At 39.2% G+C, this 72089-nt stretch overlaps 1 protein-coding gene across 1 annotated transcript; it reads left to right on the top strand.

Moving 5' to 3' along the window:
- Nucleotides 1-3035: 3035 nt before the first annotated feature.
- LOC121488826 (olfactory receptor 11H6-like) lies at nt 3036-58543 on the top strand. Its single transcript, XM_041751107.1, has 4 exons — nt 3036-3216; nt 3316-3450; nt 38378-38508; nt 57707-58543. Exons 1-4 carry the CDS (start codon nt 3036-3038, stop codon nt 58541-58543), a joined length of 1284 nt encoding a protein of 427 aa, XP_041607041.1.
- Nucleotides 58544-72089: the final 13546 nt, after the last annotated feature.

Below are 72089 nucleotides of genomic sequence, written 5' to 3' on the forward strand. Positions count from 1 at the left end.
TAGCATCCTTAACAAACAACAGTAAATTTACAGAGAAATGGGCAGAGGAAAGCAGTTTTAGGCTCCCACAGTGGCAAACTGAGAGAAGGTAAATATATGTCGTGAAACACTAATGGAGTAAGCTGTATTTGCAGATTTTTCTAGTGCCATCTCTGGGCTAATAAGAATCTGTCTCCAGCGGGATTCCTGGATGGCCCAGCGGTTCCGCGCCGCCTTTGGCCCAGAGCGTGACCCTGGAGTCCCGGGATTGAGTCCCACGTCGGGCTCTCTGCGTGGAGCCTGCTTCTCCCTCTGCCTGTGTCTCTGCCTCTCTCTCTGTGTCTCTCATGAATAAATAAAATCTTAAAAAAAAGAATCTGTCCCCAGGAAAAGAATTTATTTCTTTAGGCAAAAAGAGAGAGCTTTTTCTGTGTTTGTTATTTCTTAATTGCCTTTACCTCAAAATACTTTTTGTGTGAAGGAGGCATATTCTGAGATGACATTCTGCTTCCTTTCATTCCCCCACATAGGTAATGCTGGACGATTGCTTCTCCACACCACAGATTTGAAATTTATTTCCCAGGAAGTGTAAAACAAAGGACTTCTAGATTTGAAGACAGCACAGAACATAAGTGGGCTTCATACCAAAAGATCAAGCAGTTCAAACAATATTTTAAACAAATGTGAGATGTTTCAGGATTCCTCCCTCACTCGCATACCAGAATATTGGCCATCACACTGCTATCCATCCCTCAGCAATTCATATTTCCCAAAAGAGGGACTCAAATATACTGAAAATGAGAATTTACCAATAAATGATCTAACCAGATTACAGTAAATTCTCAAAGCAATAAAAGAATCATGTTATCTAAAGAAAGGAAATGTGCATTTTAGGCATTTCGCCTTTATCAAAGGTCTTCAATAAGCAATGTGCCGAATAAATGTGGAAAGATAAAGACACAAAAGTATCAGATACAAATATATGGAGGAAATGTACATGTAGCAGGGTTTCTTTTGCAACTTTTAAAAAGATTTATTTATTTATTCATGAGAGACACACAGAGAAACATAGAGACACAGGCAGAGGGAGAAGCAGGCTCCCTGCGGGGAGCCCAATGTGGGACTCAAACCCGGGACCCCGGGATCACGCCCTGGTCTGAAGGCAGATGCTCAACCACAGAGCCCCCAGGTGTCCTTCTTTTGCAACTTCTGAACTCTGTAACAAGAAAACAACCATAGATAAACGTGAATGAATCAGCTTGGCAGAGTTCCCACAAAACTTTATTGACACTGAAATTTGAGACATATGGATTTCTTAGGTCGTAAAATATTCTTCTTTTGATTTTCTCCAATCATTCAAAATTACATATTTAAAAGTGAAAAATGTTGTTAACTCACAAACATATAAAAACTTGTGGCTGGTCAGATTTGACCCAAGAGCTGTGTAGTTTGCTAAACAGTTATCCTTAAGGAAATTTAAAATGAAAAAATCAGATTTTATTGTACCTTCACTTAATCCATTTTGAAACTTTTTCAATTTAAATTCAATTTTCCAACATGTAGTATAACACCCAGTGCTCATCTCATCCATGCCCTCAATGACTGTCATCCAGTTACCCATCCTCCCATTTTGAAACTTTTAATTTCTTTCTGTAGATTCAAGTTTTGAGTCTGTATTATATTACTTTCATATGAAATACTTCCTTACACATTTTTTTTAAACTGGGAAATGGATTTTTAAGTTTTTATCTTAGACAGTCTTTCTCCTTTATATCTGAAGGATTTTCTCATTGGGTATAGAATTTTAGGTCTGTAGTTTCTTTTTCTTTTTTTCCTCAGCAAATTAAAGATATTATTCTATTATTTCCTTGCTTGCATGGTTTCTTATGAACACTTTTCTGTTTTTCCATTCTTCTTATCCTTATTTCTTTTATAGATGCCCTCCTTTCACTTTTCTGGCTGCCTTCATGCTTTTCTCTTTGTCTTTGATCTTAAGAACTTTGAATATGATACATCTATGTGCAGTATATTTTGTTATTTGTCCTGGTTGGTATTCTTGGAACTTTGTAGATCTCTGGTTTGGTGTTTGTCACTTATTCTGGAAAACTTTTAGCGACCCAGGAGCCTTATTTATCAAAGTTACCTGCAAACCTATCTGTAACTCATCTGAGATTTCAATTACACGTGTGTTGTACTGTTTGATATTGTCTCACAGTTATTGGATATTCTGCTCTCTCTTTTAAAAATGTCTCTTTGCACTTCATTTTCAATAGTTTATATTGATTTTTTTCATGTTCATTCATGCCTATAGTTTTGGCGAGATGTGGGAAGTATGCTAATGAGAATATCAAAGGCATTCTTCATCTAGGCTACTGTATTGAATTCTAGCATTTCAATGTTTTTTCTTAGAGTTCCCATTTTACTCCTAAAATTAAATTTGTGATCTTCCATGTTATTTTTTAATTTCCATTACAGCCATTGACATGTTATTTAAAGTTACTTTAAAGTCTCTCCCAAGGGGGGGGGCCTGGGAGCACAGTCAGTTAGGCCTCTGACTCTTAGTTTCAGATCAGGTCCTGATATCAGGATTGGGAGATGGAGCCTTGTGTCAGGCTCAGCGCTCAGAGTGGAGCCTGCTTAAGATGCTCTCTTTCCTTCTGCCTTTCCCCCGCTATGTGCTTTCTCTAAAATAAGTAAAATCTTTTAAATAAATAAACAGCAAATGAATGCTCTACTAGAAAGTTACAGATAAGTTGAAAAAATAGTAAAAAAAGAGTTTCCTTAAAAATCCTGTTTGTCATAATGTTAATGTTTTACATAATCATGGAACCATTATCAAGAATGGAAAATTAAATAGTATCTTGACTATACTTTATGGCTAAAAGCAAAAGGTCATACCCAAGTGTTGTAATCCAGTAGGGAAAAGTGTTCTTCACAATTTCATTTTTAATTCAAAAATATTTGATTCATACTTTTTTCATTATTGTGGAGCTCTAAACACATTTAATAGTTTTTGACCAGTGGTTTACTTAGTACCAGATAAACATTTTACAAGTATGAAGGGACTGTTGTCCATGGCTCAGAAGCTCAAGGGGACCCTATCCATCACCAACAGTGATGAACGGTCGACTCCTGAGAAGCCAGATTTCATGCTGCACTTAAGCTGTACCTGGTACTTGGTCACAATGCTCTGCTACAATAAGACCTTTGCCAACTTGCTGCAACTTGTAGACCTGAGTGAGCATAAGCTCAATCAAGGTTGATGGCATTAGTATGTCCTTCTAGAATCTTCTTGCAAAGGTCTGTTTTCATCTCCATTTTTTCATGGTGGAGTAGACTTCTGCATCTGCATGTACAGCTGCTCCATCCAGGGCCACCGTGCCTGCCTCTTGGTGAAGGGGAAAAGCCCCTATCTGTTGATGGGAATGCAGCGACCAGACTCTGCTGAGCAACTTTCTGGAGGAGATGAAAGTGAGGCTGGCCAAGTGCTGAGCCTGGCCTACACCCCCTTGGGGACAGGGTGCCTGACCTGGGCCCACCATGGCCCACCATTCAGATGGCAAAGTGAAACGTTGCATTGGCTTATCTTTTCTTTTTACTTTGACTCTTTCCACCCGCTTTGGCAGGAAGCCCTGATGCAGCCCCCAACCAGCAGGGGCTCTAGTACTAGGCCGGCTGCCTGAGGAGCAAGCATAACCACTGTCCAGGCTGAGGGCACTTAGTGGACAGCACAGGGTGGTGTGTCTGTCTTCTGTGAGGCCACCTGAGTCCCACAGGTACCCCAGATACCCTGCCTGGGGGACCTGCTCACCACAGAGACATTCCCCTTCACTCTCACAGCCGTGGGTCAGGACACCTGATGGCCAAAGGGTAATGCAGGATGCTGTCCATTGTGTTCTCTGCATCCCACCTGTGTTTTCATGCACTGGGTGAAGGTTGCCACCCAGGGTGGGGGGCCAGTCGAGATCCCTAATGGAGCAGGACCTGAGCCTTGTTGGTTTACATTTTTTTCTCCTGTTCAGTGAAATGTGTCTTAATTGGCATTGTTTGGTGAGTGGAGAGACCGTTTGGGATTCCAGGTCCTTCCTATGGCTGATTGCTCCATGGGGATTGTCCCACGTTGCTCCCACAGCTTCCAGGTAGGCCCAGCCCTGGGGTGGCCCTCGACCCTGGAATGCACCTCACGTGCTGGGCAAGCGGACTCCAGACCACTCCCATAAGATGCTCTTCCTCAAAGATTATGGTCCTCAATAACGCAGTAACTTCTTTTTCATGAACCCTGTCACTTTAGCATGTAATCTATTAGAGAATCCTGTGCAGTGATTCCAGAACCTCAAAAATGTATGATTATATAAGGATTGATTTGCTATCAACAATTCTGGATAAAAGAGAGAGAGAGATGTTACACTGTTCTAATGATTTTATGTCAAGATGCTTGTAATAAGCTTGTAAAGCAAACAAACAAATATGAGGGAACTGTCAATGAGCTTTTCTAGTTTTTGACTATTTTCAGAGAATGTTATCTGCATGATATGTATTTCTAATTGTGATGAATCTAACTTGATTGCCTAATTTATGTTGGTTTGTTTGTTTTGTAATCATTCCTCATGTGCTGAAGAAGAAACTATTCTTTTGTTTTGGGGATACACACACATTATACATGTGCCATTTATATATGTCTAATTATATATCAATCTTGTTACTTGCACTTTTTACATTTTTTTGATTTCTTGTCTCCTTTATTTTTAAAATATCTAATGAGATACGTGATCATCTATTATGATGGTGAACTTGGCAATTTGTTCCTTTTATTTTTTTTTAATTTGTTCCTTTTAATATGCTTTCTATATAGAAGCTATTTTATTAATTAATTACAGTTTAAGAATAGTTTCATTTAGTTCTAAATTTCATTTTTATCAAGATAAGAATATTTCTATTTAATAATGTTCTTATTACATTGGCATCTTTATTTATGCATTTTATTTTTTATTTAATTTTTAGATTAAAAAATAGTTATTTAAGAGAGAGAAAATGCACAGGGAGGAGTGTGGGGAGGGGCAGAGGGAGAAGCAGACTCCCTGAGGAACGGGGAACCCAATATGATGCTCGATCCCAGGGCCCCTGAGATCGTGACGCCAGCTGAAGGCAGACACTTAACCAATTGAGCCACCCAGGTGCCCCCTTATCTATGCATTTTAACTAAATCTGAAGTTGAAAAAATGTTTTATACAGCCCTCAGAAAGGTAGGAGAGTTCCATAGCTCTTCATCTTTGCCAATACTTATTTATCTTCTTGCTATTAGCCAGTCTACTCTGTGGAAAGTGAGATTACATAATGATTTTAACTTTAATTTCCATACTAATAATGTCAAATTAGTATGTTTCCATGAACTCATTGGCCATTAGTGGTCAAATAAATGCATGTTCTTTCGTTCATTTTTTTGGTGATATGTTTGCCTTTTAATTTTTAAGTTATAGTCAGGATAAAAGTCTCGTGTCAAGATGTATGAATCATAGATATTTTCTCTTAACCCATATTTTGCCTTTTCATATTAAACATGTTGTCCTTTGAAGAACACATATTTTAGATTTTGATGAAGTCAAATTTATCATTTAAAAAAATAATTAGTGTTTCTTTTGTCCTTTCCCAGGGATCCTTGCCTTCTCCATGTTTTCAAAGATATGCTGTGTTTTCTTCTATATGTTTAATAGTTTTGGTTTTCTGTTTAGGTCTGTGATCCCCTTTAAGTCAATTAGGGTGCATAGTATATGGTGGGATCCAGGGCATTTTATTTGTTTTTTATGGCTAATTGTTCCTGCACTAGTTGTTTAAAAGAATTCTCTTTGTCCAGTGAATTCATCCTTGGCAAAAATCAATAAATCATACATGTGCAGTCTTTCTGAACTCTCTTTTCTGCTGCTCTGATGTACTCTTATGCCAATACAACAGTTTTCTGATTGCTGTGGTGTTATACTAAGTCTTGAAACAAGTGTAATTCCTCAAACTTTTTCTTTAAAATAATTATTTTGACTATTCTGTATTCTTTGGCTTTTCATGAAAATAATAGAATCAGCTTTTCAACTTTTACAAGACTGGAATTTTAATTCAAATGGGATTAACTTTATAGTTCACTTTGGGGGAACTCAATATCTTAATAATCATAATTCATTAGCATAGTAAATCTATTTATTTAGGCTTTCTATAATTTCAACAAAGCAGATTTCAGTGCATGTTTTGGTAAATTTACTGTAGGCTTTTAAATCTTTCAATGCTCTACTAGATGGTATTTTTAGTGCTGTTATTCAGTTGTTCGTTGCTTATAGCAAAAATGCATGCTGTAATAAAATTAAATGAGTATCTTGCAATCTTGGTAACTTAGAAATTTTCTTTTTTTGTATATACCTTGAAATTCTAAAACATTTTGTGTTGAGATAGAATATACATATAATAAAATTCACCAATTGTAAACATACAATTTAATGGGTTATGGTAGATGTATACATTCATTAAACCATCATTAAATCAATGTGGGGGGCACCTAGGTGGCTCGGTCAGTTGAGCGTCGGACTCTTGGTTTCAGCTGAGGTTATGTCTCAGGATGCTGGGATCAAATCCCATGTTGGGCTCTGCACTCAGTGGGAAGTCTGCTTAAAGGTCCTGCCCCTGTCCCTCTGTCCCTACCTCCTTCTCAAAAAAATAAATAAATCATCAAATCATGATATAAGGGTGCCTGGGTGGCTCAGTCAGTTAAGCATCTGCCTTTGACTCAGGTCATAATCTTTGGATCCCTGCTCAGAGGGGAGATCTCCTTCTCCCTCTCCCTCTCCCTCTACCCTCCTCCCTGCTCATGCTCCTTCTTCCTCTTTCTCTCTCTCCCAAAAAAATCTTAAAAAAATAAAAAACCAAATCATGATAGAGAATACATCCATATTCCAAAAAGATTTTCATACACCTTCACAATCAACCCCCTATTTCATCCTTCGCCTCTACAAACCACTAACAGCTCTGTCATTATAAATTTTCTAGAACTGCATACAAATGGAATCATATGATATTTTTTGTAATAACATCTTTCTCTTAGCATAATGCTTTGGAGATTTTTTTATGTTAATAAAATGTTAATATCAGCAGCTTGCTTTTTTCATTGCTAAGTAGTATTTTATTACATAGATGTACTGTGACTTGTTTATCCACTTATTGAATTATTGAATCTGAATTTGATTTACTTTCTTTAACGTTTAAAGAAAAACCTGATATGAACAATTGTATGCATAACTTTGCAGTGGCATATATTTTCATTTCCTTTAATAAAATATTTGGGATGAGATTACTGATTTAGTATGTATTTTTTTAATGATACTCCACACTGGTTATATATTTGCTTTACCACCATCAATATGTGAAATTTCAAGTTGCTCCAAATCCTTATCAACACTTGGTATTCTCAGTGTTTTTAACTTTAGTCATTCTAGTGGATATGTATGGACTTAACTAACATTACCCTGGTGATTTGTGATGTTAGGGATCTTTTCATTTGATTGTTTAACATTCATATATCTTGTCTGGCAATGTTTCTGTTAAAGTTTTAGTTTATTGGCTTTTTTTTTGTTTGTTTTGGTTTTGATTTTGCTTTTTTGTTTTGTTTTGTTTTGCTTTGTCTTTTTTTTGCCTTTATTCTTTGAATTGTAAAAGTTCTTTTTAATATGTTGTAGATAGCTTTTAATAGATAAATGTTTTTCGAATTTTTTCTCCCAACCCATTGCTAGCCTTCTTCTCTTACCTCCCAGCTTTTGGCAACTACCAAATGATACTTTCTATTTCTATGGTTTTAGTTTTTTTTTTTTAAGATTTTATTTATTTATTCATGATAGATGCAGAGAGAAGCAGAGAAACAGGCAGAGGGAGAAGCAGGCTCCCTGCAGGGAACCGGAGGTGGGACTTGGTCCCGAGACTCTGGGATCACACCCTGGGCCCAAGGGAGTTGCTCAACTGCTGAGCCACTCAGGCGTCCCTATCTCTATGGTTTTGACAATTTTAACTACTTCATGTGAGTGGAATCCTACAGGATTTGTCTTTCTGTCTGGTGACTGCTTATGTCACTTAGCAAAATGCCTTCCAAGTTAATGTATTTTGTAACATGTCAAAATTTCCTTCCTTTTTGAGACTGAATAATATTCCGTTGTATGTATGTATCATATCTTGCTTATCCATTCCTCCAGTGATATGCACTTTGATTGCTTCCACGTTTTAACTATTGTGAATTATGTTGCTAGGAACATATATGTACAAATATAACCTTGAGATCCTGCTTTTATTTATTTTTTTAATTATTATTTTTTATTACAGTTCAATTTGCCAACATATAGCATAACACCCAGTGTTCATCGTGCCAAGTGCCCCCTTCAGTGCCCAGACCCAGTCATCCTAACCCCCCGCCCACCTCCCATTCCACTACCCCTTGTTCATTTCTCAGTTAGGTGTCTCTCATGTTCTGTCACCCTCACTGATATTTTCACTCATTTTCTCTTCTTCCCCTCTATTCCCTTTCACTAATTTTTATATTCCCCAAATGAATGAGACCATATAATATTTGTCCTTTTCCAATTGGCTTATTTCACTCAGCATAATACCCTTGTCTATGGCCATACCACCCTGAACGTGCCCGATCTCGTCTGAGATCCTGCATTAAAGTTTTTGAGGATATACCTAGAAGTGGATCATATGGTAGTTCTATTTTTATTTTTTTAAGAACCCAGTATACAGATCTTCCTCTACTTATGTTGGGGTTACATTCTGATAAACCTGTCATAAGTTGAAAATAACAGAAGATGAAAATGCATTTAATATACTTAATCTACTGAATATCATAGCTTAGCCCAGCCTACCTTAAGTGTGCTCAGAAGATTTAGCCTGATTGGTCATAATAATAGAACACAGAGCCTATTTTAAAATAAAGTGTTGAATATCTCATGTAACTTATTGAATATTGTACTGAAAGTGAAAATCAGAATGGTTGTCTGGGTACAGTACTGATGTAATGGTATTGATGGATTACCTTTAGGATCGTGTGGCTGACTGGGAGCAGCAGCTCCCTGCTATTGCCCAGCGTCAGGAGAGAGTATCATACCACGTTGCCCTCACCTGGGAAAAGATGTACATTTAAAGTACAGTTTTTGCTGAATGCGTATTGTTGTTGCATGGTGGCAAACTCAAAACATAGTAAGTTGAACCATCATAAATTGAGGAACATCTGTGTATACTGTTTTCCACAGCTGTACAACCTTACATTCCCATCAAAAGTGTACAAGGTTCCAATTTCTCCACATCCTCACAAACACTTCCTTTCTTTTAAAAAAATAATCATAATGGCTGTGATGGGATATCTCAGTAGGGTTGATATATTTCTCCCTAAAGATTAGTGCTACTGAGTATCTTTTCATGTGATTCTCATTTGTATATTATCATTTGTATATGTCTATGAACTCCTTTGCCCATTTTTGAGGCATGTTTTATGCTTTTTGAATGTTGTTGAATTTTAGGAGTTCCCTATATAATCTGAGTACTAATCACTTATCAGATATGTAATTTGTTTATTTTATTTTATTTTTAAAAAATTTTTTATTATTATTTATTTATGATAGTCATACAGAGAGAGAGAGAGAGAGAGAGAGAGAGAGAGGCAGAGACACAGGCAGAGGGAGAAGCAGGCTCCATGCACCTGGAGCCCGACGTGGGATTCGATCCCAGGTCTCCAGGATCGCGCCCTGGGCCAAAGGCAGGTGCCAAACCGCCGCGCCACCCAGGGATCCCCCAATTTGTTTATTTTAATATTTTATTTATTTATTCATGAAAGACACACAGAGAGAAAGAAAGGTAGAGACACAGGCAGAGGGAGAAGGAGGCTCCATGCAGGGAGCCTGACGTGGGACTCGATCCTGGGACCCCAGGATCAGGCCCTGGGCTGAAGGCAGCGCTAAACCACTGAGCCACCAGGCTGCCCTGTAATTTGAAAATATATTCAGCCACTTGGGGAACTGCCTTTTTTATTCTGCTGATAATGCCTTTTGAAGCAAAAGATTTTAAAATTTTTATAAAGGTCATTTTGCCTATATTTTCTTTAGCTCTCCATGCTTTTGGTATCATATCAGTAAATATCAATAAATCATTGACAAATTCAATGTACCTTTAGCTTCATCTCAGTTATCTTGAATTTTTTCCCCAGTATAATTTATTGTAAAAACATTCAGTTAATTTTTTTCTTTTTTTAAATTCTCACATTGATTCATGGATTTTTAGATGTTATTAACTCCAACTATTTTGAGATTTTCTGGATGTATTATTGCTGAGAATTTCTAATTGAATTACTACTTTCCTATTGGGAATTGAATCAAGAAATAGTGTGAAGAAGTAAACTATGGCAATTATTGAAGATGCACTTAAAATAATATGCCTTAGCATTATGCAGTAATGCTAACTTAGAAAGTAGGATTGTGAAATTAAAATGAATAATTTAAAAGAATTAATGAATCTCTTATTTTAGATGTTTGTTTTATTTCCTCTAAAATATGATAGGTATCTGATGTTTTAAGTTCAATATAGCTCATCCTGGGAACAGTAAATGGTGTGTGCATTGTTTGCCTGGTGTTTGCCTCTTTAAAAGAGTCTGTGACAAAATAAAATAAAATAAAATAAAATAAAATAAAATAAAATAAAATAAAATAATAAAATAAAATGAAAATAAAAGAGTGTGACATAAGGATGGAATTCTTATGGATTTTCAATAAGAAATATCTGCAATGTAAAATGATAAGCCCATGTGCACACTTCTTTTTTGTCCCAATTACTACTAGAATCCAACTCCATTTATTCCAGATTCCTAATTTTTCCACAATACTTTATCTACATTTAGATTAGCTATTAGATAAGAGAAAAATAATTCTGGATAACTAGATTCCCACCTCCCTGAGGGGGGAATTTCCTCAGGAAATTGGGGAATTTATGGGGAAATTTCCTGTTTGTTTTCTTGTTTATTTATTGTCTCATCTTAATTATGAGAGAGGACAAAATCCCTTTAAGGTACCCTTTTCACCTGAAGTGTTTAATGTACCTTCTGGGGTTTATAGTCAAAAGAAATTTACATCTTTGGAGCAGCAAACCCCAGAGATCAATCAGAAACTCACATAGCACTCCTCTATTGTTGCCATTAATCATCTTTGTCCTTGGTGAATATTTACGTGAATATTTTTAATTCAAGATGAAGTCATCCTCAGAATAGCATGTTTGAAGCCAGCTCTGATGGTTTCTGAATAGCATGATTCCCACTGGATGTCTAAAATAATACTCCATTTTCACAGTTAAGTGTACCAGTTAGAGGGATACCCACGAGAGGAAGATTGATGCCTTTAAGAAGTTTAATGAGAAGATGGGACCCCACTGGTTTCAAGATACAATTGTGGTGCCTTCCCTCCCCACCCAGCCCTGCCTCTGCCCCTGGCAACCACCAGGCTACTCTGTTTCCATGAGCTCAGTTTCCTCAGATCCCACATACAAGTGAGGGCATGTCTGAGTGCAACCTAATGAATGGCTCTGAGCCAAAACCTCTCAGATAAACTGAAATTCAAAAAACATGGGAATTGTGAAGTAATCAATGTTTATTATTGTTGTAAGTTTTGAGTTAATTTGTGACATGATAATAAATAATTATAATCAATAGATTGCTGAGAGTTTTTATAAAGAATGACTGTGAAATACAAACTCTTTATATTTACCTAATGAAAAGATCACATGATTTTCCATGTTTTAATCTCTTCAAATAGTAAATTACATTGACTGGTTTTCTAATGTCAAATTTGATCATTATATGTCATCATTTTCATGCATTACTGAATTATTTCTTCTAATACCGAATTTGAGGTTTTTACGATATTCAATAATAAAATTGGTAATATCCCTTCCTACTAGAGAATTTATTGCAATTAGGTGTCAATAGTGATTCAATTATACAATAATTTTGGAATATTAGCATCTCTTCTATTATTTACACACAAAAACAGTTTGTGAAAGACTTGATTGTGTGTATGTATTTGTTTTCAATTGTTTGGTAGAATTTTCTGGTGAAGACATCTGGTTCTATAATTTGAAGGGGAAGTCTTTAGACTACTGATATATTGTTTTTTTTTTTTCTTAAAGACTTATTTATTTATTTATTTATTTATTTATTTATTTATGAGAGAGAGAGCAAGAGCACAGGAAGGAAGGGGCAGGGATCCCTGGGTGGTGCAGCAGTTTGGCGCCTGCGTTTGGCCCAAGGAGCGATCCTGGAGCCCCAGGATCGAGTCCCACGTCAGGCTCCCGGTGCATGGAGCCTGCTTCTCCCTCTGCCTGTGTCTCTGCCTCTCTCTCTCTCTCTCTCTCTCTCTCTCTCTCTGTGTGACTATCATAAATAAATAGAAATTGAAAAAAAAAGGAAGAGGCAGAAGGAGAGGGAGAAACACCTCCCCGCCAAGCAGGGAGCCCAGCACCGGGCTTGATTCCAGGACCCTGGGGTCATGACTCAAGCCAAAGGCAGATGCTTAACTGACTGAACCACCTTATTCATTCTTTAAAAATTGTTTGTCTGATACAGTTATCTATTTCTTCTGGAGTCAGCCTCAGAAAATTATATTTTTTCCCTCAGGTTTTTAAAATTTTATTCATCTACATTATTATGTTTATTTGATGTTTATTCTTCTTTTACTGGATTACCTGAGGGGAGATACCTCTTATTTATTATTTATTTTTGTAATGTATTATTCATCATGCTTTTTAGAATATTATTCAGTTAATTTTCTGAGTATATCTTGACGGAGTACTGCCAAATTTTAATTCTTTTCAAAGAATCGCTGTTGGCTCCACTAATACGCTCCTCTGCACATTTCATTAATCTCTGATGTTTTCTTTGTAGGTTATTTCCTTCCGTTTTCATTTGGTTTAATTTGCTAGTTTTTTTTTTAATTCTAGGGATGAATAGTTCATTATTTTTTGGTGTTATTAAAAATAATACTCAATTGCACTTTAATTAGAAATTTTATGAATTCTGGATTACTTTTTGACAAATCAATAGTCAGGAAGAATAATGGCTCCCCAAAGATGTCCATACTCTAATACTAAAAATCTGTGAATATGTTACCTTATATGGAAAAAAGCAATCTTGTAGGTATAAAAATGCTAGAGACTTTAAGCTGGAGAGATTATTCTGAGCAATCTGAGTTAGCTCAATCTAATCATGTAAATCCTTAGAAATGACTCTTGGAATGCTACTCTTGCTACTCGTGATCTCAGGTTCATGAGTTCAAATCCCAGGTTGGGAGTTTACTTAAAAAAATAAAGCATGTATGTCAACTATACTCAAATTAAAAAAAAAGTAAAAGCTATATCCCTCACTTTAAAGCACATGAATAGTATTTTACACACCTTTGGTGTTTACATAATTTTCACATTTACACAGCACTTTCAGATGAGTTTAATTTGTGTTTGTCATCCTCTAAGAGATTGATATTCTCTGAATTAGGTCATACATTAAAATCTGAAATTGAAATCTTTTTAAAAAGTTTTTATTTATTTATTTATTCATGAGAGACACACACAGAGAGAGGCAGAGACACAGGCAGAGGGAGAAGCAGGCTCCTTGCAGGGAGCCTGACATGGGACTTGATCCCAGGACTCCAGGATCACGCCCTGGGCTGAAGGCAGATGGTCAACCGCTGAGCCACCCATGAGTCCCTGAAATTGAAATCTATGTATCAAATCCTAGACAAAAGTAAGGTCATATTTTAACTTTATTCAAGAGGTACTAGACACTCTTTCTTGCTCACATATCTTCATTCTTCACACTTTCAAAATTAATTTCATCAAATGAGAATTACTATGTAATCTTTTTGAAATGGGAATCTGTGTCTAACTTTCAAACTGCTACTTAGCACAGTGCCTGCTGCTTCATAGGTGAAAAAATATATATATATAGAAAAAAATCATTGATTTGTTTTCAGGCAAATCCAAAAATCATTGATTTGTTTTCAGGAAAGTTACTGGAAAAATTTTGGTCAAAATAGTATGATGAACTATCCACAAGATGGCAGTAATATATACTCAGGGAAAGCATTGTACAATGTGACTTTAGAAATTGGTAAGAAGTTAAACTATTGTAAAGTGGCATTTGGACACATACAATGAGCTTACATAGTGTATTTTACCTGAATTTTGTTTGTGTTGAGACAGTGTTACTCATTTAGGAACAGATAATTTAGAAATAATTCCATTGAAATTCACCATATGGTTGAACAAACTGATTTTCAGTTTTCTCATTGAGATTATTTATTTATTTATTTATTTATTTATAATTTTTAAAGATGGGCTCCTGGGCGGCTCAGTGGGTTAAGCATCCAATTCTTGACTTTGGCTCAGGTCATGATCTTAGGGTCATGCTCAGCATGGTGCCCCTCCCTTTTTCTCTCCCTTTCTGTCTGTCAAAGAAATAAATAAATCATTAACATATAATAAGATGTGGTCTATTTATACAATGGAATATTATTCACCCATCAGAAAAAATGAATACCTACCATTTACATTGACGTGGATGGAACTGGAGAGTATTATGCTGAGTGAAGTAAGTCAATCAAAGAAAGACAACTATCATATATGGTTTCACCCATATGTGGAATATAAGAAATAGTGAAAGGGATGATAAAAGAAGGGGGGAAACTAAGTGGGAAAAATTAGAGAGGAAGAAAAGCATGAGAGACTCCTAACTCTGGGAAACAAAGGGTTGCAGAAGGGGAGATAGGTGGGAGGATAGGATAACTGAGTGGGGGGCATTAAGGAGGGCATGTGATGAGATGAGCACTGGGTGTTATACTATATTTGGCAAATTGAATTTAAATAATATTAAATTTAAAACTAAATAAATAACATTTTAGAAAAACAACAAAAGCCTGATGCATGAATTTAGCAATGCACCATTTTCCACTGATTACCTTAACCAACTTATAGCTATCTCCTTTATGTGATGCATAGTTATTTATTTGGTACAGGTATGAATTAAGATAGATCAAATACAAGACAAATATCATATGATTTCAGTCATATGTGGAATTTAAGAAACAAACAAAATGAACATAGGGGAATGGAAAGAACAATAAAATAAGACAAAATCAGAGAGGGAGAGAGACCAGTGTGCCCAATAGACCCACCACAAATTTTCTATTATTGAGAAATACTATTAATACTTAATATTAAATATTAAATATTATTGAGAATATTATTGAGAAATATTGAATTGCAGTTATTATAACGTAAGAAAATATAAACAGTTCCATGAAAATTCTATATTCTCCCCTATGAGATAAAAGGATTGTTTAATTAACAGTAGTTCCTTCTAATGTCCCTGGGATAATTTCCCCAAGGCCAGTCACATTTTAAATATTACCATTAAAATATATCAACCATTGAGTGCCAATGTAAAGTAGGTTAGTCTGCCTAAGGTATTTACTTAATTCTTTTTTAAAATATTTTACGTATTTACTTGAGAGAGAGAGAGAGAGAGAGAGAGAGAGAGAGAGAGAGAGAGAAGCAGACTCCCTTTTGAACAGAGAGCCCTACATGGTGCTTCACTACAGGAAGTTTGGAAGGACTTCAAACACGTGGAGGTTAAGGACCATCTTGCTAAAAGATGAAAGGGTCAACCAGGTAGTGAAAGAAGAATTAAAAAGATTCATGGAAACTACTGAGAATGAAGATACAACCGTTCAAAATCTTTGGGATACAGCAAAAGCAGTCCTGAGGGGGAAATACATTGCAATACAAGCATCCATTCAAAAACTGGAAAGAACTCAAATACAAAAGCTAACCTTCCACCTAAAGGAGCTAGAGAAAAAACAGCAAATAGATCCTTCACCCAGCAGAAGAAGAGACTTAAAGATGCGAGCAGAACTCAACAAAATCGAGACCAGAAGAATTGTGGAACAGATAAAAAAAAACCAGGAGTTGGTTCTTTGAAAAAATTAGTAGGATAAACCATTAGCCAGCCTTATTAATTATTAAAAAGAAGAGAGAGAAGACTCAAATTAAAAAAATCATGGATGAGAAAGGAGAGATCACTACCAACACCAAGGAAATACAAACGATTTTAAAAAACATATTATGAAGAGATATACACCAATAAATTAGGCAATCTGGAAGAAATGGATGTATTTCTGGAGAGCCACAAACTACCAAAACTGGAACAGGAAGAAATAGAAAACCTGAATAGGCCAATAACCAGGGAGGAAATTGAAGCAGTCATCAAAAACCTCCCAAGACACAAAAGTCCAGGGCCAGATGGCTTCCCAGGGGAATTCTATCAAATGTAAAGAAGAAACCATACCTATTCTCCTAAAGCTTTTTGGAAAGAGAGAGAGAGATGGAGTACTTCCAAATTCGTTCTATGAGACCAGCATCACCTTGATTCCAAAACCAGACAAAGATCCCACCAAAAAGGAGAATTACAAACCAATATCCCTTATGAACATGGATGCAAATATTCTCAACCAGATACTAGCCAATAGGATCCAACAGTACATTAAGAAAATTATTCACCATGACCAAGTAGGATTTATCCCCGGGACACAAGGCTGGTTCAACACTCGTAAAACAATCAATGTGATTCATCATATCAGCAAGAGAAAAACCAAGAACCATATGATCCTCTCATTAGATGCAGAGGAAGCATTTGACAAAATACAGCATCCATTCCTGATCAAAACTCTTCAGAGTGTAGGGATAGAGGGAACATTCCTCAACCTCTGAAAAGCCATCTATGAAAAGCCCACAGCAAATATCATTCTCAGTGTGGAAGCACTGGGAGCCTTTCCCTTAAGATCAGGAACAAGACAGGGATGTCCACTCTCACCACGCTATTCAACATAGTACTGGAAGTCCTAGCCTCAGGAATCAGACACCAAAAAGACATTAAAGGCATTCAAATTGGCAAAAAAGAAGTCAAACTCTCGCTCTTCGCCAATGACATGATACTCTATGTAGAAAACCCAAAAGACTCCACCCCAAGATGGCTAGAACTCATACAGCAATTTGGTGGCATGGCAGGATACAAAATCAATTCCCAGAAATCAGTGGCATTTCTATACACTAACAATGAGACTGAAGAAAGAGAATTAAGGAGTCAATCCCATTTACAATTGCACCCAAAAGCATAAGATACCTAGGAATAAACCTAACCAAAGAGGTAAAGGATCTATACCCTAAAAACTACAGAATACTTCTGAAAGAAATTGAGGAAGACACAAAGAGATGGAAAAATATTCCATGCTCATGGATTGGCAGAATTAACATTGTGAAAATGTCAATGTTACCCAGGGCAAATTACACGTTTAATGCAATCCCTACCAAAATACCATGGACTTTCTTCAGGGAGTTAGAACAAATTAATTTAAGATTTGTGTGGAATCAGAAAAGACCCCGAAAGCCAGGGGAATTTTAAAAAAGAAAACCATATCTGGGGGCATCACAATGCCAGATTTCAGGTTGTACTACAAAGCTGTGGTCATCAAGACAGTGTGGTACTGGCACAAAAACAGACACATAGATCAATGGAACAGAATAGAGAACCCAGAAGTGGACCCTGAACTTTATGATCAAGTAATGTTCGATAAAGGAGGAAAGACTATCCATTGGAAGAAAGACAGTCTCTTCAATAAATGGTGCTGGGACAATCGGACATCCACATGCAGAAGAATGAAACTAGACCCCTCTCTTTCACCATACACAAAGATAAACTCAAAATGGATGAGAGATCTAAATGTGAGACAAGATTCCATCAAAATCCTAGAGGAGAACACAGGCAACACCCTTTTTGAACTCAGCCACAGTAACTTCTTGCAAGATACATCCACAGAAGCAAAAGAAACAAAAGCAAAAATGAACTATTGGGACTTCATCAAGATAAGCTTTTGCACAGCAAAGGATACAGTCAACAAAACTAAAAGATAACCTACAGAATGGGAGAAGATATTTGCAAATGACGTATCAGATAAAGGGCTACTTTCCAAGATCTTTAAAGAACTTATGAAACTCAACAGCAAAGAAACAAACAATCCAATCATGAAATGGGCAAAAGACATGAAAAGAAATCTCACAGAGGAAGACATAGACATGGCCAACATGCACATGAGAAAATGCTCTGCATCACTTGCCATCAGGTTAATACAAATCAAAACCACAATGAGATACCACCTCACACCAGTGAGAATGGGGAAAATTAACAAGGCAGGAAACCACAAATGTTGGAGAGGATGCAGAGAAAAGGGAACCCTCTTGCACTGTTGGTGGGAATGTGAACTGTTGCAGCCGCTCTGGAAAACTGTGTGGTGGTTCCTCAAAGAGTTAAAAATAGACCTGCCCTATGACCCAGAAATTACACTGTTGGGGATTTACCCCACAGATACAGATGCAATGAAACGCCAGGACACCTGCACCCCGATGTTTATAGCAGCAATGTCCACAATAGCCAAACTGTGGAAAGAGCCTCTGTGCCCATCGAAAGATGAATGGATAAAGAAGATGTGGCTTATGTATACAATGTAATATTACTCAGCCATTCGAAATGACAAATACCCACCATTTGCTTCAAGGTGGAAGGAACTGGAGGGTATTATGCTGAGTGAAGTAAGTCAATTGGAGAAGGACAAACATTATATGTTCTCATTCATTTGGGGAATATAAATAATAGTGAAATGGAATATAAAGGAAGGGAGAAGAAATGTGTGGGAAATATCAGAAAGGGAGACAGAACCAACGACTCCTTACTCTTGGAAATGAACTAGGGGTGGTGGAAGGGGAGGAGGGCGGGGGGTGGGGGTGAGTGGGTGACGGGCACTGAGGGGGGCACTTGACGGGATGAGCACTGGGTGTTATTCTGTATGTTGGTAAATTGAACACCAATAAAAAATAAATTTATTATAAAAAAAGGATGGCTACCCCTGCTTTCTTTTGAGGACCATTTTCATGTTAAATGGTTCTCCAACTTTTTATTTTCAGGCTGTAGTTGTCCTTATGTCTAAAATGAGCCTCTTGTAGACAGCAAATAGATGGGTCTTTGTTTTATATCCAGTCTGACACTCTGCCTTTTGATGGGGTCATTAAGCCCATTCAGTTACTATTGAAAGATATGAGCTTAGTGTCATCATGATACCTATTCAGTCCCTGTTTTTGTGGAATGTTCCCTTGGACTTCCTCTATTACAGAATACCCCTTACTATTTCTTGCAGAGCTGGTTTCGTGGTCATATATTCTTTCAGTGTCTGCCTATCTTGGAAGCCCTTTATCTCTTCTATTCTGAATGAGAGTCTTGCTGGATAAAGTATTCTTAGCTGCAGGTTCTTCTCATTTAGGACGCTGAATATATCCTGCCAGCCCTTTCTGGCCTGCCAGGTCTCTTTGGAGAGGTCTGCTGTTAATCTAATATTTCTCCCCATAAAAGTTAGAGATTTCTTCTTTCTTGTTGCTTTAAGGATGTTCTCTTTATCTTTGGAGTTCACAAGTTTCGCTATGAAAACTGGAGGTGGTGAGTGGTTTTTATTGATTTTGGGGGGGGGGGGAATCTCTCTATTTCCTGGATCTGAATGCCTGTTTCCTTCTCCAAAATAGTGAAGTTGTCAGCTATGATTTGTTCAAATACATATTCTGGACCTCTATCCCTTTTGGTGCCCTTGGGAACCGAAATTAAATGTAGATTTTTCTTTCTGAGGCTTTCATTTATTTCCATTAACATAACCTCATAATCTTTTCATTGTTTTTCTGTTATTTTCCTCAGTTTTCCTCCTTGCCATTAACTTGTCTTCTATGTCACCTACTTGCTCTTCTACCTCGTTAACCCTCGTCGTTAAAACCTCTAGTTTGGATTGCATCTCATTTAATTGATTTTTAAATTATGCCTGATTAGATCTAAATTCTACAGTCATGAAGTCTCTTGAATCCTTTCTGATTTTTTCTAAAGCCACCAGTAGCTTCATACTTGTGGTTTTGAATTGGCTTTCTGACATTGAATTGTAATCCAAATTTTTTAACTCTCCGGGAAAGAGGACTGTTTCTGATTCTTTCTTTTGAGGTGAATTTTTCCTTCTAGTCATTTTGCTCAGTGCAGTGTTGCCAAAAACAAGTTGCAGTAGGAAAAGGAGAAAAAGAGAGAAGGGAAAAAAGAACAGAAAAGAAAAGAAGAAGATAAAAAATAAGAGAAAAAAAGGGGGGGAACAAACAGAAACAGAAAACAAGGGGTAGGATCCTCTGATTCTATATACTGTAATTCCCTTGCAGCAGTGCTTGGTCAATAACTTATTTGTCCCCTGTCCGTCTAGCTGGTCTTCTGGGGGAGGGGCCAGCTGTGCTGAGTCTCAGGTGTGAGCACTTGCGGGAGCTGCTCAGCCCCCTGCGTGGTGCAGGGCTCAGTGGGGGTTGTTTACCCTGTGAGGCCCCAGGAGGAACAACCACAGTGGCGGCGGCCAACTCTGGCCCTGGAGTCCGCTCCTGCAGTAATTACAGAACTCTCAGTCTGCAGGGGCCTGGATACTCCAGGGGCGGGGGACACCAATCTCCACAGCTCGGGACTGCCTAGCCGCAGGAGCATCCTGGCTGTCCTGGGCCCTCCTGGCCTCCGCCTTTCCCAGGGGGGTGGGGGAGCGCTGGATCCTGGTTTGTGCCCCCAGCACCCTTGGCTCCAGGGCCTCCACCACTGGAATCCCACTGCCAGGGCTGCAGTACCCTCCACCGAGCCTCCGCCCGAGCCCCTCTGAGCTGCTCCCAGGCCCCGCCGCGGTGCTGCAGCCCTTTAGGGAGCTCGCCTGTGGGGTGTGACGCTCTTCCCGGGGCACAGGTGTCTGTTAGTGCCCCTGGGAGCCTGAGGGCATCCCCGCCCCTTTTGGGTTCCTGCTCTAACTCCCTGTGAGCGCCCTTCCGTCGGGGAAGATTGGTCAAGCTCCTGCTTCTCCCGGATGGGGCTTTCCTGTCCTGGGTGCTCTCGCCGTGTGGCCTTAGCCCGCTCCTCATGTGGCCCCTCCCCCTTGGATGCTTTTTATTTATTTATTTTTCCGTCGTCCTACCTTCTCTGAGGACCGACTCTTCTGTAATCTTGCCCCTCCTCCTCCTCTGTACTATTTTAAATACTCATCTTTGGGTCTTCTGAATTATTCACATTTTCATTCATTCCTTTGCATATGAGCATCTTGTAGGAACTTCGCCATTTGTTTACAAGAGTGGTTTCTTTCTTTATTTAAGAGAGATAGAGAGAGGGAGGGAGGGCAGCAGGAGGGGCAGAAGGAGAGTCCCAAGCAGACGGCGCCTCTAGCATGGAGCCCCATGTGGGGCTCTGTGCAGGGCTCAATCTTACGACCTGGAGATAATGACCTGAGCCAAATCAGGAGATGAATACTTGACTAATTGTGCCACCCAGTTGCCCCAGGACTTCTCTTTTTTATTTAAGATCTCATTTATATTTATGGTGTAATAGTTTTATACAGAGATTTTTTTATCTATCTAGTTCTGGTCATTAATTTTCCCTTTCCTGCTCCTCCTTGAGCTCTCATTATGATGTGTTTAATAACATGTGCTATCAGCACCTGAAATGATGAAAAGAAAGAATTGAGTTTCTAGTGATTACATTGTTTTCAATGCTAGTATGAGTTAACCGAATGCCCATAATTTGCTTTTCTTAATTTTATTCATTAATTTTAATCACTGATCATCTACTGCCAAGTTTTACTCTTCAATATCATTTTGAGAGCATATATCCTTTAAATTTGTATAAAAATTCTTGGTTCTGGGTCGTTGTGAAATAGTAATGTGATCTCCCAATGAGAGAGGACTTGATGTTTCAAAAGCAACAGCTTTTTCCTTCCAGCCAACAGAAAATTAATTAAAATAGTGTCTTCAGTTTGTTAAACCTGTAATGAATGAGCTTTTGATGATGTTTCCACTTACCTGTTCTAAAGGCACAGTATGAAGAGAGATATGTTCAAGTGGTTAATCAAAATTGAAAATCTGCTTTTCACTCTCTGTGATTCTCTGTATATGAATATATATACCATCTTCTGCTTTTTTATATAAAAATGTGAGTCACTTTGGCGGCAGATGAGTTGGAGCTCTGGGAATCCAAATTGCAGTGGGAGTTGTTAGAGCACAGAGGCTGCTGCCCAAGCATGACCAGGAGAAGTGTTTACACTTTATTTCTGACCCTGGACATGCTGTGGTTCTCTCTGAGCATTGTCTTGATTACAATAGACAGGAGAGTGTTGGTTGGTTGGTTGTGCTATAGGAATTGTAGAGGTATTTGAATTAATGGACACTTCTTTTCCCTCTCATTACTCCAAACTATCCTTTTACCTTACTTTGAACAGCTTTGAGTAATTTTGTAGATACATTATCTCCAGACTTCTCCGAACATAACATCCTCAACATAAATACAGATATCCATATGTTATAAATTTACTACTGACAGCATGTATTATGTACAATATTAATATATTCAGGAGTAGAAATGTTAAAAGACAAAGTTAAAATAAATTATGATAAATGATTTAAAATTTCTTTTTTATTTAAAATTTCAAATTATACATTGATAGTACAACTGTTTTATGCTCAGTAATACTTAATAACTGCTTTTTATTTATGTAATTTTCAAATATCTATAAGGCACAAAATGGTTTCATTTCACATTGCCCCTTTTACTATCAGTTATCATCAACTGTTGTTCTATGAGATATTGCTTTTAAAAACTTAATCATAATTGAGGATCTTGGTGTACTTTTCACCATTGACTTCAAAGTTTGTTTGAATAACTTGCCAATAAAGAGTGTCATGAATGAATTTCACATTGGCTTATATTGCTGTCACTTATATGAAGTTCTTATTTAATTCCAGTCAAATTCATGACTTAACCCAGGGCTTAATGTGGTTTTAGTCATAGACATCACATTTATTACTGCAGTCAATACAATGGGTGAAAAATTATTATATATAGATGTTAAAATCATCCATAGTTTTGTATAATGCAAAATTCCTTCCCATAAGACAAATTTGATTCTACCTTAAATTTACAAATCATTAGAAATAATTTTCTGGGCGGCCCAGGTGGCTCAGTGGTTCAGCGCCACCTTCACCCCAGGGCCTGATCCTGGAGACCTGGGATTGAGTCCCACATCGGGGTCCCTGCATGGAGCCTGCTTCTCCCTCTGCCTGTGTCTCTATGCGTCTCTCTCTCTGTCTCTTTCTCTCTCTGTGTCTCATAAATAAATAAAATCTTTTAAAAAAAGAAATAATTTTCTGTGTACTTTTTGATATTGTTTGCTATAAGAGGTGCATTTTATATATTGCCACATCGCTTATGTAAGCCATTTTTATAGTGGCTGAGAACAGAAGTATTCTTGCAATAGAATGTGGTTCTTGTGCTTTTGCTATTAAGAAACATCTGAGAACATTTTATTACATTTAGTGAAAAATTTAAACCCTTCATTTATTGACTGGTGGGTTTTAATACTGCAAAAGATTTATAGTTTTATTTTATATTTTTATATTTACCCTTTGAATGGTTTGCTTTTCATAATGACCAGCTAATATATCAAGGTACAGTATAAATTGTTATGTTCAATGTTAATAATAGTGGAAAAAATCCAAATAGTAAAATAACGTTTCTTAATAATTTCGAATATTTTCAGCCAGCTTATTGTCAGTCTGGTAACTTGTACTTTTACTTTGTGATTTAGCTGACAAGGAGTTCATGTTATGGTAAAATTGTCAGCTCTATCATTTTATAATCACATGTGAGTTTTAATAACTATATTATATTCAGTGCAATGCTTATTAACACAAATATATTTAAGCTCATTATAAATTTCTGGAGAACAAATCAGGTTAAAATAAGCTAACATAGTCCTTCAGCATACAGTTCTCCCAATTTTGGCACACATAAGCTATGATACATAGAAATATGTTCAAAGAAAATAACTGCAAAGAGAAGTCTTCTAAATCCCTCTGTCTTTTGGTTAACTCATAATTTTTCAGACAAATTTAAGTATCATATGTAATATGAGCAGGTATTATACAGATTAATTTAGAGTGCTAAAAATAGTCTGATTATTAAATATTAATGAAGCTTACTTATCTTTTCAAATAAAGACACATAAATATCTACTCATTCACATTTCCCTCCTCAACCTCATGAATTGGTTACATTCAGCTTAAAATGTATTTATCCTCCTCTGGGGCAATGGGTTAAAATAAATTGTAATGATTGTTTAATTCAGTTTTCTCTTTTGGTTCAACAATACATATTGACCCAATTAATACTCCTCCAGGTCCTGTACTGTCCACAGTGATAGTTCTTCTCTTGAATGAATATGCACCCTCTATTATTGGCCAAGGTAAAATTCTGTGATGTCTCAAGCATTCCCCTCCTGTCCTCACATGCTTAATATTCCCAATTTCTATTACATTACTGTATATTCCTTGGTGGTAGGATTTGTATTTAGCATTCACTCTTTATTTAATTTCTTACTTTTGGCTAATTTATTGAGTTTCCCTCCTATTCTCTAAAGTATTTCAACTCACTAGTGTTGAATATACCATCCTTTGATTTCCTCTAAAGAAAATTCTGGAGACAAAATTTTGGTGTTCTAAATTTAAATTTGTTTTCTAGCAGCATAAGTTCTTATAGTGCAGATATTGCTCTAAGATATAAGGAATCTCTTTACAACTAGATCGCAAGTGGCTAAAGTGAGGCCTTGAAATAGGTATTGAACTCAGCAAGTCTCAAACTTTCTTGTGACTTGTATGTCAGGAACCTGTCTTGAAGGATATCAGAATCTAGTTTTTCAATACTGACCCCAAATAACCCATTTCTAAGCGTGATGATACAGGTATGACATAAGGCAAACTTTGTTTTATAGAGTTTGCAACTATCTCCTAAAAGAGGCTACCTTTCCTCAAAGAAGCAACTGTGTCTTTAATGATAGGCATTGATTAGCTGTACAGAGAAACAAGAAGGAAAATTCTAAGCAGATATAATTATATGCAGGGAGGTATGGAAGCATAGAGTATTCTGACATAGTGACAATTAATACATTTGAAGTATGTGATAACTTGGGTGGTGAAGAAGGAGAGTTTTTGATGAGGAGAGAAAGGTTAGAATAAGAACTTTGAAGGGTCTTAAATATCAAAGTAGTTTGAACATATTCTGTAGTTAATGAGGAGATTTCAAAATGGTAAATAGAGACTGAAAATAATCAAGTATTCAAAGTAGCACTGTAAAGTAATTACTGTGCTATTTTAATAATCTAGGGGAAAAATGTTGAAAGTCTAACCTAAGGTCATGGAGGGTAATGGAGAAGAGGTTCTGATTAAATTTTCAGGTAGAAATGTAAAAATTTGGTAACAGAGTTTGCACGAATAATGACACATTGAACAGAGTAAGCAGTGAGTTCCATAATACTGTATGTAGATTCTCTCTACATTAGAATTAAATTAGGTAAGAATTTCTGGACTGATAGAGTGAGGAGCCTGGTGAACTCTCTCTCCAACAAAACAAACACTTCACTAAGGAAACTTACAGAAAATAATAATGTAGAGTCTCCAGAAATTTTCCAAGTCATACAGAAAATATAGAAACAATCATTTAAGGAAATCTAAATCTTAAAAACAGTGAGTCTGGCATTAAGCCCCCCCACCCCACCCCATGTCTCCTTTCCCAGTTCCATATTGTAGAAGCCCTTTTCTGCTCTACTCAGGGTTCTCTGCTCTAGGCAAGTGTGGTGAAGAAAATAAGGATTCCTCCTCTTCATGATCCAGTCTAGCATGTGCTCTTAGGTTTTACCCTGGAACGGTAAGTGTTGAAGATGTTCTATTCTAGGTGTACATAGCAAATAATGAGCCTATCTTTACCTATTTCACAACTACTTATAGGACAGAGATTTCACTTATATAAGATATTTAAATCAGACAAACTAATGGAAACAGAAAATAGAATGGTGGTGGCCACAGGCAGGGCAGAGGAGTAAATGGGGAGTTGCTGTTCAATGGGTATATAATTTCATCTATGCAAGAATAATTATCTCTGGATTTTCTGCTGCACAACAGTGTCCCTATAGGTAAAAATACTATATTTTGTGTTTAAATTTATTTTTAGATTTTTAAAAGATTGATTTATTTATCCATGATAGAGAGAGAGAGAGAGAGAGAGAGAGAGAGAGGCAGAGACACAGGAGGAGGGAGAAGCAGGCTCCATGCTGGGAGCCTGGCGTGGGACTCGATCCAGGGACTCCAGGATCGTGCCCTTGGCCAAAGGCAGGCACCAAACCGCTGAGCCACCCAGGGATCCCTTATTTTTAGATTTTTAAATTTATTTATTCATCACACACACACACACACACACACACACACACACACACACACACAGGCAAAGACACAGGCAGAGGTCCCATGCAGGGTCCCATGCAGGGAGCCTAATGTGGGACTCGATCCCAGGTCTCCAGGATCATGCCCTGGGCTGAAGACAGTGCTAAACCGCTGAGCCACCCAGGCTTCCAGTGTTTAAAAATTTATTGAGAGGGTGGTTCTAATGTTAAATGTACTTAGCATAGCAATAAATAATAATGATGATGGCAACTCTATGCTAGACATGGCAGGCTGAGAATGGAATGGCCTCTCTCAGCACCCCCATCATCCAGCTTACTTAGACTGGAAGTTCATGCCAGAAGGAGTGAGTTGAGATGACCAGGACCTTTACTTTCTTTAGTGCCCACTCAGACAGGGGGGTGTCACTTAGGAAGAAATGGGCTGCTTCCCCTGCCCTCAGCTCCTGTGTAGAGGTACACGGGCCCCACATAGAAGAACAGGCACACTGTAAGGATGAAGAACTCCATAGCTCTATCTGATGGAGGATGTCTTTTTTTGGAACAGAGCTTTGAGAGTTCCATGTAACAATGTATTTCAGAAATAGTGGAGCTCTTGGTGAAGGGCAGTTAAAAAACACTCATAGCAGTATTATGCAGGTATCAACAAACCACATTGCATAGCAAACAGAAGTTTAAAAGATAGAAAAAGTGATGGGCTCATAGCAAACAGAAGTTTAAAAGATAGAAACAGTGATGGGCTCACAGGCAACCTTATCCCCATAAGTCAGGCTGTGTGCATGCAGTGGCTGCACCCACTTAGGAGAAATCAGACAGTCATGGAGCAGAAATGAAAAGATTCTTCAAGCCACACATAGTTTTATCAACAAAAGGTGGAAGCCTCGATGACACAAAAATATTAAGGACAACTTCTAGCCAAATATTGTCTAAAAAATAAGCAACACCAAACCACGGGCAATTTCTAGGAAACCAACTTAAAAAAAAGTCATATAAAATCTTCTTAGTCTGGAAGACACTGTGAATGCCGAAGTCTGTGCACCTCTCAGCAAACACTAGAGAGAGAGCATCCAGCTATTAGTCCCTGAATAAATATGGGGCAAAAATTGTAAACTCTGAACTGTGTTATCAGCCTCTAAGCCACACATATGTCTACTAGTTTTGGATAAAATTCTACTTGGCCTAGGAGAGTTAAGCAAAACCACTGATCAGTAAGTGGCTTATGATATCCCAACAGTAACCAAGTTGATTGTAAACAAGAAAAAAAATCTGAGCAGGGACATGATAGGCTACACACAGGAGGGGCAATACACTTGAGTTCATTCAACCAAAGAACTAATCAATCAATCAATCAATCATCAATCAATCAATCAATCAATCAAAAAATTCCACTAACATCAATGTAAGAAGAGGGATCAGTAACCAGAAGTGCTATAATATATTATTTAAAATGTCCAGTTTTGGAGTGCCTTGGTGGTTCAGTCAGTTAATTGTCTGCCTTCAGCTCAGATCATAATCCCAGGGTCCTGAGATTGAGCCCTGTGTAGGGCTCCCTGCTCAGTGGGGAGCTCCAGCTCCCTCTGCTGCTCCCCTATTCTCATGCACTTTCTTTATTTCTCTCTCAAAAATAAATAAATGAAATCTTCTAAAAATGTCCATTTTGAGGGGATCCCTGGGTGGGTCAGCAGTTTGGCACCTGCCTTTGGCTCAGAGCATGATCCTGGAGTCCTGGGATCGAGTCCCGTGTCGGGCTCCTGGCATGGAGCCTGCTTCTCCCTCTGCCTCTCTCTCTCTCTCTCTCTCTCCCTCCCTCCCTCTCTCTCTATCATAAATAAATAAATCTTTAAAAAATAAAACTTTAAAAAATGTCCATTTTGAGCCAAAACTGATGAGACATGAAGAAATACAAAGTTATATCTCACATATGAAATTAAAGGTTAGTAGAAACTGCTTTTGTGGGGACTCCAATGTTGCACTTGGCAGGAAAAAAAACCTTCAAAGTAGCCATTATAAATATATTCTGAGAATTAAATGAAAGCATGCCAAAAGATATAGAGGAAGATATGACACTATCTTATCAAGAAGAAGGTATCAAAAAATATAGAAATAGTTTCTAAAAATGGAGATTCCAGAGTTGCAAAGTATAGTAACTCAAATGTGGAAGTCATTAGAGGAGCTCACCCGTTGATGGGAACATTCAGAAGCAGGAACCAGTGAACTTGAACATACATCTGTAGCAATTCTGCAATCTCAAGAGATGTAAAACAGGAAATGAGTAAAAGTGAACAGAGCATCAGAAGAATGACACCATTAAGTGCACCTATATATGTAAAAGGATGTACAATTTGGCTTCTGGATTGGACCATTAATCTGATCAAGATCTTATTAATTCAGGTAGGAAATGCAGGAAAAATAACAGGTTTGGGAAGGTAGGTAACTAATTTAGTTTTTACATTTTGGGCTTAAGATGACTTCGAGATACTCAAGGAATGGCTCAATAGAAAGTTAAAAATAAAAATTTCCATCTCAGAAATGAAGAGGAGAAAGGAGAAAATAATTCTGCCGACTGTATGTAGAAACAACTACTACCTTGAAGGCTGGGTGAGCAAGAGGAAGAGATTACCCAGAACCCATCAATGCTACCAGGTCAGTGTCACCATCACTGATGTTGAAACCTCTATCCTATTACCAGGTAAGAAGATAAGAGCTCATGCACTTGGTGACACTTTAGGAGCCTTGGACCTTTTAAACTTACTGATGCTCCTGAGCTTCCCAATGTATTTCTGGAGTACATGTTGTCAATACCGTTGCTGCCTGAGCCTGAATCAGAGGAATGTAAAGTTTCTCCCTTTTTCCTGTTGTACAATATCATCTTAGAGCCTGCCACTGATAGAATCTGATAGGAGTAAGTTTGCAAGGGAGTCCATCCTTTAGAGAGAGGACTGTAGGAGAGCTAATATGGGGCTGAGAGTCATAAGAGAAACATTCAGAATCATTTTTCCATTTGGTTACTCAGCATCCATGCATAACACTCCACCTTTATTTAAACTTCCTTTTTAAAATTTTTATTTATTTATTTATCAATTTATTTATTTATTTGTTTGTTTGTTTTATTTAAGATTTCATTTCTTCATGAGAGACAGAGGGAGAAAGAGAGTCAGAGACACAGGCAGAGGGAGAAGCAGGCTGCATGCAGGGTGCCCGTGTGGGACTCGATCCTGGGACTCTGGTATTATGCCCTGAGTCAAAGGCAGACGCTTAATCACTGAGCCACCCAGGAGTCCCTTTTATTTAAACTTCAAATCAATGACTGTTACTTCAATCTAAAGATTCATTTATCCTGCATGCTAATTAAGACATTCTACCCTTTTTGTTCAAGCAGAAAGCTAAACATTCTCATAGATTACCGTATCCATCTCAGTGTAGTGTTGGGATCTACTCTACTTTAGTCATAATCCCTCAGGAATATTATGTAACCTCGAGACTAAATGGTAAAATTAATCACATCTTCTTGGTGAGGAAAAAATAAAAGAAAAATAAAAGAAAAAAAGGAATTTGAATCTTCTTAATAGATATCATAAACACAAAATTGCCGTAACACACAACTCAGGAGGAAAACATTCTTAGTTACTACAATCATCATTTTCCTATTAATGAGTCATGAGACTCAGTTGTCTATGGTGGTTTTCTTTACTACCAGTTGCTTTCTTCTTTTGCCTTCATCTATTATCTCCAATGATGATGTTTCTTGATGGAGTGAATTAAATTTAAAATTTTATTGGCTCATGCTCTTATCATTTACTTTTTTATTGAACTATAATAAACAATGTTATATTATTTTATGGTGTACAACATATTGACCCAGCAGGACTATACATTACTTAGTGTTCGTCACAATATATGTAGCCACCCCTAGTCACCGCACAATATTATCCTTGTGCACTGCTCTTGGGAAGGTAAATGGATGCAGTCACTGTGGAAAACATTTTCATTTACGTTTATTACTTGGTAAACAAATATTGCAAGGCACCACAGAGAATCATTTGAGTCTCATACATGAGTTCCCTACCCTCTTGAGTTACTCTAATGCTTGTACACCTTGATAATTGGGTTCAGTTTTTTCAGTTGGCTTGATAAAGTCTTCTTTTAAATCAGAAGAAAAGGAGACTGATATGGCTGACAACTTTGACCTTCAAATAAATGGGTAATTGTTTTATCCTCTTGATGAAAAGAGTTATTTATTGAGAACATATACAGGAAGGGGTGGGAAACAAATTTATGAACGTTATTAAAATTTAGATAGAAAATCAGTCTATTATAAAACTATCGATTTTGAAGTTAGAGGGAGGCTATTATTCTCAGTATAATACTTACAATTCTTGTGGCAATTTCATTAAATTTTGTAATGCTCAGTTTTATACTGAGAATACGTTATTAATATACTCTATTTTCTTTGTTGTAAAGTTAAGAGAAACCACAGGCAAAGTGCTTCATCCATGGTTAGAACTCCATAAATACTTATTTAGAATCTCATTTAATTTATAAAAAAACTTGGGGGGGGGCGGGGCAAGATGGCAGAAGAGTAGAGTCCCCAAATCACCTATCCCCACCAATTTACCTAGATAATTTTCAAATCATCCCCAAAACCTACGAATTCGGCCTGAGATTTAAAGAGAGATCAGCTAGAATGTTACATGAGAAGAGTTTGTGCTTCTATCCAGGTAGGAGGACAGAAAAAAAAATAAAAAAAGAATCCAGTGGGGGAGGGGCCGTGAGGAGCCTGGCTAAGTCCGGGAGGCCAGGCGGCAAGAGCCTCCAGGACAGGAAAGCCCAGTCTAGAGAAGCGAGAACCTTACCAATCTTACAAGAAAGAAAGGCTCTCGCAGGCAACTTGGGCAGGATGCCAGGAGGGGCAGTGGACCCTCCGGTTCCCAGGGGCACTCACAGAGGAGGTGTACCCGGGGGAGAGCACGTCGCACCCCGTGGGCCAAGCGCGGTAAAGGGCTGCAGCGCGCGCAGGAGGGGCCCGGGGGCAGCTCCGCAGCGGCTCCCTGCACAGGGGGCTGCGCGGCCCTGGGAGCGGATCCTAGGATTGGGTCTGTGTCGGCATCCACGGTCTGTCTATTGGCTGTCACCTTGGATAGCTCAGGTCTAGGATCCAAAAATGAGGAAGCTGTGACCTCCCTGCCCTGGGGATTCCTACAGTGGAATTTGCTGGCCTGATATGACTGTTCATTTCCTTTGGTCTGTGGGCTCCTATCATGTGGCAGGCACTCGGTGAGGTCCTGGCATCACTCAGACGGGAAGCTCCACATTCAGGTCCTAGAGGAATCCCAGCAGGGGCTGCTTGTAAGCAGAGGAGAAGACTATGACTCCACACATATGTTCTGGTTGTATTCAGATGAATGAAGCGGCGGGGGGGGGGGGGGCGCCTTAGTCTCTTCAGGAGCATACTCCTTTCCTTCCCGATGCAGGCTAGAGCCTGGGTAGGTGCCTAGTTTAGTGTGGGACTCCCTTATCCCAGACAAATTGAGCAGGGAACTTTCCAAAATGGACCTGGATCCCAGGCCAGGGGTTTTAGAACAGGGGCTGCTCAGGGCTGAACTCTGTGGAGACAGGAATGAGGGAGGTTTTGTTGATGACTTTGCAGTGACCATCAGGGGCAGTGGTCCTATTACCTTGAGTGTGAGGACACAGATAGAGTTTGGACCTGAGAAATCGAAGACCATTTCAGGGTAACCCTCAAAATGATGTCCTGTGGGCCTTTTAAAGGGAGCTGCAAAGAGCACCTTGACTCTGGAATCAGCCTCCATCCCTTTGCCGAACTCACTGAGCACTGGAGCCCATGTCCCTGCCCTTCCTCCTATCTCCATGGACACAAACTCCTTATCTGAATGCCACATGTTTGCTTCTAAAAACTTGACCATGGGTCTCCACCTGGATGATTGGTTTTCCGGTGGTTTCTTTTTTGTATATTTTTTTTATTGGAGTTTGATTTGCCAACATATAACACCCAGCACTCATCCCAAGTGCCCCCCTCTGTGCATCACCCAGTCACCCCATCCTCCCACCCAACTCCCCTTCCACAACCCCCTATTTGTTTCCCATGGTAGGAGTCTCTCATGCTTTGTCATCCTCTGTGATTTTTCACACCATTTTTTTCTCTACATCTGTGATCCTAATTCCAGTGAGAACCCAGAATCACATTGGTTCTCCTGACTAAAGACAGGAAGAGACTGGTTCCTGAACAAACCTGAACCAATCACGAGAAACTGTTGCTGTTTATTTCCAGCTTTGGTGTCGCCAACATAAACATCTTCTTGAATAAGGTAATGCTTGACAAGAGGCAACCACTTCCAAGCTGGAAGATTATGTGTATCATCCCAAATGGACATTGTCTGATTTTCATTGGAATTTGTGTGGAAAGAAACCAAGAAAGTGACACTCGTTCCTCGGTTAAAGATCCTCAAGCTCGCCTTGACAAAATTAATTTCACTTCCACTCTGATCTTCTGGAAGAGTGTAATGACCAAAGAATCATAGGATGCATCTAGAAGGACACAGAGTACCCATCAGTACATTTTCATGCCACTCAAGAATAACTCAGGGAGGGGTGCCTGAGTTGCTCAGGCATTTAAGAGTCCGCCTTCAGCTCAGGTCAGCCTTCTGGCACCTGAAATCAAGCCTAGTGTGGGGCTCCCTGCTCAGCAAAGGGTGTGTTTCTCTCTCTCTCTCTCTCTTTGCCCCTCTCACCCTGTTCTGCTCTCTTTCTCTCAAATACTAAAGCTTGATGAAAATTAGAGAGTGATTTTGGGACTCTTGCTCATTATAAATGGAGGACTGGAGAATATGAAGCAATTGGTTAGCCAGAATGGGCTGATATGCACAGTTTGGCCACCCATGGTCTTATGACTCTAAAATATGCTGTGTAATGAGGTTTTTTTCTTTTGTTTTTTTTTTCTTTTGAGAATATTGACTAAGTCCATCGAGTGGTGTCAGTGGGACATATCTGCTGCAGAATCTACCTCACTCCTTCACTCTCCTTCTCCCTATCTCTGCATTTCTCTGTGTCTCTGTCTTTATTTTCCTCTGTCCTGATCTTCTCTTTCTCACACACACATACACTCGCACTCTCACACACTGTATAGAGTCAACAAGGCACCTCCCCAATCCTATTTTACTCATACCCACTCCACACAGAGATAATACTTTGGCTCTCTAGGATTGTAGAAACATGGGCCTGTTTTCTTAGCTAGAAAAGCTGCCTATCTCACACACCCAAAGCTTCAGAACATGGAATCTGGGTGTCTGTCCAGACTGAGTACAACAAGGTTGCCCTATCTGCCTTACTATTTGAGATTTTTCCAAGAAAGAGACTGATCCCAGAATACATACCAGTTTAGATGTTTTCTGAGATGATCTGCAGTTACACATAAGAGGATAAATTGGGGGGTCGGTTCATGTGTATACTTTGTCATAGGTTCTCCTGGTGAGTATTGAACTCCAAATGAACAACAGTAGTAATGCCATGGGCCCCCAAACGAAGCACAGATTACACCCATGGAGAAAGCATGAGCTTTTTCTGGGGGATTGATCCCTCAAGTTGACTGAAGAAGAATTTCCCAATTCAGAATTCAAGGTGGAGAAAGTGCTTCTGAGTAAATGTCCCCTACCCCAGAGTTAACATCCTCTCCTTCCAACACACCACCAAAATAGTCTTTACACCAAAAAATACACTGTTCCTTATTATATGTGTATTCACATCAAAAAGAGGAAAACCAAGAGAGCAGCATTTCTAATTCAGGCAAAATGGGGCAGACTTAGCTCAGAAGTGGGTGGAGAGTTATTCACTGAGTTTTGGTGGACAACACCTGGTACCACAGCCTAGGCAACATCTAGGAGTACACAGGATAACTATCAGTGCTTTGTTTGTGGTGCTCAGGTATTAGTGAGATCAGTGTTTATATGGATACAGGGGAAGACTGGATGGTAATGACTGGATAATAAGCATAAAGGAAGCTACTGCTAGGCCGTCATCATTGCTGGATGAGGAAAAACCTTCAGCTTAGGCCAAGATCCAAAGGCCTGGGATCCATCTCCTTTTTGGGCACCCTGTTCAGTGGGGTTGTGATTCCACATTTCCCTCTGCCCTACCCTTGTACATGCTTTCTCTTGCTGTCTCACTGTCTCTCTCTTTCAAATAAATAAAAACTTTTTTTAAAAAAAGCAATGACAACTTTAAGTAACATGAAATAATCAATGTAAAATACAACCTATGTGCACAGCGAATCCAAAGATAGGTTACCTTCGCTTATAGAGCTTGTTTTGAGGCCCAGCTAAATGTTGCTACCTTCTTGATGTCTTCCAAAACCATTTCTGCCTCTGTAGATCCACATATGCTGTCATCTTTTTTGTATGGTTTTGCACTTGATTTCAACCGTCTTTTGGTAGGTGTTTTCAATGTTAGGCAATCGTTATATTCTGTTCTATTCAGTCTATTACTCTACTGCATTTTTTCACTAATATGTTATTTTAAAAATCATCCATTGTGGGAGATATTTAAATACTGAATGTATACCATTTACAAATAGCCATAGTTATGAGAAAGAGCGGAGGGGATAGGCTTCAACATATTCATTAAAAAAGTCACAGGGTGAAAGGTACAGCGTAAGGAATATGATCAATGGAATGGTAATAGTACTCTATGGGGACACATAGTCTCTATGCTTGGGGTGAGCACAGTTTCAATAACCATAAGTTTAATCAAGTGTGGTACACCTGAAACTAATGTAACCTTGTGGGTCATCTTGTCCTGATTTTAAAAGCAGTAATAATGTGGGCACCAGAGTGGTTTCTTTGGTTGAGTGTCTCCCTTTGGCTCAGGTCATCATCCCTAGGTCGTGGGATACTAATATTATGCATATATAAAACACACCCAAATGCAGAGCAGTCCTTAATATAAGTTGTCTACATCAATGATAATAATATCTCTACATCGCTCTGTACTTTGTGATAAATGTTTCACGCTGATGTAGTTGTGAATAATTCTGGAAATTGTGCCCCAAAGAATAAGGTGATAGGGATATTTTATATTATATGCTGCATTGTGACACCCCCTAACTCTAAAGTCAGTAATATGTTCTATTTATTAAAACATAAGAGGTTTATTTGCTAATATTTAACATGGACTAATATGTCCAAATGTTAGCTTAACAACACCTACCATTAAATCTGACTAAATAAGAGTTCTCAATGCGATTTTACTATTTTGGTATAAACTAATGACTGGCCATTTAAATTAAGATTTTCACACATGAAAAATAAAGAATATGGCTTAGTATATTTGTCTTTAGTATGGTACCCTGAGCAAAATTGAATAAAGATTCTTTGATTTTTTTATTGTATAGAGAGCAAAAGGGAAAGTGTAAGGAGGAGAGGGGCTGAGGGAAAGGAAAAGAAGGTACTATGCAGGCTCCATGCTGAATATGGGTGAATCTGATGACTTTCAGGTCATGACCAGAGCTGAAACTAGGAGGCAGAAACTTAGCTGACAGAAACAGCCAGGTGCCCCTAGAACAATATTTCTTGAGTCAATTTAATGAATGAATTTCCATGTTACCTTCCATTGACTCCTTTGATGGATGAATTATTCTTTTCTGCAAACTTGAAATATTTTCGCCCACTTTTCAGTCCAGGTGTATACAATTGGTTTCAAAATAGTTTTTGTTTTGGGTTTCTGACTGTAGATCCTGGGAAATGGATGACCATAGAAAGAGCTGTTGACATCTTTATGTTAGAAGACCATCCCAAATGAGTGATAACATTATCAGAGTTCAAACTTTTGACCCCATTACACATCATTGACTTGCAGAGAAACCTGAGTCATAGTGGGCTGTAGAAAGGCCTTGGAGTTGCCATATTCTTAAAGAAGCCAACAGAGAATATAAACTGAAAAAGCATGACGAAAAACAACATGGAGTCCCCCCCCCCATATTTAAAAAGATCTGTCATATAATTTAGCAATCTGAGTTTTGGCAAATAGGTCAAAAATAATTGAATTCTGAATTTCACAGAGATATCTTCACATATTCTACAGCACCTTTCACAACACCCAAGAAAAAGGAAAAGACTTCATGTTTATTGATTAACAAAAGGAAAAAAAATAATCTCTACAATGAAATACTATCCCACGTTAAGAGGAAGGAAATCTTGGGCAGCCTGGGTGGCTCAGTGGTTTAGTGCCTGCCTTCAGCCCAGGGCCTGATCATGGAGATCGGGATCGGGTATAATTAACTAATTATATATACATGTTTCAGTGCAAGTAGACTGGCTATTTGTTACATAGTTGAGAAAAATATCATATTTTCACCATGTTTACACCTTACATGGGGAGAAATGGGATGAGGGTTAGAATAAAGCTAGTATCTACAAAAAGTGTAACTTTGGAAAATGCCCAAAGTGTAAAAAGTAATGTGTGTTTGTGACATTAATTGAAACATAGACACTCATATTCACAGGGTGACTTTGGGCAACCATTTAGATGAAGGTAGCAACATGTCCCTGCAAATACAGAACTACATACCCATTTTGGGAGAAAAAATAAGGAAGACATTGTAAACCATTGATAAAACAATGTCAAATATCCTCCATATCAACCTTTCTGGATTCACACTTAATTTCTGAAATGAATAATTTGAATATATAATTTGGGACAGTACCAAAACCTGGAAATAGATGTGGCCATATTTCCCCCTGTGAGGACCTTTGTGGTGACAAAGGTGAGGGGTGTGAGTCACCTGTTCTTCCAGGTGATCGTGAGGGATGCAGGATATAATAGGAAGTAAGACATGTTTTCGAAATGGAGGCACAATATTAAGACAGCTAGTTTGGTAGAATAACAAAAAAATAGAAATGGAGGACTAGAACTAACAAAAACACATAGGTATGACTCCGCATGACAATTTGGGGAGAGGAAACATTAAACAATAAGAAAAATAGTTTGAAAAACAGTTAACTATCCAGTTGGTAACAAAGACATCTTCAGAAGATCCTTTTGAACATACCTTCGCAGGAGCAACAATTGAGATTGCCCATCATCAAAGATGCTAGATAGAGAGCTGAGAACTCACTGAATATCAACTTTGAACTGCTCAGCTCAAAGAGTAGAGTTGGGAAGAAAGGCAGAGATATATTTCTCATCACCATGGGAACGTGTGACATCATAGTCCTTTCACAGTGAATGCAGCTGCACAGCAACCAACTTCTGCTGTCTAGACGGGAGTATATCTGGGGAGACAAGGGTGGTATTTGAGAGGAAACACTTTGTATCAGAATCTCTATTTTGAGCTTCCTGAGGACCCTACACACTGTTTTCCAGAGCGGCTGTTCCACGTCTCATCCCCATCGTCAGTGTCAGAGGGTACCCCTTTCTCCACATCCTCGCCAACAGTAGTTGTTAAATTTAGCCATTCTCACCAGTGTAATTTGGTATCTCATTGTGGGTTTGATTTGTATTTTCCTGTTCACAAGTGGAGCATTCTATCATGTGCCTTTTGGCCACAAGTAGGTCCTCTTTAGAGAAATGTCTTTTCCTATGCTCTCCATTTCACAAGTGATATTAAAATATGTCATTAAAATATGAAAGTTAAAAAGGAAAGATTTCAAAAAGAAGAGTTGATTAAATAAGAAATTAGGTGAATTGGGAATATATGAAAAAATAGAGTACAATTTTATCTTGAAAGAAAAATGAATCATAAAAGGAAAACCTTGAGTAGCTATGCTATGTTCCCCCAATTGTGGAAGTTCCAGTTCTGTTTGGTCAGGAAATGTGCGGTTCACCCGTTCTTCCAGGTGATTGTCCCTGGAATAGCCTGCTGCACATATTCTCAGGTGTCTCTGCCTGGGTAGCTTCACCGACCTTGTCAGGGGGCCAGTATCACTGTAAGCTGTTTGCTCTGTGAGGATTTTGTTCCCTAGAACATTTCATGCCTCTTTTGGGGATGAGAGGAAAAAAGACCACACATCAATCTCCAGCCCCAGAAATGAGTGATGCGATGATTGACAAATCTGGAGATGCCAAATTGCCTGCCAACTCCAATTACCCCCTCGTAGGCATGGGGGGGGGACACCGAAATATGCAAAGTTTAGGTTTCCTCAGGCAGAGTCTTTGCTGCTTTTGCTTTCATCCCCTCTTCCTGGAGGAAGTGGAGGTTTTTCCCTTTTTGTGGTTGCTGCCCCCCTGCAAGGAGAAGGTTCAACTTTGCCAATGGTCACCCACTCTGCCTCTCCCAGATGAATGGGGAGGATGTATTCCAGTCCCCTGTATGGACCCAACATGGACCACGGTCATCTGGCCCGGCCGGTGATCGTGGTTGATGGCTCCACAACCTAAACCCAGGCTTGCTGATTTAAACCCATTTTCTTGAACCAATATTTGGGAACTCTGCTGGCTCAGGCACATGGGTACTTTCTGGACTCTGGGAATATAGAGATCCCACTAACTTACTTGTGGTTCTGCACCATCTCACCAATGAGCCCATTTTAGGGAGGAAAGTCTCTTGAGGAGCAGATTTCTAAAGGTCCAGATTTGGGGATCCCTGGGTGGCGCAGCGGTTTGGCGCCTGCCTTTGGCTCAGGGCGCGATCCTGGAGACCAGGGATCGAATCCCACATCGGGCTCCCGGTGCACGGAGCCTGCTTCTCCCTCTGCCTGTGTCTCTGCCTCTCTCTCTCTCTCTCTCTCTCTCTCTCTCTTTCTCTCTCTCTGTGACTATCGTAAATTAAAAAAAAAAAAGGTCCAGATTTTGAATTTCAAGGCTCTTTCACTTTCATGCAGCTGGCTTACACGTGCTCCCACCCCCACTTCGCCCATTATCCTCTGATAAATCCATTCCATTTTATTTCTCCACACTCCACTGTGCATAATTTTTTCACTTTTTATTTACAGAGTCAGCCATTCTTGTTTAGATTTCAGCTTGAATTCACTGGTGTTTAGGATGGCTTGAAAGTTATGTAGCGGGATCCCTGGGTGGCACAGCGGTTTGGCGCCTGCCTTTGGCCCGGGGCGCGATCCTGGAGACCCGGGATCGAATCCCACATTGGGCTCCTGGTGCATGGAGCCTGCTTCTCCCTCTGCCTGTGTCTCTGCCTCTCTCTCTCTCTCTCTCTCTCTCTCTCTCTCTCTCTCTCTGTGACTATCATAAAATAAATAAATAATTTAAAAAAAAAGAAAGTTATGTAGCTAAATTTAGGGGACTAGCTGACATGAGGACCTCTACCTCACCATTTTACATCCATTTGAAATTTGTTTTCTAATGGGTCTAATCCAAACTGATTCAGATGATTAGTCCATGAAACCTGTCTTTTCCCAAAAAAATTCAAGTTTGTTTTTCAAATATTCAGCTTTATTTAGGATCACGTAAACTAGAGACAACTAGGCTGTCCCTCTATAAACGAATGAAAGAGAAACTTCAGTTCAACCCATACATGGAAATACTATTTTGTAACAAAGTAATCGAGCTCTTAAGGAGCCTCTGTGTCTCAGTCAGTTAAGCTTCTGACTCTGAATTTTGCCACAGATCATGACATCAGGATCTTAGTTTAAGCCAAGCAACAGCCACGTGCTGTGCCTGGAGCCTGCTTAAGATTCTCTATCCAGAGAGGAGGGGTAAGAAGGCGGAAGAGTAGGGTCCCCAAATCACCTGTCCCCACCAAATGATCTAGGTAACCTTCAAATCATCCTGAAAATCTACGAATTCGGCCTGAGATTTAAAGAGAGAACAGCTGAAATGCTACAGTGAGAAGAGTTCGCGCTTCTATCAAGGTAGGAAGACGGGGGGAAAAGAAATAAAGAAAAAAAAAGGCCTCCAAGGGGGAGGGGCCCAGCGAGGATCCGGGCTAAGGTCGGGGCGAGTGTCCCCAGGACAGGAGAGCCCCGTCCCGGAGAAATAGGAGCTTCACCAATCTTCCCGAGTGGAAAGGGGCTCACAGGGAATTAGAGCAGGACCCCAGGATGGGGGGATGCCCTCAGGCTCCCTGGAACACTAACAGACACGCGCGCACCCAGGAGAGTGCGCCGAGCTCCCTAAAGGGCTGCAGCGCGCACGGCAGGACCCGGAGCAGCTCGGAGGGGCTCGGGCAGCGGCTCCGCGGAGGGGGTTGCGCGGCCGGGAGCGCAAATCCAAAGCGCAGGCTCCCGAGCACAGGGTGCCGGGACACAGCCCAGGATCCGGCCTCCCCTCAGGGACAGGCAGAGGCCCGGAGGGCCCAGGACGGCAAGGACGCTCCTGCCCCGAGCTGAGCAGATCAGCAGCCCCGCCCCAGAACCTCCAGGCCCTGTAGACAGAGAGCCCCGGAGTTACTGTGGGGGCTGAATCCAGATTTCCAGAGCTGGCTGCTGCCACTGGGGTTGTTCCTCCTGCGGCCTCACGGGGTAAACAACCCCCAGTGAACCCTGCACCAGGCAGGGGGCAGAGCAGCTCCCCCAAGTGCTAACACCTGAAAATCAGCACAACAGGCCCCTCCCCCAGAAGACCAGCAAGACGGACAAGTTCCAGGAGAAGTCAAGGGACTTAAAGTATACAGAATCAGAAGACACTCCCCAATGTTTTTTGTTTTTTGGTTTTTTTTTTTATTTCTGATTGCTTCCCCCACCCTTTTTTTCCCCTTTCTTTCTTTTTCATTCTCTTTTTCTTCTCTTTTTTCCTTTTTTTCTTCCTTTTTTCCTTTTTCTTTTTCTCTTTTCTTTCCTTCTTTCTCTTCTCTCTTTTTCTCCTTTTCCCAATACAACTTCTTTTTGGCCACTCTGCACTGAGCAAAATGACTAAAAGGAAAACCTCACTTAAAAAGAAAGGATCAGAAACAGTCCTCTCTCCCACAGGGTTACAAAATCTAGATTACAATTCAATGTCAGAAAGCCAATTCAGAAGCACTATTATACAGCTACCGGTGGCTCTAGAAAAAAGCATAAAGGAGTCAAGAGACTTCATGAGTGCAGAATTTAGATCCAAACAGGCAGAAATTAAAAATCAATTGAATGAGATGCAATCCAAACTAGAAGTCCTAACGACGAGGGTTAACAAGGTGGAAGAATGACTGAGTGACATAGAAGACAAGTTGATGGCAAAGAGGGAAGCTGAGGAAAAAAGAGACAGACAATTAAAAGACCATGAAGACAGGGATCCCTGGGTGGCGCAGCGGTTTGGCGCCTGCCTTTGGCCGAGGGCGCGTTCCTGGAGACCCGGGATCGAATCCCACATCGGGCTCCCGGTGCATGGAGCCTGCTTCTCCCTCTGCCTGTGTCTCTGCCCCTCTCTCTCTCTCTCTCTCACTATCATAAATAAATAATAATAAAAATTAAAAAAAAAGACCATGAAGACAGATTAAGGGGAAATAAACGACAGCCTGAGGAAGAAAAACATATGTTTAATTGGGGTTCCCGAGGGCCCTGAAAGGGCCAGAGGGCCAGAATACATATTTGAAGAAATCATAGCTGAAAACTTTCCTAATCTGGGAAGGGAAACAGGCATTCAGATCCAGGAAATAGAGAGATTCCCCCCCCTAAAATCAATAAAAACCATCCAACACCTCGACATTTAATAGTGAAGCTTGCAAATTCCAAAGATAAAGAGAAGATCGTTAAAGCAGCTAGAGACAAGAAATCCCTGATGTTTATGGGGAGGAATATTAGGGTAACAGCAGACCTCTCCACAGAGACCTGGCAGGCCAGAAAGGGCTGGCAGGAGAGATTCAGGGTCCTAAATGAGAAGAACATGCAACCAAGAATACTTTATCCAGCAAGGCTCTTATTCAAAATGGAAGGAGAGATAAAGAGCTTGCAAGACAGGCAGGAACTGAAAGAATATGTGACCTCCAAACCAACTCTGCAAGAAATTTTAAGGAGGACTCTTAAAATTCCCCTTTAAGAAGTTCAGTGGAACAATCCACAAAAACAAGGACTGAATAGATATCATGATGACACTAAACTCATATCTTTCAATAGTAACTCTGAACGTGAATGGGCTTAATGACCCCATCAAAAGGCTCAAGGTTTCAGACTGGATAAAAAAGCAGGAACATTCTATTTGCTGTCTACAGGAGACTCATTTTAGACAGAAGCACACCTACAATTTGAAAATAAAAGGTTGGAGAACCATTTACCATTCAAAGGGTCCTCAAAAGAAAGCAGGGGTAGCCATCCTTATATCAGATCAACTAAAATTTACCCCGAAGACAGTAGTGAGAGATGAAGAGGGACACTATATCATACTTCAAGGATCTATCCAGCAAGAGGACTTAACAATCCTCAATATATATGCCCCAAATGTGGGAGCTGCCAAATATATCAATCAATTAATAACCAAAGTGAAGAAATACTTAGATAATAATACACTTATACTTAGTGACTTCAACCTAGCTCTTTCTACCCTCGATAGGTCTTATAAGAACAGCACCTCCAAAGAAACGAGAGCTTTAAATGATACACTGGACCAGATGGATTTCACAGATATCTACAGAACTTTACATCCAAACTCAACTGAATACACATTCTTCTCAATTGCACATGGAACTTTCTCCAGAATAGACCAAATACTGGGTCACAAATCAGGTCTGAACTGATCCAAAAAGATTGGGATTGTCCCCTGCATATTATCAGACCATAATGCCTTGAAATTAGAACTAAATCACAACAAGAAGTTTGGAAGGACCTCAAACATGTGGAGGTTAAGGACCATCCTGCTAAAAGATGAAAGGGTCAACCAGGAAGTTAAGGAAGAATTAAAAAGATTCATGGAAACTAATGAGAATGAATATACAACCGTTCAAAATCTTTGGGATGCAGCAAAAGCAGTACTGGGAGGGGGGAAATACATTGCAATACAAGCATCCATTCAAAAACTGGAAAGACTCAAATACAAAAGCTAACCTTACACATAAAGGAGCTAGAGAAAAAACATCAGAGAGATTCTACGCCCAGCAGAAGAAGAGTTAATAAAGATTCAAGCAGAACTCAATGAAATCGAGACCAGAAGAACTGTGGAACAGATCAACAAAACCTGGTATTGGTTCTTTGAAAGAAGTAATAGGATAGATAAACCATTAGCCAACCTTATTAGAAAGAAGAGAGAGAAGACTCAAATTAATATAATCATGAATGAGAAAGGAGAGATCACTACCAACACCAAGGAAAATAAACGATTTTAAAAATATATTTTGAACAGCTATAAGCCATTAAATTAGGCAATCTAGAAGAAATGGACGCATTTCTGGAAAGCCACAAACTACCAAAACTGGAACAGGAAGAAAGAGAAAACCTGAACAGGCCTATAACCAGGGAGGAAATTGAAGCAGTCATCAAAAACCTCCCAAGACACAAAAGTCCAGGGCCAGATGGCTTCCCAGGGGAATTCTATCAAACGTTTAAAGAAGAAACCATACCTATTCTACTAAAGCTGTTTGGAAAGATAGAAAGAGATGGAGTACTTCCAAATTCGTTCTATGAGGCCAGCATCACCTTAATTCCAAAACCAGACAAAGACCCCACCAAAGAGGAGAATTACAGACCAATATCCCTGATGAACATGGATGTAAAAATTCTCAACAAGATACTAGCCAATAGGATCCAACAGTATATTAAGAAAATTATTCACCATGACCAAGTATGATTTATCCCTGGGACACAAGGCTGGTTCAACACTCGTAAAACAATCAATGTGATTCATCATATCAGCAAGAGAAAAACCAAGAAACAGATGATCCTCTCATTAGATGCAGAGAAAGCACTTGACAAAATACAGCATCCAATCCTGATCAAAACTCTTCAGAGTGTAGGGATAGAGGGAACATTCCTCAACATCTTAAAAGCCATCTATGAAAAGCCCACAGCAAATATCATTCTCAATGGGGAAGCACTGTGAGCCTTTCCCCTAAGATCAGGAACAAGACAGGGATGTCCACTCTCACCACTGCTATTCAACATAGTACTGGAAGTCCTAGCCTCAGCAATCAGACAACTAAAAGACATTAAAGGCATTCAAATTGGCAAAGAAGAAGTCAAACTCTCCCTCTTTGCCAATGACATGATACTCTTCATAGAAAACCCAAAAGCCTCCACCCCAAGATTGCTGGAAGTCATACAGCAATTTGGTAGCATGGCAGGATACAAAATCAATGCCCATAAATCAGTGGCATTTCTATACACTAACATTGAGACTGAAGAAAGAGAAATTAAGGAGTCAATCCCATTTACAATTGCTCCCAAAAGCATAAGATACCTAGGAATAAACCTAACCAAAGAGGTAAAGGATCTATACCCTAAAAACTACAGAACACTTCTGAAAGAAATTGAGGAGGACACAAAGAGATGGAAAAATATTCCGTGCTCATGGATTGGCAGAATTAATATTGTGAAAATGTCTCTGTTACCCAGGGAAATTTACATGTTTAATGCAATCCCTATCAAAATACCATGGACTTTTTCAGACAGAACAAATTATTTTAAGATTTGTGTGGAATCAGAAAAGACCCGGAATAGCGAGGGGAATTAAAAAAAAAAAAGCATATCTAAGGGCATCACAATGTCAGATTTCAGGTTGGACTACAAAGCTGTGGTCATCCAGACAGTGTGGTACTGGCACAAAAACAGACACATAGATCAATGGAACAGAATAGATAATCCAGAAGTGGACCCTCAACTTTACAGTCAACTAATAATCGATTAAGGAGGAAAGACTATCAACTGGAAGAAAGACAGTCTCTTCAATAAATGGTGCTGAGAAAAATGGACATCCACATGCAGAAGAATGAAACTAGACCACTCTCTTTCACCATACACAAAGATAAACTCAAAATCGATGAAAGATCTAAATGTGAGACAAGATTCCATCAAAATACTAGAGGAGAACACAGGCAACACCCTTTTTGAACTCAGCCACAGTAACTTCTTGCAAGATACATCCACGAAGGCAAAAGAAACAAAAGCAAAAATGAACTATTGGGACTTCATCAAGAAAAGAAGCTTTTGCACAGCAAAGGATACAGTCAACAAAACTAAAAGACAACCTACAGAATGGGAGAAGATATTTGCAAATGGCGTTTCAGATAAAGGGCTAGTTTCCAAGATCTATAAAGAACTTATGAAACTCAACAGCAAAGAAACAAACAATCCAATCATGAAATGGGCAAAAGACATGAAGAGAAATCTCACAGAGGAAGACATAGACATGGCCAACAAGCACATGAGAAAATGCTCTGCATCACTTGCCATCAGGGAAATCCAAATCAAAACCACAATGAGATACCACCTCACACCAGTGAGAATGGGGAAAATGAACAAGGCAGGAAACCACAAATGTTGGAGAGGATGCGGAGAAAATGGAACCCTCTTACACTGTTGGTGGGAATATGAACTTGTGCAGCCACTCTGGAAAACTGCGTGGAGGTTTCTCAAAGAGTTAAAAATAGACCTGCCCTACGACCCAGCAATTGCACTGCTAGGGATTTACCCCAAAGATACAGATGCCATGAAACGCTGGGACTCCTGCACCCCGATGTGTCTAGCAACAATGTCCACAATAGCCAAACTGTGGAAGGAGCCTCGCTGAAAGTTGAATGGATAAAAAGATGTGGTTTATGTATACAATGGAGTATTACTCACCCATTAAAAATGAGAAATACCCACCATTTGCTTCAACATGGATGGAACTGGAGGGTATTATGCTGAGTGAAATAAGTCAATCAGAGCTGGACAAACATTATATGGTCTCATTCATTTGGGGAATATAAATAATATTTAAAGGGAATAGAAGGGAAGGGAGAAGAAATCGGTAGGAAGCAGCAGAACGGGAGACAGAACATAAAGACTCCTAACTCCTGGAAACGAAGTCGGGGTGGTGGAAGGGTAGGAGGGCGGGGGGTGGGGGTGAATGGGTGTCAGGCACTGAGGGGAGTACTTGATGGGATGAGCACTGGGCATCATTCTGTATGTTGTCAAATTGAACACCAATGAAAAATAAATTTATTATTAAAAAATTTCCTTTTTGGGCTCTTTATTGTTAGTTTATAGAAATACAAGGGATTTTTCTTTTCCTTTTTATATTTCAATTCCAGTTAAGATACAGTGTAATATTAGTTTCAGGTGTAAAATTTACTGATTCAACACTTATATACATCCACCCAATACTTATCATAGCAAGTGCAACTGATTTTTGTGTGTTGGTTTTATGTCCTACAAATTTGCTGAATTAGTTTCTTAGTTCAAAAGTAGTTTTGATGAAATCTTTGTGATTTTCTACATAAAAGATCATGTAGTGTACAAACATATTTTATTTCTTCCTTTCTGATGTGGATAGTTTTTCTCTCTCCTTTTTGCATAATTGCTTTGGATTATACTTCCAGTATTATGTTGAATAGAAGTGATGGGAATGGACATTTTCCCCTCATTCCTGATCCAGATGGAAAGATTTAGTGTTTCAGCACTGTAATGTTAGCTGTGGCTTTCCATAAATGTTACCTTGCTTCTTCTATTCTTATTCCTTTTTTTTGTTTCTAATTTTTATTTTTATTGATATATAATTGACATACAATGTTATATTGCTTCAGATCACAACATCTTAATTCACAATTCTATACGGTACTCAATGCTTACCACAATAAATGCAGTTACCATCTGTCATCATACATTATTATGATATTATTGACTATATTTTTAAGCTATCTTTTTCATCCCTATCACATTTATTTTATAACTGTAAGTTGCTACCTTTTAATGTCCTTCATCTGTCTTATCTATCCTCCATACTCCTCCCCCTGGCAATCATTAGTTTCTTCGCATTTAAGAGTCTCTTTTTTGTCTATTTCAGTGGTTTTTATGATTTCACAAGTAAGTGAAATCATATGGTATTTATCTTTGTCTGACTTATTTCACTTAGCATAATACCTTCTGGATCCACCCCTGTTGTCACAAATGGTGATATTCATTCATTTTTATGCCTGAGTAATACTGTTATGTATATATATCCATTCATCTATTAATAGACAATTGGGTTACCTCCATATCTTGGCGACTGTAAAGAATTCTGAAGTGAATATAGGGTACCTATATCTTTTCAATTTAGTGTGTTTTCTTGGATAAATACCCAGAAGTGGAATTACTGGATCATATGGTAGCTCTATTTTTAATTTTGCAAAGATACCCCATGCTGTTTTCCATAGTGGCTGCACCAATTTACATGTCCACCAACAGTGCAAGAGAGCTTCCTTTTCTCCATATTGTCTCCAACACTTGTTATTCTTGTCTTTTTTTATACTGGCCATTCCAGCAAGTATGCAGTGATATCTCATTGTGGTTTAGATTATCATTTCACTAATTAATGATGTTCACCCTCTCTTTCTGTGTATTTCTAGCCATCTGTATGTCTTCTCTGGAGAAATGTTCAAATCACCTGCTGCTTTATTAATTGTTTTATTTATTGTTTGTTATTGAGTGGTGTGTTGTTTAATACATTTTGCATATCAAACCTTTATTAAACACATTGTTTTATAAACGTCTTCTATTCTGTAACATGCCTTGTTGTTTTGTTAGTGGTTTCCTTTATTGTACAGAAGGTATTTAATGTGATGTAATCCCTTTCGTTTATTTTTGCTTTTGTTACCCTTTACTGTTGTGGTCAGAAAAGATGCTTTATAGTGTTCTTAAATTTCAGTTTTCTTAAATTTATTGAGACTTGTTTTGTGGTCTAATAGGATCACTTCTTTATAATGTTTCATGTGAATTTCATATCCATTAGATTTGTGGCAGAGAGTACTACCTTTGGTTCTATCTTTTGTTGTGAAATCCTCCTCTGAGTTATTTTATACAGAGAAGAATGTATAAACAAGTGAACAAAATAAAAAATATCAACCAGGCTCAGGGGTTAAGCATCTGTCTTAGGCTCAGGGTGTGATCCCAGAGTCCAGGGATTGAGTCCCATATCGGGCTCCCCACGTGGAGCCTGCTTCTCCTTCTGCCTATGACTCTGCCTCTCTCTGTGTGTCTCCTCAATAAATAAATAAAAATATTTTTAAAAATGTCAACCACAACCCAAGCAAAATACACACTAGACAAATCTGACGAGGTCAGAAAGCAAAAAAGAAAAGCAAAAATAATAAGTAAATTAAATAAATAAATAGCAAAAGAAAAAACTAGGGATGAGAGAGAATATAATCTCACAGGGTGGACAAAACAGGGTAATCCACTTGTTCCTGAGTTTTGGTCTATGTGATAAAAGACACCAAATCCCAAAATTGTAAAGAAAGCAGAATGTATAAATATACAAAAATAAAATTGAATAAAGGAAGCCAAAAATGAAGCATATTTCTAAAAAATGTAAATGTAAAAAATGAAAGTTACAATCTAAAAACGAGTTGATAAAATAAGATACTAGTTGAAAAGGGAAAGATGAAAAGAGAAATGGAAAATTTTAAATTGAAAGATAAGGGCAGTCCTGATGGCCCAACGGTTTGGCATTGCCTTTGGCCTGGGGTATGATCCTGGAGACTCGGGATTGAGTCCCGCGTTGGGCTCCCTGCATGGAGACGGCTTCTCCCTCTGCCTGTGTCTCTGCCTCTCTCTCTCTCTCTCTCTCCCTCTCTATCTTTCTCTCTCCTTCTCTCTGTGTCTGTCATGAATAAATAAATAATCTTTAAAAAAATGAAAAATAAATGTATCATGAGAAAGAACCTCCAATTCTGTATGCTATTTTCCCTTAGCCTGGCGTTTTATGGTCTTGTAGCTTCTGTAAATTTGCTGTGCACCTGGTCTTCCAGTTTGTCTTCTGGGGGAGGGGATGTCTGTGCTGCTTCTCAAGTGTCTTTGCCTGGGCATAGTCACACTGCCCCTTGTCAGGGGACCAGGCTCACTGTAAGCTTGTCCTCAGTTGGATTTTCTTCCCTGAAGGATTTCCACACTGAATCCAAACAAAATTAGCAGAGCTCACATCCCTATCCCCAGAGCTGAAAGATCATAGTCCCCTCTCTTCAGCAAACTCAAAGGGACACACGGTTCTTAATTTTGCCTGTGCCACAGGCCACAGACTCCTTCAGTGCATGCCCACACCAGTCCTCCCTGGGGCAAGTTGGAGTGCCCCATCCCACTGCACTCTGCAGGATGCTGACACTGAGTGGCCACGGGAATGCCCCCATACTTGCTCCACCCCTCTTAAGGGAAGGTGGAGGGCCTCCTGGAATTGTATTTATTTTATTTTTTAATAATAAATTAATTTTTTATTGTTGTACAATTTGCCAACATACAGAATAACATCCAGTGCTCATCCCAAGTGCCCACCCTCAGTGCCCGCCACCCAGTCACCCCCACCCCCAGCCCTCCTCCCCTTCTACCACCCCTAGTTCGTTTCCCAGAGTTAGGAGTCTTCCATATTCTGTCTCCCTTTCTGATATTTCCCACTTATTTTTTCTCCTTTCCCCTTTATTCCCTTTCACTATTATTTATATTCCCCAAATAAATGAGACCATATAATGTTTGTCCTTCTCCGATTGACTTATTTCATTCAGCATAATACCCTCCAGTTCCATCCACATTGAAGCAAATGGTAGGAATTGTCTTTTACATGCCTTCTTGCCATGAAAGCTATTGGTCAGTGGCTTGTGCACTCACTCTGCTCCTCCCATGGGGTGGCCAAGGGTCTTAGCGTTCCAGTCCTATGGAGGTTCCCCAGGTGGAGGGTGGCCATTGAATCCACTGGGGCCCCAGCTCAGGGTCTATGGTTAACTAAGTTGAGAGCCCCGTCTTGGGCTCACCAATTCCAACCAGTTTCCCCTTTCCAGTGCTTGGGAACTCCACCAGCTCAGGCACTCCTGTTAACTCTGTGACTCCAAGATACTGAGACCCCACCCTCCCACCTAGAGTTCTGCCCATTTCACCAAGTAAGCACCTTTCAGGCAGGGATATCTGTCGCTGGAGAGATTTCTAAGGGTTCTCACTTTGTCCTCCAGGGGAATACCACTTTCCAGTAGTCAGGTTACAGAGGCTCCCTGCCCCTGTCATTTATCTTCTGATATCCCCTCTCAGATTCACTTCTCCGCACTTCCTACCTTGCAAAAAGTGGTCACTTTTTTACTTGTAGAGTTCCAGATATTCTTTTCTCACACCCCAGGTTGAATTCATGGGTGCTCAGAAAGCTTTGATAGTTATCTAAGTAAATTCAAGGGACCTGATGAAGCGAGGTCCTACACTCTTCTGCTGTCTTGCTTTTCTTCCTGATATAGTATATCTAACTCTCTTTTTTTTTTTATTTTGGTGCTTTAAATGTTTTCCATTGCATTGTCTTCCAGCTCACTGATTTGTTCTGTTTCATCCATTCTGCTGCTGAACCCTTCTAGTATATTTTTCAGTTCAGTTATAACTTCTGCTTAGTACTTTATTATGTTTTTTACCTTACAGTTTAAGCTCTTCCTGTGTTCATCCATTCTTCCCCTGAGATTGGTGAGCATCTTTATGACTATTACTTTGAACTCTATCAAGCAGGTTGCTTAGCTCTGTTTCATTAAGGTCTTTTTCTGGGATTTTCCATATTCTTTGGTTTAGAACATAGTCCTCTATGTCCTTGTTTTGTTTCTCACTCTTTGCTGGTCTGTATATATTAGGTGAAGTCACTACTTCTCTTAGTCCCGAAAGAATTGTTTTGTGTACAGGTTTTTTTCTACATTGGTGAGAGTGCAATCTCCCTTGATCACCAGAGCCAGGCACTCTGTGTGGGCTGTGTATGCCTGCCTGCTGTGATAGGGCCACACTTGCACAAGGAAGTCAGGGCTTGGGACACTTGTCTGGCCATTATCACACTTGGGTACTGCACAGGGAGAGCAGGATTTAAGTCATTTGCTTTTCCAAGTAGTACCTTGGCTACTACATGGCATGGGCAGGGTTCAGGGCACTCTTCTAGCCCTTCTGTTTACGTATGGAATGCTGAAAAAAGGGGCAGGACTCCATATGCATACCCATCTTGGTCGCAGCTAGCTTTCTGTGCAGGGTGGATGAAATTTGTCCTCCAATGCTAGCAGACTAAAAGGGAAGGCACAAAAAAATGGCATCTCTCAGGTGCTTTTTCCATAACAAGTTAGAGTGAGGTTGCAAAAATACTGTCAATGAGTGCTTCCATTCCTGGATAAAGTCCCTTCAAGTTCCTGCCTCTCCAGCAGCTGCTTTAAAATTAGTAAATTGGTCTCCCTTGCTTATGAACTAGGGATTGCTTTTGCGCTGGATTACAGGGTGAGAGGGATTGCATACAAGCCCTTTAATATTGGGTATCCATTCTTTACTGTTCTGCAGTTCTCCTAGTTTTCATCCCCATAGATGTCTAAAAGAGGACATTTTGTCATCTTTTATTTCCAGCGTTGGACCCTAAGGACTGAGTGCCTGATATGATGTACATTCCCTTCACCCCTTGAGGGAGAGTTCTCTATTCCCCCCCCAAATTTGGGATTACTGCCTCTGGGGTATAGTTTTCCTAAACCTGTGGCTGTCTGTCTTCTATCCTCCTGGATGCCTCTCTTTTGTCTTTTGCTGTGTGTGTTTATCTAATTTTCAGACCTCTCTCAAAGGAAAATTATTCCATACATAGCTGTAAATTTGTTGTATCTGTGGGAGGAGGTGTATTCATGTCTTCCTGTGCCAACATTTTCAACACATTTCTTCTCCTTTAGTTTTGATAGTTTTAAGTGATAGACTATTCTTGATTAATAGTGGGTATTTTTTCTTTTTTTAAGCACTTTGAATAAATACACTTGCTCCCTTAGTGCAAGTGTGCAAGTTAATGATGGTAAATATAATTAATATTCTTATAGAAGCTCCATTGTATGTGACAAATTGCTTTTCTCTTTCCTTTTTGAAGATTTCTTTTTTGTTTTTGATTTTAGACAGTTTGATTATAATGTAGTTCTGTTCAGATTTACTTCAGTTGGAGGTCTTTAATTTTTTTTTGATCCAAATGTCCATTACTTTGCTCAGATTTTGGAAAATTTTGATCATTATTTTGTCAAATAAGCTAAGCCCCTTTCTGGGTTCCCACAGGCATATATTGGTTCACTTACTGGTGTTGATAAGGTCCTTAGGCTTTTTAAAGTTCTCTTAAATTTTTGGGCTTCTACACCTTTGGTTGCATAATTTCAAATGATGTGTCTTCTAGTTCACAGACTTCCTCTTACTTTCAAGTCTGATATTGAGCCCCTCTAATGAATTTTTCACTTTAGTTACCATATACATACATATATACATATAGAAAGAGACAGGAATTTTTAAAATTATTTTAGGGAGAGAGAGAGTGTGGGAGAAAGAATGCAAGCAGGGTGTGGAGGAGCAGAGGGAGAGAGAGAGAAATCTTAAGCAGGCTTCATATCTAGTGCAGAGGCCAACATGAGACTCAGTATGACAACCCTGAGATCATAATCTGAGCCAAAATCAAGAGTTGGACACTTAACCATCTAAGCCACCCAGGTGACCCCTAGTTATTATATTTTTCAGTTCCAGAATTTATGTTTGGCTGTTTTTTTTTTAAGTTCATTTCTCTTTGTTGATATGCTGTTTTGTTCATGTATCATTTTCCTGATTTCTTTAGATTGTGTATCTACGTTTTCTTTTAGTTCATTGAGCATCTTTTTTTTTTCCACTGAGCATCTTTATGACAGCTATTAAAGATTCTTTACCAGGCAGTTCATAGATAATGCTTTCCTTTAGGGTTAGTTCTAGGATTTTATGTTGGTCTTTTAATTGGGTCATGCTTCCCTGTTTCTTTGTATAGCTTTTGATTTTTTTTTTTTTTGCTGGAATTTGGGCAGTTGAAAAAAAAAGGACCATCTCATTCTATGCGACTGGCTTTTTACAAGGGGAGATCTCTGTCACTCAACCTCATGGGAGCTTCTAGGGCTTCTAAAACGTGTTGTGGTATCTTCCTCCCCCAGCATTGGTATTTGGAACTGCCTGCTTGCCTTTGGTTTTGGCGGCTTTTATTTTATTTTTTTTAACTCAACATGAATATTTATTTGGTGAACAGCTGCTTGAATACAAAATATGTAGCTTAAGCAAATTCAAAATGAAAAATATTGCAGTTAAAACTAAAAGCATTTAAGAAGTACATTGTCTTGAAAGCAATGGATTTTATTTGCAGACAATTGAAAAGGTTGTAAACAGTATATGATGAGTAGCAACGAACAACAGAAGAAATAGTTTGATGAAATTAGAAAATACTAATGAGAACTGTATAAAGAGTTGTACATCTTGCCTTCATATTGCTCCAGCCAACACTTAGAGCAAAAAGATATTTGAGTAAAAAGTTTAATAAGACAGACTGTTGGGGGATCATTTCAAAGAGCAAAATATCAGACCAATTTTGAGTTTGCTTCTATCCTGAAATTGCATTTTTAATTTATAAAACTTAATTGTTTCCATTCAGGAATCTATATCCTCCAGATCTTTAGAAATCTAAAATTTTCAAATCATATTTCTTTTTTCCTAAATTAAACTTGTGTTTTTTAAGGAAAACTGAAAAATACAGAGAAATATAAAAAAGAAAACATCTACAACACTCATATCATGGTAGGATGTATTGTATCATGGCAGCTTTATCATGTAGCCATGGTAAATATGTTTTTTTTAAATAATAAATTTATTTTTTATTGGTGTTCAGTTTGCCAACATACAGAATAACACCCAGTGCTCATCCCGTCAAGTGCTCCCCTCAGTGCCCGTCACCCATTCACCCCCACCCCCCCGCCCTCCTCCCCTTCCACCACCCCTAGTTCATTTCCCAGAGTTAGGAGTCTTTATGTTTTGTCTCCCTTTCTGATATTTCCTACCCCTTTCTTCTCCCTTCCCTTCTATTCCCTGGCTTCCCATTAGGGCTCTTTTATCAGCTTGAATGTAATTTTCCCTGCATTTGATTTTTTTGAATTTTATCTTAATGCATTCCATATATGGATTTGTATTAAAGTTTACTTAAAATTTTATTTAAAATTTGCTAAACAATTGGAAAAACAGGATCTTTTGATTCTATTTTCCCACTTGCACTAACTTTGTCAAATAGTTTAATATTACACATAAGCCATATGATTTGTCTATTTGTCTATTGTGGTTTTGAACAGGATTGGGGTTTCTATTCATTATTTATATTTTTCTGATTTTTTTCTACTTTTATATAGGTTTTAGGCTTTTTCTTTTCAGTTTTCTCCTCTTTCATTATCATTTCCCCAAATACCTGCCATGTTGACAGCTTCAAACTCTTAGGTGTCTCTTTATTCAGGACATCCATTTCCTTTTTTATTTGATTAATTAGAACAATTTTTGTGTTTTGCTATTAGACAATAATTTCACCAATCATTTCTGGTAAAGAGATTCTTTACTAAGTTAAATTCCTTTTATTTCTCTTTTATTTTATCAAGAATGAAGTTTGCCACTATCAAGTGTTCCTATGTTTTTCTGTATTTAAAAAAATATTTATTTTAGAGAGAGAGATAGTAAGTGATGGAGGGGGTAATAACAGAGGGACAGGGAGAGGGAATGTCCAGCAGACTCTGTGCTGAGCACACAGCCTGATGCAGAACTTAACGTATTCTTTCTCCAGCTTCAAAGCCCAGTTTTTTCTTGAGAGTTTATAAACAATTGTTACATTAAAAATGTATTATAACTGTTGAAGTAGTTTGCTAGTTCCCCATGTGTACTGATCTATGTAGGAGTTGGGGGTCCTAGGTCAGGGAAAAATTCCAATAAGTGAATGTCATTAAACCTTCCTTCAATGAAATGTCAAGTGAAAGATCATGACCTGAGCTAAAATGAATAGATCAATGCTTAACCAATGGAGGCACCCAAATACCCCTATGATTTTCTCTATTAATCGGTAAATATAATATGTTATTTCAGTATATACTTTCATGTGTACATAGTGATGGACCATTAAAGAAGCAAATTTTACTTGATCATATTGTATTATTTGGAGTTTTTATGATAAATATGGTTTTAGTTTATATTAGGTATCTTTGTTTTTTTAAGATTTTATTTACTTATTCATGAGAGACACACAGAGAGAGAGAAGCAGAGACACAGGCAGAGGGAGAAGCCCACTCCAGGATCATGCCCTGGCCAAAGATAGGCACTAAACCACTGAGCCACTCAGGGATCCCCTATATTAGGTATCTTTGTAACTATCATACCCATAGACTCAACAATTAAGGAATAATCATGTAAAAGATTGTATATCCATATATACTAATGTTATACCATGAAACGATTAAAAGGTATTATCAAATTGTAATTAAATACATAGGAAGTTTCATAGATGTCTTTCTTACTTAAAACAATTTTACTCATACCTAAAGAATACATATATCAAAACGGTGATGAGCTTGGGCTGGGGCAAACAAGTTGCAGTTATGATGAATAGTATGAAACAAAAGAAAAGAGTCTTTAATATGTGTCAGTGCACACACTCCTAGTCTCTGTGCTAACCTATTTCCCATAGACTTTTCTCTAAGCTTGGAACTAGGTCTCATTGCCAGAGTCACCATTTTTCCTTTATCACCAGAGGGATTATTTCTTATCACACCTAAACAGCAAATATGCCTGCTGAAATCATTTTATGTGTTTGTATTTCTCTTGTTGTTCCAAATAACAATTATTGAGTTAAAGTAGGAAACATGTTTGAATTTGAAACAAATTTCAGCATGCTGAGTAAGGAGCAGAATAGGAAACTGGGTTCAGTGGGGCCATTGTGTGTTATAAATTCCTTCTCTAGAGAGCCACTCCCCAAAGATGATCTTCACAGAAAGGTAAAAGAGCTTAATATATCAGCTGTTCATTTGGTTCTTTGTAAATCATGAGACTATGATTCTCTTTTCAACTGTCAAGTTTCCTCTTGCTTTGTCAATTTATGTAAGGAAGAGAACTATAAAAGAGAAAGCCTGAAGAAGTCCATGACTGATTTCATCATGTTCTTCTCCTGAAAGGGTCAGCAGTTCCATGCATCCCCACTGTATTATATTTGTTTTTCTCTGAAATCTGAGATGAGAGTTCTCATTCTGATATAGAAGATGGTGTTCAAAATGCAGATTTTTCCGATACCCATCTGGTATCTTCAGGTAACGTAAAGCTCACCTAACTCATAAAGCTCCTCTATTTCCTCCATCCAACCCTCTCTAGTTTTATATTAGTTTAAATTCCACTTAATATGTGAATTATGAAACTATTCTTCCTCCAGAATCAAAGCCTAGTTTTTTCCTGAGCACTTATAAGCAAATGTTACTTTAAAATGTATTAGAACTCTTCAAGTAGTTTTCCAGTTCCCCATATGTAGAGCTCTATGTAGGAGTTGGGGCCCCTAGGTCAGGGAAAATCCCAATAAGTGAGTGTGATTACACTCTGGTTCAATGGAACTTCAAGTGATGGACTGCCTCTATTGTTACTTTCTGTTACTTGTAGGGGATCGAAGACAAGGAAATTTAATTCCTGCTTGAGATTGCAAAATTTGAGGAACAGCTTTTGTGAGCACAGTCAACTTTGATGTAGCTTTATAAATGATGCATATTTGACTTTGCTGTCTACTAGTATTTCATATCAATTTTGAACTTCATGAAAAACATCACATAGATTAGGAATTGATTATGATGTATATGGCAAAGTTCAATGTGAGAACAATATAATAGAACTTAGCTCCTTAACTTTCTTTGTAAAATAAGGCAGATTGACTGTAACTCTTTTTGAGTGTATTTTTACCGAAGAGAGGTATTGAAGTGCATGATGTCTAGCAGATTTTTATTTTAATAATAGATTTTATTCAATCATTCTAAAATGAATATAGGGATATTTCACATAACCAAACACAATAAAACTAAAATCAGTCAAATTACAAACATCTGTATCTATTTATATTGTCCCCAAATAAGCTCGATATATTTCTCTCACAAATAGAGCAAGAATATTAAATATCAATAATATCAATATCTTTCTATGTTACAATTATTTAGCTGTGTTTATTCATTCCTTCTTCATTCACTGCTCAACCTAAAAATTGTATATCTGGCACACTTGACTATTGTCACTCCAAAATAACTTTGATTATAAACATTAGGATGACAGAAGATTTTTTATTTTATTTACTATGTTCAGAACAGACTTAGGAATATATGAAAATCATGGGAATATCACTGAATGGATTATAGTACTTTGTTATTTACTGTCACACAGAATGATCTGTCCCTAAGCAAGGAATCTGGCTAATGAACAATACTTTAAGGCTATCTGTAATATGGAAATCTGTTATTTTTGCAGCTTAAAAAAAAAGAATATTCCAACGTAAATAATTGTTCTAGCTCTGTGAGTGAATTCATCCTTTTGGGCGTCCCTTACACCGGGGAAATTCAGATTCTCCTTTTCTCAATCTTCTGTGGAACTTATATTCTGACACTGACTGGAAATCTGTGCATTATCTGTGCTGTGAGGTGTGACAATCGCCTACAAACTCCAATGTACATCCTGCTGGCCAATTTCTCCTTCCTGGAGATCTGCTTTATCACCTCCACTGTCACCAAAATGCTAGCCAACTTGCTGTCTGAGACCAGGACCATCTGCTTCTATGGCTGCTTCCTTCAGTTCTACTTCTTCTCTGAGGGCACCGCTGAGACCTTCTTCTTGTCTGCCATGACCTTTGACAGGCTTCTTGCTATCTGCAGGCCGCTGCACTACCCCACTGTCATGACTGCTCAGCGCTGCATCAGAATAGGAGCTGGGTGCTGGGTATGTGGCTTCTTATACTTCCTCTTGCCTATTTACCTCATCTCTCAGCTCCCATTTTGTTGTTCTAATAAGATTGATCACTTCCTGTGTGACTCAGGACCTCTTATGAAGCTGTCCTGTGTGCCAGCTCCTAATACTGAGATCATCAGTGCCATCTATAACTCAGTCCTCATTTTCTCCACCTTATTCTTCATTACCAGCTCCTATACCTTGGTGATCAGAGCTGTGCTCAGGGTCCCCTCAGCAGAAGGTCGGCATAAGGCCTTCTCCACGTGTAGCTCCCATCTGGCTGTGGTGTCCCTGTTTCATGGCTCTATCATGGTTGTATATGTAAGCCCCATAGCAGGAACTCCAGCAGGGATTCTGTGTTAACTCCACTTTTCAACCCCTTGAACTATAGCCTCTGAAATAAGGAAGATGAAGGCAGCTCTGGGAAAATTATTCAGGATTGTCAGATTTAGAGGCCTGGAAAAAAATTTGAAACACTTCTGTGCACAACTGATATACCGTGTGTGAAATAAATAATTGAAATCTTGATATTCCATTGTTTTAAATGACAGCTCATTAACATTTAGATGTTAAGTCTTGCGTCAATACTAAAAACAGAGCAATTTTCACAATATTAATTCTGCCAATGCATGAGCATGGAATATTTATCCATCTCTTTGTGTCTTCCTCAATTTCTTTCAGAAGTGTTCTATAGTTTTTAGGGTATAGATCCTTTACCTCTTTGGTTAGGTTTTTTCCTAGGTATCTTATGCTTTGGGGTGCAATTGTAAATGGGATTGATTCCTTAATTTCTCTTTCTTCAGTTTCATCGTTGGTATATACAAATGCCTTTGATTTCTGGGCATTGATTTTGTATCCTGCCACACTGCTGAATTCTTGTATGAGTTCTAGCAATCTTGAGGTGGAGGCTTTTGGGTTTTCTATGTATAGTATCATATCATCTGCAAAGAGAGAGAGTTTGACTTCTTCTTTGCCAATTTGAATGCCTTTTATTTCTTTTGGTTGCCTGACTGCTGAGGCTAGGACTTCCAGTACTATGTTGAATAGCAGTGGTGAGAGTGGACATCCCTGTCTTGCTCCTGATCTTAGGGGAAAGGCTTCCAGTGCTTCCACATTGAGAATGATATTTGCTGTGGGCTTTTCGTAGATGGCTTTTAAGATGTTGAGAAATGTTCTCTCTGTCCCTACACTCTGAAGAGTTTTGATCAGGAATGGATGCTGTATTTTGTCAAATGCTTTCTCTGCATCTAATGAGAGGATCATATGGTTAGGGGAATGGCTCCCAGTGTTTCCCTGTAAAATAGTGAAAGGCAATAAAGGGGAAAGGAGAGAAAATGAGTGGGAAATATTAGTGAGGGTGACAGAACATGAGAAACTCCTAACTCTGGGAAACGAACAAGGGGTAGTGGAAATTTACACTATATTTTGTATAAAAATATACAAAAAAAAAAGAGAGCAAGGCATATTCTTATGAAAGGTGATTCATCGTATACCACAACTGCATTTCTTCTTACTTTCTCAGCAGGTTTTTTAAAAAGTTTTTTATTGGAGTTCAATTTGCCAACCTATAGCATAACACCCAGTGCTAATCCCTCCAAGTGCCCCCCTCAGTGCCCATCACCTAGTCACCCCAACTCCCCACCCACTTCCCCTTCCACTACCTCTTGTTCATTTCTCAGAGTTAGTTGCCTCTCATGTTTTGTCACCAGGCTTTAGTGAAAATACTTTTAATATTTAGATCCAGGTGATTGCCATTTAATTTGTTTCCATTATGTATTCAAGAATACTTCCTAATATGGGAAGGGAAACAAGCATCCAGATCCAGGAAATAGATCCCGCCCTCTAAAATCAATAAAAACCGTTCAACACCTCGATATTTAATAGTGACGCTTGCAAATTCCAAAGATAAGGAGAAGATCCTTAAAGCAGCAAGAGACAAGAAATCCCTGACTTTTATGGGGAGGAGTATTAGGGTAACAGCAGACCTCTCCACAGAGACCTGACAGGCCAGAAAGGGCTGGCAGGATAGATTCAGGGTCCCAAATGAGAAAAACATGCAGCCAAGAATACTTTATCCAGCGGGCTCTCATTCAGAATAGAAGAGATAAAAAGCTTCCAAGACAGGCAGGAACTGAAAGAATATGTGACCTCCAAACCAGCTCTGCAAGAAATCTTAAGAGGGAGTCTTAAAATTCCCCTTTAAGAAGAAATCCAGTGGAACAATCCACAAAAACAAGGACTGAATAGATATCATGATGACACTAAATTCATATCTATCAATAGTCACTCTGAATGTGAATGGGCTTAATGACCCCCTCAAAAGGCGCAGGGTTTCAGACTGGAAAACAAACAGGACCCATCCATTTGCTGTCTATAAGAGACTAATTTTAGACAGAAGGACACCTACAGCCTGAAAAAAAAAGGTTGGAGAACCATTTACCATTCACATAGTCCTCAAAAGAAAGCAGGGGTAGCCATCCTTATATCAGATAAACTAAAATTTACCCCGAAGACTGTAGTGAGAGATGAAGAGGGACACTATATCATAATTAAAGGATCTATCCAGCAAGAGGACTTAACAATCCTCAATATATATGCCCCAAATGTGGGAGCTGCCAAATATATCAATCAATTAATAACCAAAGTGAAGAAATACTTAGATAATAATACACTTATACTTGGTGACTTCAATCTAGTGCTTTCTACACTCGATAGGTCTTCTAAGAACAGCATCTCCAAAGAAACAAGGGCTTTAAATGATACACTGCACCAGATGGATTTCACAGATATCTACAAGCTTTATATCCAAACTGAACTAAATACACATTCTTCTCAGTGCACATGGAACCTTCTCCAGAATAGACCACATACTGGGTCACAAATCGGGTCTGAACTGATACCAAAAGATTGGGATCGTCCCCTGGACATTATCAGACCATAATGCCTTGGAATTAGAACTAAATCACAACAAGAAGTGTGGAAGGACTTCAAACACGTGGAGGTTAAGAACCATCCTGCTAAAAGATGAAAGAGTCAACCAGGAAATTAAGGAAGAATTTAAAAGATTCATGGAAATTAATGAGAATGAAGTTACAACCGTTCAAAATCTTTGGGATGCAGCAAAAGCAGTCCTGAGGGGGAAATACATTGCAATACAAGCATCCATTCAAAAACTGGAAAGAACTCAAATACAAAAGCTAACCTTACACATAAAGGAGCTAGAGAAAAAACAGCAAATAGATCCTACACCCAGCAGAAGAAGAGTTAATAAAGATTCAAGCAGAACTCAATGAAATCGAGACCAGAAGAACTGTGGAACAGATCATCAAAACCTGGAGTTGGTTCTTTGAAAGAAGTAATAGGATTGATAAACCATTAGCCAGCCGTATCAACAAGAAGAGAGAGAAGACTCAAATTAATATAATCATGAATGAGAAAGGAGAGATCACTACCAACACCAAGTAAATACAAACAATTTTAAAAACATATTATGAACAGCTATAAGCCAATAAATTAGGCAATCTAGAAGAAATGGACGTATTTATGGAAAGCCACAAACTACCAAAACTGGAAAAGGATGAAAGAGAAAACCTGAACAGGCCAATAACCAGGGAGGAAATTGAAGCAGTCATCAAAAACCTCCCAAGACACAAAACTCCAGAGCCAGATGGCTTCCCAGGGGAATTCTATCAAACGTTTAAAGAAGAAACCATACCTATTCTACTAAAGCTGTTTGGAAAGATAGAAAGAGATGGAGTACTTCCAAATTCATTCTATGAGACCAGCATCACCTTAATTCCCAAAATCTGACAAAGAACCAACCTAAAAAGGAGAATTACAGACCAATATCCCTGATGAACATGGATACAAAAATTCTCAACAAGATACTAGCCAATGGGATCCACAGTACATTAAGATAATTATTCACCATGACCAAGTAGGATTTATCCCCGGGACACAAGGCTGGTTCAACACTCATAAACCAATCAATGTGATTCATCATATCAGCAAGAGAAAAACCAAGAACCATTTGATCCTCTCATTAGATGCAGAGAAAGCATTTGACAAAATACAGCATCCATTCTGGATCAAAACTCTTCAGAGTGTAGGGATAGAGGGAACATTCCTCAACATCTTAATGCCATCTACGAAAAGCCCACAGCAAATATCATTCTCAATGGGGAAGCACTGGGAGCCTTTCCCCTAAGATCAGGAGCAAGACATGGATGTCCACTATCACCACTGCTATTCAACATAGTACTGGAAGTAGTAGCCTCAGCAATCAGACAACAAAAAGACATTAAAGGAATTCAAATTGGCAAAGAAGTCAAACTCTCCCTCTTCGCAGATGACAGGATACCATACCTAGAAAACCCAAAAGCCTCCACCCCAAGATTGCTAGAACTCATAAAGCAATTTGACACCATGGCAGGATACAAAATCAATGCTCAGAAGTCAGTGGCATTTCTATACACTAATGATGAGACTGAAGAAAGAGAAATTAAGGAGTCAATCCCATTTACATTGCACCCAAAAGCATAAGACACCTAGGAATAAACCTAACGAAAGAGGTAAAAGATCTATACCCTAAAAACTATAGAACACTTATGAAAGTAATTGAGGAAGACACAAAGAGTTGGAAAAATATTCCATGCTCATGGATTGGCAGAATTAATATTGTGAAAATGTCAATGTTGCCCAGGGCAATTGACACGTTTAATGCAATCCCTATCAAAATACCATGGACTTTCTTCAGGGAGTTAGAACAAATTATTTTGAGATTTGTGTGGAATCAGAAAAGACCCCAAATATCCCGGGGAATTTTAAGAAAGAAAACCTTATTTGGGGGCATCACAATGCCAGATTTCCGGTTATACTACAAAGCTGTGGTCATCAAGACAGTGTGACACTGGCACAAAAACAGACACAAAGATCAATGGAACAGAGTGGAGAATCCAGAAGTGGACCCTGATCCTTATGGTCAACTAATATTCGATGAAGCAGGAAAGACTATTCATTGGAAGAAACACAGTCTCTTCAATAGATGGTGCTGGGAAAATTGGACATCCCCATGCAGAAGAATGGAACTAGACCACTCTCTTGCACCATACACAAAGATAAACTCAAAACGGATGAAAGATCTAAATGTGAGACAAGATTCAATCAAAATCCTAGAGGAGAACACAGGCAACACCCTTTTTGAACTCAGCACAGTAACTTCTTGCAAGGTACATCCAGGAAGGCAAAAGAAACAAAAGAAAAATGAACTATTGGGACTTAGTCAAGATAAGAAGCTTTTACACAGCAAAGGATACAGTCAACAAAACTAAAAGGCAGCCTACAGAATGGGAGAAGAGATTTGCAAATGGTGTTTCAGATACAGTGCTAGTTTCCAAGATCTATAAAGAACTTATGAAACTCAACAGCAAAGAAACAAACAATCCAATCATGAAATGGGCAAAAGACATGAAGAGAAATCTCACAGAGGAAGACATAGCCATGGCCAACATGCACATGAGAAAATGCTCTGCATCACTTGCCATTAGGGAAATACAAATCAAAACCACAATGAGATACCACCTCACACCAGTGATATTTGGGAAAATGAACAAGGCAGGCAACCACAAATGTTGGAGAGTATTCATAGAAAAGGGAACCCTCTTACACTGTTGGTGGGATTGTGAACTGCTGCAGCCACTCTGGAAAACTGTGTGGAGCTTCCTCAAAGAGTTAAAAGTAGACCTGCCCTACGACCCAGCAATTGCACTGTTGGGGATTTACCCCAAAGATACAGATGCAATGAAACACTGGGACTCCTGCACCCCGATGTTTCTATCAGCGTTGTCCACAATAGCCAAACTGTAGAAGGAGCCTTGGTGTCAATCGAAAGATGAATGGATAAAGAAGATGTGGTTTATGTATACAGTGGAATATTACTAAAGCATTTGAAATGACAAATACCCACCATTTGCTTCAATGTGGATGGAACTGGAAGGTATTATGCTGAGTGAATAAGTCAATCGGAGAAGGACAAACATTGTATGTTCTCATTCATTTGGGGAATATAAATAATAGTGAAAGGGAATATAAGGGAAGGGAGAAGAAATGTTTGGGAAATATTAGAAAGGGAGACAGAACATAAAGACTCCTAACTCTGGGAAACGAAGTCGGGGTGGTGGAAGGGGAGGAAAGTGGGGTGTGGGGGTGAATGGTTGACGGGCACTGAGGGGGGGGACACTTGACGGGATGAGCACTGGGTGTTATTCTGTATGTTGTTAAATTGAACACCAATAAAAAACAAATTTATTATAAAACAAAAAGTTCTATGAGGGAAGAATCACATTAATTCTAAAACCAGACAAAGACCCCACCAAATAGGACAATTATAGAACAATATTCCTGATGAACATGGATGCAAAAATTCTCCACAACATACTAGCTAATAGTATATAACCATATATTAAGAAGATTATTCACTGTGACGAAGTGGGATTTATCCCCAGGATGCAAGGCTGGTTCTACACTCGTAAAGCAATCAGTATGATAGATCATATCAACAAGAAAAAAAATAAGACCTGTATGATCCTCTCCATAGGTGCAGAGAAAGCATTTGACAAAATACAGCATCCATTCCGGAGTAAAACTCTTCAGAGTGTAGGGATAGAGGGAACATTCCTCAGCATCTGTAAAGCCATCTATGAAAAGCCCTCAGCAAATATCATTCTCACTGGGGAAACACTGGGAGCCTTTCCCTAAGATCAGGAACAAGACATGGATGTCTACTCTCACCACTGCTATTCATCATAGTACTAGAAATCCTGGCCTCAGCAATCAGACAACAAAAAGAAATAAATGGCATTCAAAGTGTCAAAGAAGAAGTCAAACTCTCCCTCTTCGCAGATGACAGGATACCATACCTAGATAACCCAAATGACTCCACGTCAAGATTACTAGAACCCATACAGAAATTCGACAGTGTGGCAGCATACAAAATGAATGCCCAGAAATCAGTGGCATTTCTGCACACCAATAACGAGACTGAAGAAATAGAATTTAAGGAGTGAATCCCATTTACAACTGCACCCAAAAGCATAAGATACCTAGGAATAAACCTAACCAAAGAGATAAAGGATCTATACCCTAAAAACTATCAAACACTTCTGAAAGGAATTGAGGAAGACACAAAGAGATGGAAAAATATTCCGTGCTCATGGATTGGCAGAATTAATATTGTGAAAATGTCAATGCTACTTAGGGCAATTTACACATTCAATGCAATCCCTATCAATGTACAGTGGACCTTCTTCAGTCAGTTGGAAAATTTCACCTTAGGATTTGTGTGGAAAGCTGTATTTATCAAGACAGTTTGCTACTGGCACAAAATAGACACAAAGATCAATGAAACGAAATAGAGAATCCAGAAATGGGCCCTCAACTCTATGGTTCAGTAATATTCGACAAAGCAGGAAAGACTCTCCACTGGAAAAAGCACAGTCTCTTCACTAAATGGTGCAGGGAAGATTGATCAGCCATGTGCAGAAGAAGGAAGCTAGACCATTCTCTTACACCAAACATAAAGATAAACCCAAATTGGATGAAAGATCTAAATGTGAGACAAGATTCCATCAAAATCCTAGAGAAGAACACAGGCAACACCCTTTTTGAATTTGGCCACTGTAACTTCTTGCAAGATACATCCATGAAGGCAAGAGAAACAAAAGCAAAAATGAACTATTGGGACTTCATCAAGATAAGAAGCTTTTGCACAGCAAAAGATACAGTGAAGAAAACTAAAATGCAATCTACAGAATGGGAGAAGATATTTGCAAATGACCTAACAGATAAAGGGCTAGTTTCCAAGATCTATAAGGAACTCATGAAACTCAACAGGAAAGAAACATACAATCCAATCATGAAATGGGCAAATGACATGAACAGAAATCTCACAGAGGAATACATAGATGTGGTCAACAAGCACATGATGAAATGCTCCGTATCACTTGCCATCAGGGGAATGCAAATCAAAACCACATGAGATACCACCTCACACCAGTGAGAATGGGGAGAATTAACAAGGCAGGAAACCACAACTGTTGGAGAGGATATGGAAGAAGGGGAACCCTCTTGCACTGTTGGTGGGAATGTGAACTGGTGCAGCCACTCTGGAAAACTGTGTGGAGATTCCTCAAAGAGGTAAAAATAGATCTGCTCTCCGACCCAGCAATTGCACTGCTGGGGATTGACTCCAAAGATACAGATGTAATGAAACGTCGGGACACTTGCACCCTGATGTTCATAGCAGCAATGTCCACAATCGCCAAACTGTGGAAGGAGCCTCGTTGTCCATCGAAAATGGATAAAGAAGATGTGGTTTATGTATACAATGGAATATTGCTCAGCCATTAGAAACGACAAATACCCCCGTTTCCTTCTACCTGGATCGAATTGTAAGGTATTTTGCTGAATAAAATAAGTTAATCGGAGAAGGACAAACATTATATGATTTCATTCATTTGGGGAATATAAAAAATAGTAAAAGGGAATAAAGGGGAAAGGAGAAAAAATGAGTGGGAAATATCAGAAAGGGAGACAGAAAATGAGAGACTTCTATCTCTGGGAAACGAAGTAGGGGTGGTGGAAGGGGCACTGAGGTGGGCGCTTTAGCGGATGAGCCCTGGGTGTTATTTTATATGTTGGCAAAGTGAATACCATTAAAAAATAAATTTATAATAAAAAAAGTTAGTTGTCAAGGTGATTTTATGTACGGTGGTATAGAATACCATTCCTTTTACCCAAGTTTCACCATTAATATGCAGACGCATGCTAATTATGTTCTCATCATCCCTTTTCCCTCTCTTTGATCATTTTTTCATTCTCTCAAAGGGTCTCTGCACTTTCCTTTTGCCTTAATTACGATGCAGTGTGGTTTGGCAAGAAAACAAGTACCTTGCTTTCTTAAAAAATAAAAACCTCCTTTTTTAGTCTGTATTTTTTTCACCTCCAGATTCATTGATCTCTTTCATCGTCTGGCTTTCATTAGGTTTATTTGTCGCGTGATTGTGTTTTCTCAAAGCAAGTGTAAATACATACATACGTAAATTCATATAAATGTGGGTGTAGATCCAAGATATTCACAAAATATTTTCCAAATTACATTTAGTTATCCTCCGCGTTTTGCCTGTGTATCCCCAATTTTACAGCTAAAAGTTACCACCTTCTCTCCCACTGTCCTCCCCTCCGTTTTTTAAAAAATATTTATCTTTTTAAAAAACATTTCATTTATTTATTCACAAGAGAGACACACACAGAGAGAGAAAGAGAGAGAGAGAGAGAGAGAGAGAGAGAGGCAGAGACACAGGCAGAGTGAGAAGCAAGCTCAATGCAGTTAGCCTGAAATATCCAAGATCACACCCTGGGCTAAAGGCAGCGCGAAAGCACCTGAGCCACCCAGGGTGCCTATATATTTATTTTAAAGAGAGAGAGAGAGAAAGAGAGAGAGAGAGAGAGGGAGAGAGAGAAATAGTGAGTGCAGGGGGAGGGGCAAACAAAAAGATAAGTGAGAGGGAGATGGAATCTCAAAGGAATCCATGCTGAGCTCAGAGTCTGATGCACAGCTCCGTCCCAATTCCCAAACCAAGAGTGCAATGTTTGACCAACTGAGCCAGGTAGGTACGCCTCCCCTTCCCTTTTTTGCCCAGAGAGAACACTGGGATATTCCTGCAAGTCATCAGGTCCCAAGTCCCAAATCAAAAGTCTGATGTTTGACCAACTGAGCCAGGTAGGTGCGCCTCCCCTTCCTTTTTTTTGCCCAGAGAGAACACTGGGATATTCCTGCTAGTCATCAGGAACCTCATGATAATCAGATCCACTCTGGCATTTTGGGGTGTTTATAAGAGTTATAAATCAGTCATATTTCCCATTGGATTCATCATCAAATTGAACCATTCATTGCATCCATCTATTCTCTTTTGACATGTGAATTGAGCAATAGTTTTGGCCAGACACTATCATATCTTCTAGGGAAGGATCAGGGAAAGAACAGACCTAAGTCCCTTTCCTTAAGGCCCTTACATTCTGCTGGTCAAGAACAACCATAAACAGTGATGTAGACTCTATGACACTCAGGAACAAATCCATTGCGTGTCCTGGAACACCAGTGAGCAGGAAGTGGTACAACTTTTTTCAACACATGAAAGTCCTACTAGAAAGAGTTCCAAGTGCCATGAAGGGGTAGGTACTTACCAAAAGATGTATTCCAGGTGTGCTTAATGCATCTTCAGGAAATCTTTACGAAGAGCCTTCTATATCTGAATACTGGGTTAGCCTCAGGGCAGAACATTCAACAAGCTCACAAGTGATCTCTTGGAGCAACTCATCTGATTTAGTATTCCAGAATTTTCTCCTCTGACCTCCTACTCTTCTCCCTACATCCTTTCATCTGGGTTGCCCTCCAACAAGCAAACCTAAATCTTGTTTCTTAAAGACTTTATCCATCCATGAGGGAAACACACAGAAAGAGGTAGAGATACAGGTAGAGAGAGAAGCAGGATCTGTTGGGCCGGTAGGATCAAGGGGGATTGGGAGCCACCAGCAAAATGGCATTGGATTCCAGACCTTGATGCCCCCACCTCAGAACTCTCCAATCGCCAGCAGATCACCTGAGGACAGGTCATCAGTGGGAGACAGGACCTATGCAGGCAACCGAAACTGTACCTTACCCAGACCCCTTAAAAAAGCATAAGGAAACTGACTCCACCTGCAACAGACACTAATATCTATCATCCCCTACAGACAGACAACCCCTTCCCCCTCCTCTCTTAAAAAGCCCACTTGCAGTCCCCTGACCGCGACGTCCATGCTCTCTCCCTCCCTTGCAGGTTATGGAACCTTGACAAACAGCGCATTCCATTAAAAGCCTGTTTAGATCAACTTTTGCCTAGCCTCTCTATTTTATTTCACTATCAAACAGATTAAGCCCGACACAATCTATGCAGGGACCCTGATGAGAGACTTGATCCCAGGACTCCAGAATCACGCCTGGGCAGAAGGTTGGCACTCAACTGCTGAGCCACCCAGGCGTCCAGGGAAACCAAAATCTTAAACAAACCAGAATACTCACTAGTTATGGCCACTATCCAGCAGGAACCTTGGCCATTTTCTACTGTGATATCTATACAGCAACCTGGACACACACAAACATCATCCTTGGAAGCACTTATGAGCACAAGGGTTTTACAGGAAAATCTTAGTGAGGGCTCTGCAACTCAGAAGAAGTAAATTATTGTCTAAATTCAATCCAAACTCAAAGTAACAGGTCAATAGGATCTATTATATTGTGGATCTTAACGCAATAACTCTAAAATTCACTTGAATAAATAGTCATGGATTTTCACATGCTTTTTCATTTGGCTTCTCTAGTCTTTAGAATATTTTCCAGATAGAGCAAACAAAACATTGTGTTGTTGGCACACTAGACAATGAAGAATTGAGTTTGGAATTATGGCTAAGGGAGCACGCAGTTTTCTGTAGAATTATGATAGGACTTCAAAGCAGCAGGCAAGCTTAGGATTATTCAAGAAAGGTTTCTTAATTAAAATGAGTGTCCAGTGGAATCTACTATAACACTGTATGCTAACTAACTGGAACTAAACTAAAAAAATTTAAAAATGAAATGGGTATCCAGTGTGTGCATCAAAGATATAAATGCAAAAAATGCAATTATAAAAACGAATTGGTGATTTAAAAAATTTCAGAGAATGACAGAAACTTGGAAGCAATCAACAGAAAATACAGACAATAAATATCATTTTTAAAAAATGACTCCTTTGTATACATACACCACATCTTCTTTTTCCATTCATCTAACAATAGTGAAAGGGAATAAAGGGGAAAGGAGAAAAAATGAGTGGGAAATATCAGAAAGGGAGACAGAACATGAAAGACTCCTAACCCTGGGAAACAAACTAGGGGTGGTGGAAGGGGAGGTGGGCGGGGGGTGGGGGTGACTGGGTGACGGGCACTGAGGTGGGCACTTGACAGGATGAGCACTGGGTGTTATTCTATATGTTGGTAAATTGAACACCAATAAAAAATAAATTTATTATTAAAAAATGGTTAAGTGACTAAAAAAATAAAATAAATTAAAAATAAAAATAAATAAAAAATGACTCCTAATACTTATAGCTTACACATCACTGGATATCCATTTATGGGGATCTTGGCCAAGGAGATGATGATGAGAGGAACCTAGGTTTGGATCCAAGGATAATCACATTAATTACAATTTAGTTGTATTGGGAACTAAATTGGGAATTGGTTAAACTATTAAGGGGTAAGGGCCCAAGTTTCTGAAGTTCCAAGGGCACCTCATTTGCTACAGTCACCTGGCAGGTTAATCTGAGGATTGGTTGATGGGTTAAGTAAGGTGGGACAAGACAGCAGGTGGAAGCACCCACTCCCATCCCACTGAAACTCAGAGCACCTTATGAACCTGCCAGGTGCACATCAAGATTGGCCTCATTTGGGCCAGGATGGAGGCAGTGCAGGAAGGGGCTGGGCTAGCAGGGTTGAAAATGAAATGAGGGAGGTGCCGGTGGGCGCCAGTCTTGTGGATAGCTGGAGCATCCTATACAGTGGCCAGGATAGTCCTACATCCACTTGGTGACTGAGGTAGGTTACAGGACTAGTCCTGGGGAAGGCTACCCCTTTTTTAAAATTTTTATTTATTTATGATAGTCACACAGAAAAAGAGAGAGAGAGAGAGGCAGAGACACAGGAAGAGGGAGAAGCAGGTTCCATGCATCGGGATCCCACGTGGGATTCGATCCCGGGTCTCCAAGATCGCACCCTGGGCCAAAGGCAGGCGCGAAACCGCTGTGCCACCCAGGGATCCCAAAGATACCCCTTTTGAAGAGAAGCTTTAGTCTCTGTGAACCCATGGATGTCTTCACTCAGACCTTGTGAGGCTGCAGGAGAGGAACCCTAGGCCTCAGGGTTAGGGTGAATCACCCCCAGAGCAGCCTCATTCTTGAGGAAGGAAGGAGGGAAGGTGAGGTGTGTCGGCGGAGTCAGGAGTACCTGTTCTGACTGCAGTAGCTCTGGAGTGTGTGTCCCTGTGTGTGTGGTGGGGTGAGTGTCCAGGAGGCACCTGGGCTCCTCACTGTGCGATGTGGATATGTTATGGATGAGAACTCTGTGCACACCGGACTCCTAAAGGTAAGCGCCATAAACCTTGGGGCCCCTCAACTTTGTGTGGGGAAAAGGATCCCAGTTAACAGTTTTTCTCAAATTTTAAAGAATGTTTTACCAGGTTACTGTATTTTACTACAGGACCCTTCTCTGACAATTTTGAAGTTATCAGCCTTGTTGGTGTGGTTGGAAAACCTGCTTAGTTAGTACCTGATACTTTCTTTAAAGTCCCTGTTTGTAGAAACTTTCCAGGCAACTACATAGAGATGTCTCCTAGAACCATGCTCTTCCAGGGCCTGTCCCCTTCAGGGTCCTCACCTTCAGGACCGCAATGTCTGGCCGAGACAGGACTCAAGCCTGAGCCAGAGCCCGTGTTCACTTCTCCTTCCAACCCACACAGCCCGGAGCCAGAGCTCCGCTAGTGAGCACAGTCCTGTTCAGTCTCCTTTACACAAAAGATGGTTTAGTTTCTCTTCTGCTTCCCTCTCACGTGTTTTCTTTACACAAAGGGACTTACTGTCAACCTGAGACTATGGAAAAGTTTCTGAATATCTTGACCCCAGCCAAAAACTCCTCTTTGAGAATGAATTCTTTCTCTCTTTTTTATTGGAGTTCCATTTGCCAACACATAGCATACATAACACCCACTGCTCATCCCACCAAGTGCCCCCCTCAGTGCCCATCACCCAATCACACAAACCCCTTCCCACCTCCCTTTACA

The sequence above is a fragment of the Vulpes lagopus genome, chromosome 4, assembly GCF_018345385.1.
Source record: "Vulpes lagopus strain Blue_001 chromosome 4, ASM1834538v1, whole genome shotgun sequence".
NCBI lineage: Eukaryota > Metazoa > Chordata > Mammalia > Carnivora > Canidae > Vulpes > Vulpes lagopus.

What these genes read in the sequence shown, in the direction of transcription:
- LOC121488826 (XM_041751107.1), top strand. Translation starts at nt 3,036, where the DNA reads ATGAAGGGACTGTTGTCCATGGCTCAGAAGCTCAAGGGGACCCTATCC. An exon ending in GCTGCAACTTGTAGACCTGA is followed by an intron (nt 3,217 to 3,315) that starts GTGAGCATAAGC and finishes ATGGTGGAGTAG; the next exon opens with ACTTCTGCATCTGCATGTAC. An exon ending in CCAACTCCAATTACCCCCTC is followed by an intron (nt 38,509 to 57,706) that starts GTAGGCATGGGG and finishes TTATTTTTGCAG; the next exon opens with CTTAAAAAAAAAGAATATTC.